Below are 72,089 nucleotides of genomic sequence, written 5' to 3'. Positions count from 1 at the left end.
ATTTCTCGTCTTTGTGCGGTGTTTTTTATTTTCCCTCTTAGATTGGGTGTTATTTGATTCAGCTTAAAAGATTAGTTTTGAACAAGTACAAATCAAATCAATGACTTTTGTGTCGTCAACGTTGCGGATCCGGGAACTTGAGTTTTTTAGTGGCTTGAATATATTCATATTTGTAGGCGTATGTAATGTGTCGTTTTATGTTGTTAACATGGATGATAAGTGTTTGTTTGCAAATTCATCATTTTTGTTTTTAGAGACTTTAAATTTGTATTGAATTGATGTATAATGTATTATATCAAATGAATGAATATTGTTTTTTTTTTTTGTCAAAAGTATACCTAAAAATTAGAATTCAAATTTGTAGCTACTTTTTTTTTTTATTGTGAAGGAAATCTGTAGCTACAAGAGCAGGGGCTGACGTTTTTAACATAAAATAAAAAGTTGCCGAAACTTTCAACTTCCTATCCATTAGGATCAGCGTTCCTGCAAAAACCGTTTACAGTTTTCACATTTATAGTTGTTGAAATATAAGATCAAGTAGTTCAAAATTTTAACTTTCGATAGTTTTCATTTCAAAACAAATTAATAATTATGTTAAAAATTAGACAGTATGTTCTTAAATCAACGACCATAAAAAAAACTCAATTGGGTTGACGCAGTGATGTTGGCTTAAAACTTAGATTTTCTCGTGAACGCGTAAGGTAAAGTGTTGGCCGCAGATAATCTGGTTTGGCTATCGTATAAAAGGCAGCTATCACTATCGGTTTCCTTTCAATCTGTCAACAAAATCAGCTTCAATTCCTTTTAATTTATTGAAAAGAATTGGTAAAAGAGTGTCATTCAATTTTAAACTTTTAGTTTTGATTTATTTCCTTCAAGTCGTTGTCATTATTTCAGCATTGTTTCATTTGCATCCATACCAAGCCATGATTAAATCCTGTTTTTTCTTATAATTCTTTTAAAGTAGAAGTTTACGACTTTAGGCGAGTTGAATCGTCATAGCTTATTAAAGTTAGAAATATTCTTAAGATTTACATATTATTCAGCAATGCCACTCTAATATATCGACATTAAAAGAAGAAGAAAACATTCATCAATGCAACTCTCATATAGGCAAGTTGATGCTATTCAAAAAAAAAAAAAAAAAAGACATTCAAAATTGAAATTACATTACTATTAGTTTTTCTTTTTATTAATTGGTCAGTAAAAATGTCATAATAAAACCCTCAAAATTTGGTATTGGGTGGGAAATCCTAAAAATTGTGAAACATGCAACCAAAAACTCGATTTAGAAATACATCTCACTTTTTTACATTTAAAATGTGCGAGTTCCAGACACTAGGCTACTTGACCGGAAAAAAACATTAATTTAAACAAAATAGAGAGACTAAAAGTACATTTAGGTCTAATGTTTTTAACAAAATAATTGTATTGATTAATACAATAGACTAGTCTTATTCGGAATATATGCTAAAGATTAACCAAAATGGAGTTTGGATACACAGCTAATCTTATGCAGCATATTTACTTCATGGAAGATTGTCCTTTTCAACTTCTACTTTAACAAACCGCCGCCAATACCAATGTTTGCCCCATATAATATACATTGACTCCAAAGCAATTCCTTTGGTCTCAGGCAAAAAGAAAATGATAAATAGAGTCATCACTGCAACCCAAAATGCATAGAACAAGAAAGCACCAAACTTGAAGTGGCATAGCATTGTCAAGAATGTTTGTGATAACAAAAACAAGATTATGAATTGTACACCAACTGCTATACTTTGTCCAGTTGTTCTGATTTTTAAGGGGAAAATTTCACTTGGAATTAGCCAGGTGAGTGGACCCCAAGACCAACCAAAACCTGCGGCGTAGAAACATAGTAAAACCAATACCAATGTTGCATTTCCCTTTGACATGTGCTTTGTACCATCAACACCAGTCGCCAAAGCTAGCAAAGCAGACACCGTGATCTTTCAAAGTGTCAACACAAATTATAATTATTAGTACCAATAACACGGGTATAACGACTAGACGGAGAAATTAAAATAAGGACGAAAATTTAGAGACGGAAAAAGCATTAGTACCGCAACCTTTCTGCAGTTATTTCATTTTTTTAGTAGTTGAGAGTATGAAAATACTAGAACAATAAATAAATATAAATAATATTATACACATATGGTTGCTTAATTTGCTTACCAGACAGACAAGCAATAGAATGCCACCCGTAATGAACAAGAATCTTCGACCAAACCGATCGACAAAAGCAGTTGAGACTAGGATAGAAGCAAGGTTGACGAGTCCAAGAATAACGGCAGAAAGTAAAGCACCGTTGTTTCCTAAACCCACAGATTGAAAGAGGTTTGGTGAATAGAAAGCGACAATGTTGATCCCTGTAAACTGTTGAAAAAATGGGATTGAAAATGCCATGACCAAGTGAGGTCGATATTGTCTCTCAAATATGGTCATAAATGGCTCTTGTTGCACTGCTTTCGAAATTTCTGTCCACTTAAAGAGTTCTTCTAACTCGGGCTCAACATCAATGGATGATCCTCTGATTTTTTGCAATGCTTTCCTGGCTTGGTCTATCTTGCCACGTTCAACCAAGCTGCTGGGTGTGTCGGATATGAGGAAGGCACCAATTGTCATCACGGCTCCAGGCACCACTGCTAGTCCAAGAGAGAGTCGCCAGCCCCATGTTTGCTTGGCAGTCGCGTAATTTATGCAACCACGCCAACTCCTAAGAAGAGTTGGAAGCCTGTGCTGAAAGCACCTCACCATTTTGGTGGAGCAATTTCAGAAAGGTATAGTGGAGCCGCCTTTTCCAATTGCATCATGTAATACAATTAGCAAGCAAATTTATTTTAAACAAGGTTTATTAAGTTAAAAGTTAGTAGCAAGATTTTAAATAAAGGATGCTATTAAAATTTGGGCCACAACATTATGATTTTTATGTCCCAGCGACCACGATACAACTATATTTGATCCCAATTATCTTTAAGAACAAGAATCGCGGCAACGTTGCTATTTAAAATTGCGGCTAAAAGTTAAACTAAAAAAAGGGGAAATGGTCTCATTGCTTATGTATAATAGAAAATTTTATATTGTTGACGAGGTTGAACTACTACTATTAACAAATGTGTATGATTGTATATGTTCATTTACTTGACTAGAGAAACCGACCCCAAAACCAAGAAGAATACGACCAAGGATGAGCATAGCAATATTTTCAGAACCGCAATTAATAGCAGCACCAGCAAGAAAGATGGCACCACCCAACACGATGGAATTTCTTCGACCGATAGCTGCAGTGACTTTGCCGATAGCTGCAGTGACTTTGCTAGCTACAAGAGTTGACACTAACCCAGCTAGATACAGAGAGGACGTAAACAACGTCAACATCTGACTGTCATACACACAGTACATATTTACTTCAGTACCAGCTGCCTTTCTTAGAATATCTGGGAAGAATTTATTGAGAAATGGCACCATTGTTGTAACACCTCCTGAATTTGATAACATTTTTCATTAGTAAAAAGGGTGAGCTTTATGACTTTGGTTCTTCTCCAAGTACATTTTGAAGATAAAATGTAAAACTAATGTATAGCATCATGCAATTAGACTTTGTCCAATTGTACTACTAAAAGTTTTAAATTTGAAGATTATTGAGCTTGTGCAATTATGTTAATTTCTCTAATGATTTTGACATTTTAATTGGATACTTTATAATGAAAAAACAAAAAGGAAGAAAACCTGAAATCCCAATGTCATATCCAAAAATGAGTCCACTAGATGCAGCAACGATACAAGTAATGATAACCGAGAGTGTTATATTTCCGTCGAAGCCATTCGAAGGTGCATCAATGGCAAATCCCCCACCTGCCATTTTCAACCTTGTCCTCTCTGTGTATCTGCTTTCCAATTAGTAGCTCTTCTTACCACCTAGGAGTATAGATAAATTAGCTCAGAGGAAAAAAAGTTAGTAATGCTGAAAAATAATAACTACTAAATCCAAATTCTAACACTCTAACTAACAGACACATTTTTCGAAAACAAAACAAAATGTCATTGTCCTCGCTTGGTGTAGGATGAGATTAAATTCACATGTAAATACTTATTAATCATCATATTATAAAGGTTCTCTAAAATATTTTAGTGCAATGCTATTTAGTAAGAATTATATACGCAAGAAATATAAGAATCCATAAAAATAGGGGATTTGACCAATTAAGTTCTGGCTAACCATACATGGGATAGGGGTGGTTATTATTTGAAAAAGAATTACACGATGCCACACATGATTCTTTCTTTTCTTGCATAGAATCTCCCGTAACATTTAGCAATTTCCAATATTTTAATATTAAATCAAAGATCGTTTTCTAAATACCTAAGAATAAAACTATCATCCTTATATTTTAAGGAATGTTGTTTCTAGAAATAAATTTAATAAACTTTACACGTTACCGTTAAGCTAATAGATTGATATTGTTAAAATGTTAGGCTAACTATTACAACAAAAACATCAAAGATTGTTAGTTAGAAAAGAAACTCGTAGGATTTTTTCTTTTTGTGTGCTCACTCTGTCACTCATATTCACATAATTGGTGTGCATTAATTAGTCAAGCCCATCATCCCCCACCTCCCAACATTTATGAAAAAAAAAAATTATTTTTCGTTGTTTTGCAAAACATGACAGGGAAATGAAAGCTCCCTCTTGTTTGTTTTAGTGCCTGTTTGATTTGGAATTTGCAACCACAAATGCATGTCTGCAGGATTTCCAAAGCAAAACTGTCATGATTTCTATAAGCTAGCGTTTGAAGCTTTTGCGTTAACTTGGTGAGTTGTGTGGTATTATGGAAAACGTGGTTTGTAAAACGTAGAAGCAAACATGTACTTAGTCGTCAAGAATGTGTACTATGACAGCGACGAAGGCAGACAACTAAAAGTAATTCTTAGTTGGTCACATGACCAGCAAATGGGATTTGGTCACATCCAACCAAAGCATGACACATCACAAGCAATTAAGAGAGATAATTAGTCATTAAAAAAGAAAAAGAGAAAATCTTTGAAAAAAATAGAAGAGAGAGAAGGTGTGTCACTATGTTGTGATGCCACCAAGTGTGGAGAGGACAACGATGACCACGCCAGCAACGATGGCCTCGCCGGAAACATCAACCATAAAGACAATAGAGATGACGACGACGACAACAGAAAGCATAATGGGTAAGCACAAAGGGTGTGGTCTTAGTTTTGACAGTGAGTACGAAATTCACATAATTACACTAACTCAAACCTATTTTCATAATCACTTTTTCAATGATCAGATATGAGAAGCAGATTATATTTTGGAAAATTGAAAGTTTTGAACATTGTGTATTTGTATGGAAGGGGAGAAGAAGAATCGAAGGGTCTCTATAATGTTGTTATAATGTTTTTTGGATGCAAATAACGGATTTTTTTCACTAAAAAGAATGGAACTATCACATTGTCGTCATTAACGTATATGTTGTCTTCGTCGTCATTTTGTTGTTTCCAGCAAGACCAAGGTTGCCACTGTCGTCGTCATCATCGTCTCCGTCTTAGTTGCTGTTTCCGGTGATGTCTATATGTGGGTTGACGACTACTAAATCCGTAGGGGTTAACTATTTGAGCAATTCTTGGTTGGTCCTAACAGATTTAAGTTAAATTTTCCAACGATTTTCTCATCTTAGTTGTCTATAATATTATGTTATTCAGATACCTAACAGATTTAAGTTAAATTTTCCAACGATTTTCGAACGAAATTAAGCAAACCCTTATATTCAATGATGACTTTTAAATTTCAATGCTCAACACTTTTCAAACGATTATGGGCTTATTTGCCACAACATTAATAATTTAATTTGCTTTAAAATATTTACCACGCTTTTCGGGCGAGATTTATAAGCTTTTTTTTTACAAAATTGCCACAAAATTAATTTTTTAACGAGCTTGAGATAAATTCAAATCCTAAAATTTATATTCAATAATACATATTTGATTTAAATAAAAATTAATAATTCAAGAGTAAACAGATCAAATCAATGGACATATCATTTTCGCTCTCTTTTCTTTTCTCATTTCTTAGTGCTAACCAATTGACAATCAATCATTTTTGCAAAGAAACTGGACAATTTATAATTTGTGACATTAACAACTAAACATTCTAAAAGGTCTTTTAACTCTAAAATAGACCAAATGTTAAAAAGATCATCATCACACATGAACAACACAAAACACAACAAAGTTACATAGACTTTTTTTTCTTTTCAAACAGTACAAAGGAAAAAGAAAACAATCCACCCACCGAAGCAACACAGCACCTAAAATTCCTACATTACAAACAAAAATTCAATCCCCTCATCCATCAATTTTACAACACCAAATGATAAATTCAATCTGAAACTACTGTCATCAAGCCAAGCCTTCTGCCCCCTTCTGTCCCATTACAAACAAAGTTACATAGACCGATAAACATAAACTACAATAGTTCAACATCATATAAAAAAACTCATAACTCAATTAAATGAAAGATCAAAATTTAACAATATATATCAAGATTCCCCCAAATCACAAATCGTTCTTTTAAACAACAAATTTTATTAACCAGCCTCCACACAAGTTGCGACGCAAGCCATAAAAACCGAATACAAATAGTTCGCACCCAAATAATTCACACCCAAATACATAAGATTGGTGCTAGTCACACCCCAAAAAAAACAAGTTACACCCCAGAATGACTAATATACCCTTTAACTAAAATAAAAATTTCAAATCAACTAAATTTACATTAAAGTAAATTGAACATAAGTAAACTTAATTTACATTAACCTAGATTGAACGTAAGTAAACTGAATTTACAAACTTAATTTACATTAACCTAGATTGAACGTAAGTAAACTGAATTTACATTAACCTAGATTGAACATAAGTAAACTTAATTTACATTAACCAAGATTGAACGTAAATAAACTTAATTTACATTAACCTAAATTGAACGTAAGTAAACTGAATTTACACTAACCTCTTATATACATACGTAAACTAAATTTACATTAACCTAAATTGAACATAAGTAAACTTAATTTACATTAACTTGGATTGAATGTAAGTAAACTGAATTTACACTAACCTAAATTGAACATACGTAAACTTGAATTTACATTAACCTACATATGTAAACTACACTAACCCCTTTTATATACATACACGTAAACTTAATTTACACTAACCTCTCACTTAAAATCAAATTGACAGGCATATCTTATACCAAAACAAACAATAAACAAATAGAAACTCATCGAAAATGAAATTCATGAAATTCACTAACCTTTGTGAATATAGTACAGATCAATAACAAAGATGTTGATTCAGATATTGGTTGCACATCTATGATGATTTGTGGATGAAAGAGGGTAAGGGTTCAGAATGATCATAAAAGATGGGTTTTTAAAAATTTACATGAAGAGGGCAATTTTGGTATTGGTTGTGACTAGCACCAGTCAATACATAACAAATCAATAAAAACCCTAATATAACACAAACCACAATGTACACCCAATTGGAACAGCAAAAACCCGCCACTACATTTCAACAGCAAACGTGAATCCAGGTCTAGGTAGTTAAGCACACCAAAAACCTTAATAAGTAAAATAAAATAAATCCTAAAATTGAACTAAGAATCAGGTACAAGTTTATGGAAACATGGTTGATTTGTTGAAGAGAATACATATTGTAATAGAGAGAGTGAATGGTGATACCTTAAAAAGCTTGAGAAATTTAAAAAAAAAAAAAAAAAAAAAAAAAAAAAAAAAAAAAACTGAGTTTCCTCGAATCTGAAGGGAAGATAAGCATACCTTGAAGAGCTTGAGAAATTGATTGAAGAGCTTGAGAAATCTTAAATCTAGTTTTTGGAAGATATTGATTGAAGTGCTTGAGAAATTAAAATTAACAGTAAAATTGATTTTAAGATTATGAAAGAGTGAGACCGGTTATGAGAGCAAGACACGGTTTTGGAATAGCGGGATAGGAAATTGATTTTAGGGAAATACACTATCCATCCACTATACATACATTTGAACATAACCAATGGCTAATCCACGTGGCAACCTAAAATGCCCTAACAATGCCAATGCCACGTGTCCTGTTATTGGAAAACAAATCAGATCAAATTTTTATCATAGAAAGGCATTCATATCGTTGACATTTGCCTAATAAATACACATTAACATAATGAATTTTTTTTTGGTTAAATGAAACGATTTTTTTGAGAAAATGAAACGAAAATTGTTGTTGTGTCAACCATTCAAATAAGTTTTTTAATCATAGAAAGTCATTCATATAGTTTTTTTTTTTTTGAATCAGGAAAAATTTATTAAAAATTCGAACTCTACATAAGACGAACAGAGACAGATGAAGTACAAACAAAATGCACGGTATATTCGTATAGTTGACATTGACAAATACCTACTAAATTCACATTAACATATATTGAATTTTTTTTGTTAAATGAAACCAGAAATTTTTATTGTAGAAACTATTCAAATCAAATTTTTTTACTACAGAAAGCCATCTCCTCTCCTATACATAAATTTTAACATATGAACTCAATTTATAAATATGGGGACTAAAACTTTAGTTTAGGAACAATAAGATTTAGTTTAGGCAAAATAGAGCGAGCGAAAATACATTTAAGTCTAATTTGTTTTAACAAAATAATTGTATTGGTTATTATATTGCAAGAGACTAGTCTTATGCTAAAGATTAGCCAAAATAGAGTTTGGCTACACACCTAGTGATTGGTTACATACAGAAATACAGTCAGCTCAAAAACATCAAAATATCAAATTCTAAAAGGCCAAATTATATTTGCCTTACTTACATAAGCTCTTATAAGTTCTCAATATGTATAGAAGCTTTTGTTCAAAATAACAGCCTCCACCAGAACAGAACAAACCCTGCATTTTATCCTTGATAATAACCTCTGCACAAAAGACTAAACCTAAGTTTTTATCATAAACTTTGAAAGCCATAAGCATCAACTTGAACTCTAACTAAAAAGGGATTACATAAACTTATATAATACACTAATATGATCTTTCAAGCAATTATTTTCATATCTATAAGAAGTGTAGCAGAGCCAACACCTATAATCAATTTGCATACAAATAACTTTACATAGAATATGAAGTGATTGAACTATTTTCTTCATGGAAGATTGTCCTTGTCAACATCTCCTTTAACAAACCGCCGCCAATACCAATGTTTGCCCCATATAATATACATTGACTCCAAAGCAATTCCTTTGGTCTCAGGCAAAAAGAAAATGATAAATAGAGTCATCACTGCAACCCAAAATGCATAGAACAAGAAAGCACCAAACTTGAAGTGGCATAGCATTGTCAAGAATGTTTGTGATAACACAAACAAGATTATGAATTGTACACCAACTGCTATACTTTGTCCAGTTGTTCTGATTTTTAAGGGGAAAATTTCACTTGGAATTAGCCAGGTGAGTGGACCCCAAGACCAACCAAAACCTGCGGCGTAGAAACATAGTAAAACCAATACCAATGTTGCATTTCCCTTTGACATGTGCTTTGCACCATCAACACCAGTCGCCAAAGCTAGCAAAGCAGACACCGCGATCTTTCAAAGTGTCAACACAAATTATAATTATTAGTACCAATAACACAGGTATAACGACTAGACGGAGAAATTAAAATAAGGACGAAAATTTAGAGACGGAAAAAGCATTAGTACCGCAACCTTTCTGCAGTTATTTCATTTTTTTAGTAGTTGAGAGTATGAAAATACTAGAACAATAAATAAATATAAATAATATTATACACATATGGTTGCTTAATTTGCTTACCAGACAGACAAGCATTAGAATGCCACCCGCAATGAACAAGAATCTTCGACCAAACCGATCCACAAAAGCGGTTGAGACTAGGATAGAAGCAAGGTTGACAAGTCCAAGAATAACGGCAGAAAGTAAAGCACCATTGTTTCCTAAACCCACGGATTGAAAGAGATTTGGTGAATAGAAAGCGACAATGTTGATTCCCGTAAACTGTTGAAAGAATGGGATTGCAAATGCCATGATTAAGTGAGGTCGATATTGTCTCTCGAATATGGTCATAAATGGCTCTTCTTGCACTGATTTCGAAACTTCTGTCCACTTAATGAGTTCTTCTAACTCCGGCTCAACATCGATGGAGGATCCTCTGATTTTCTGCAATGCTTTCCTGGCTTGGTCTATCTTGCCACGTTCAACCAAGCTGCTGGGTGTGTCGGATATGAGGAAGGCACCAATTGTCATCACGGCTGCAGGCACCACTGCTAGTCCAAGAGAGAGTCGCCAGCCCCATGTGTGCTTGGCAGTCGCGTAATTTATGCAACCTGCAGCAACCACACCAATTCCTAAGAAGAATTGGAAGCCTGTGCTGAAAGCACCTCGCCATTTTGGTGGAGCGATTTCAGAAAGGTATAGTGGAGTCGCCTTTTCCAATTGCATCATGTAATACATATAGCAAGCAAATTTAGTTGAAAAATTTTAAATAAAGAATGCTATCAAAATTTGAACCACAACATTATGATTTTTATGTCCCTGTGACCACGATACAACTATATTTGATCACAATTCTCTTTAAGAACAAGCATCGCGGCAACATTGCTATTTAAAATTGCGGCTAAAAGTTAAATTAAATAAGGGGGAAATGGTCTCATTGGTTTTGTACAATAGAAATTTTATATTGTTGACGAAGTTGGACTACGATTAACAAATGTGTTTAATTGTATATGTTCCCTTACTTGACTAGTGAAACCGACCCCAAAACCAAGAAGAATGCGACCAAGGATGAGCATAGCAGTATTTTCAGAACCTCCATTAATAGCAGCACCAGCAAGAAAGATGGCACCACCCAACATAATGGTGTTTTTCCGACCGATAGCTGCAGTGACTTTGCTAGCGACAAGAGCTGACACTAACGCAGCAAGATATAGAGAAGACGTAAATAATGTTAACATTTGACTGTCATACACACAGTACATGTTTACTTCAGTACCAGCTGCCCTTCTTAGAATATCTGGGAAGAATTTATTGAGAAATGGCACCATTGTTGTAACACCTCCTGAATTTGATAACATTTTTCATTAGTAAAAAGGGTGAGCTTTATGACTTTGGTTCTTCTCCAAGTACATTTTGAAGATAAAATGTAAAAATAATGTATAGCATCATGATTAAAATGCAATTAGACTTTGTCCAAAACCTATTTAGATTTGTTCTACTATAATAGTTTTAAATTGGATGATTAAGCTTGTGCAATTATGTTAATTTCTTTAATGATTTTGACATTTTATAGGTACAATTTTTTTAGAATTTTCTACAGAAACAAACACCTTGCTGAGTCGAGTTTAATTCTCGAGTTATATGATCAAATCATTCAATTTTTGAGCAATGATTGATGTAGCAGAATACAAGATACTTTAGAAAGCAAAAAACATGGTCTAATTGGATACTTTATAATGAAAAAACAAAAAGGAAGAAAACCTGAAATCCCAATGTCATATCCAAAAATGAGTCCACTAGATGCAGCAACGATACAAGTAATGATAACTGAGAGTGTTATCTTTCCATCAAAGCCATTGGAAGGTGCATCAATGGCAAACCCTCCACCTGCCATTTTCAACCTTCTCCTGTGTCTGTGTATCTGCAAGCTCTTCTTACTACCTAGGAGTATAGATAAAGCTCAGAGGAAAAAAAGTTAGTGATGCTGAAAAATAATAACTACTTAATCCAAATTCCAACACTCTAACTAACAATGCAAACACATTTTTGGAAAACAAAACAAAATGTCATTGTCCTCGCTTGATGTTGACATACATGGCAACACGGGGAATAAAGATATCGTGAGGATGAGATTAAATTCACATGCAAATACTTATTAACCATTGTATTATAAAGGTTCTCTAAAATATTTTAAATTCTCCTTTTTCATTAAGAAATGTTATTTCTATGAATAAATTTAGTAAACTTTACACGTTACGATAAGCTAATAGATTGATATTGCTAAAATGTTAGGCACGAGTAAGCCTTTGATGTCCAATCCAATCTGATATTCTTAACGTAATATCACCAATTCATCACCAAACCATTTCAACAAAATCATCAAAGATTGGTGGTTAGAAAAGAAAAAGAATCGTGGCACTTTGTGGTCAATACAACTATATACTTTGAAGCGTTGACTATGCGGTAGGACTTTTTTCTTTTTGTGTGCTCACTCTGTCACTTATTTCACATAATTGGTGTGCATTAATTAGTCAGGCCCATCATCCCCTACTCCCCAACATTTATGAGAAAAACCAGTTGTGCTTGACTTTATTTTTCGTTGTTTTGCAAAACATGAAAGGGAAATGATTTGGAGTTTCCCTCTTGTTTGTTTTGCAACCACAAACGCAGGTCTGCGAGATTTCCAAAGCAAATTTGACTTAATTTTTACTCCCTTTGTCCCAAATTATATGTCGCTTTAGGGAAAAAAATTTGTCTCAAAATTTATGTCGTTTTAAAATACCAATGCAACATTAATGTTACTTTTCCTATTATAACTTTAATTATTTATTACTCTCTCTTCTTTCAATTCTTTCATTTATTTTTCTCATATTATTTATTAAAGACAATTTTGTAAAACAACTCATAATATCTCTTTTCCACACAATATTAATTGCATTTCTTAATATGTGTGAAATGTCCAAAATGTCATACAATTTAGAACGGAAGAAGTATAAGCTAGCATTTGAAGCTTTTGCGTTAACATGTGAGTTGTGTGATTTTATGGAAAACGTGGTTTGTATAACGCAGAAGCAAACATGTACTTAGTCATATGCATTAAAATATAATTCCAAGAATGTATGTTATGACACTGACGAAGAGAGAGAATTAGTCATTAAAAAAGAAAAAAAGAAAATTTGTGAAGAAAAAAAAAATAAGAGAGAGAAAGTGTGTCACTGTGTTGTGATGCCACCGAGTGTGGAGAGGACAAGGATGACCACGCCGGCAACGATGGCCTTGCCGAAAACATCAACCATAAAGACAATAGAGATGACGACGACAACAACGGCAAGCATAATGGGTAAGCACAAAGGGTGTGATCTTAGTTACGACAACGAGACAAAATTCACATAAATAAATTAACTCAACCCTATTTCCGGAATCACTTTTTCGATGATCAATATAAGAAGCAGATTATATTTTGGAAAATTGAAAGTTTTGAACATTGTGTATTTGATTTATTGTATGGAAGGGGAGAAGAAGAATCTAAGGGTCTCGTTAATGTTGTTGTATTTTTCACCGAAAAGAATGGAATTATCACGTCATCGTCATCGTCGTATATGTTGTCTTCGTCGTCATTTTGTTGTTTCCGGCGAGACCAAGGTTGTCACTGTCGTCGTCGTCATCGTCTCCATCTTAGTTGTTGTTTCCGGCGACATCAATGCGGTGAGTGTCATCATCGACTACTAAATCTGCATAACTATTCTAGCAATTCTTGGTTGGTCTCATGACCAACAAATAGGATATGGTCTCATCCAATCAAAGCATGACACATCATAAAAACTATGAGAGAGACAAATTAAAGTCAAATAAATAATACTCATTTGCTGGTATGTATTTTCATTTCAATTAAAAGTTGTACAAGTAATTGAATACTCTTCTTTCAAAAAAAAAAAGTAATTGACTACTCATTTCAACAAATAGTCCTTCCTCTTAGTGCATGTCTCTACAATAGTCTCATCAACAGCTGCAAGCATAAACAATGCAAAACGCCCACTAGTTAATGCTCTTCAATTGCCTCTTCAACGCCCACAGGTAATTCTTGAGCTGTTGTATTTATTTTAATATTTTTTTTATATAATTACAATATTAAGGTAGTTGATATTTTAGATTTATTTTACTACATTTAAACTAATAATACTTTTTTTTCAAGGATTTAAACTAATAATATGATATTTATTTTTCTTTAAAAATGAACAATTTGAACAAAAACAACTTAAATTTTAAATTTACAAAATTTATTCATAAGAATAATAATGTAAAATTATACTCATCTTAATAATATTAGATATAAGAATAATAATTTTTTTATATTAGGATTTATTTGTGAATGACAAAGTTAATATTCTCCTGCTCACAATCATTCAAATGTCTTTGGCCCATCACTTGAGCTACGTCTTGGAAACTAACATAACATACTAACAACTAACATTTATATACAAAAACCACAACCAAAATGCGTGCAATTGTAGTTTCACTCCATAGTAGCATCTGCGACCGCAACTTTAAACCATATCCATTTAGGCGATAAAATTTAGTTAGCGCTATGAAGTCGACAAAAACTTCCCCTTCATGCGCAAAATAAGATTCCACTTTTCATAAACCTCAATCTGAAGAAAAAAAATTGGGTTATAGATCCAACCTCAAAGTGTTGGAACAAAATGTGTTTAACATTAACCCTTAAGAGTTTTGATGATAACAAGGTATTCAAAATAGTCAATTGAATATGCTAATATTTGTTCAAGTGTACAGGACTATAGACAAAAAATTGACATCTTAAAAAGGTCTTGGAAGAACAATAAAGAGCAAAGGAATCAACAAAAAGGAAGTTTAAAACATATGAAGAAAACTGCTCCTGAAGATAAGGCGCTCCTGAAGACAAAGTGCTCCTGAAGTGATGACGTCATCAGAAACAAGTTCGTCAGAAGCGAGTTCATCAGAAGCAAGTCTATCAGAAGCTAAAAATCACCAAAAGTTGTAGTTCATCAGAGGATGCAACTTAAGGCTTCAAAAGTTGTTTTATGGGATTCAACCTTGTCTAAGGATTGTAGAAGACTGGAAAAGTGAAGCAACGGCTATTTTGAAAGGATTTGAACGCATTGGATGCTTGTTCCTCAAAAGAGCGTTGACAAAGTACGTTTGTACGAAGTGTACAACCACTACCTCCAATACTCTATTTTGTCTCTGCTACAAGACAAGAAAAACAGCTATGCCTGCAACAATGTTCCTTCACAATGGGAATGCATTTGAAATTGATCCTTCTTAGGACAATAACCATATCAGGCAAAGGATCATTGGTGATTGATCAAAAGCTTCAAACGACTCTATTTTGAATGTCCTGGAAATTCAACGTCTCTTTCACACCTCTATATAAAAGAGTGAAGACTCAGAGTTTCAATAGAACAATACCAAGAATTAAAAGAGCCAAAACTCTGTTGAAATTGTTCTGCATTCAAAGTTCACTTAGAACTTCTTATCAAAGCTCATATCTTAGAAATTCTAGAGTCTTAAGAGTCTGTATCTGATTTTTATTGTGAACACCACTTATTGTATATCAAGTGTTCAACCTCAAACATTTTTCTTGTAATTCTGTTTGAATTCAGAAGTCTCTTGCAGTTGTGCTTGAGCAATAGAAGACTGTTGATTGTGTTCAGGAGCATAGGAAGTCTCTTGCAGTTGTGCTTGAGCAATTTGAAGTCTCTTACTATGTTTAGTAGTGAGCAATTGTAATCAGATATTACATAGTGAACTCTCCTTGGAAGTGCAAGGGAGACGGGACTGACTTTCGGTTTTTGGAAGGAACCTGTATAAATTGTTTGTGTCTTTCTTCTCTCTCTCTCTCTCTCTCTCTCTCTCTCTTTTATCCGCTGCAACTAGTTATGAACATCACTTCAGAATTAGAAATCTATCTACTTCTTATCAGTGTTTTCATCTTATGAGAAAAAAAAAGAAAAAGCCAACACAATTCAACCCCCCTTCTTGTGTTTTTATCACCTTCACAAATTGGTGGACAAATTTAACGGAGGTCTGCATCAAGAAAGTCCAAAAGTTGTTTCAATGATTGCCAAGAAAGAGACCAACCATATCTCATTTTCACAACTCTTATTTTGACATAAATTGATTTCAAAATTGATTTGAAATATATATTTATTTGTCAAATACTTTATAATTGAGTTTTTACCCTCGTGCAATGGTCTACACTAGTTATTTATATAGGGGAGATCGTGGATGAAATAAAATTTTGGTTTGACGAAATTGATTGTGTCTACTTTCTTGCTTTGTAAGTGAGAAAGACAATTTTTCGTTATTGAGGAAAAACTTTTCTAAAGATGTATATATGATTTTTTTTTTTTGAAAAATAAAAATAAGAAAGTATATATTGTTTTAGATCCTCATCTTCTTTTCTAAAGATGTATATATGATTTAAAAGTGGTATTTATTGTTTTAGATCCTCATTTTCTTTGCTAACTTCACTATTTTGAAAGTGTCTTGTGACGATAAGAAAAAACAATTTAATGAAGTATTTGTGGCAAAAACAAAAAAGAGAGTTTTTCATTAAAGTAAACCAAAAAAGAAGATGGTGAAACCTCTTTACGTCCCTTCTCGCCAAAAATGGGGGTTCGTTGTCGCTGCAAGGTCAATCTTCCATTTTTTTCTTAGTGCCTGTTTGGTTCCGCATTAGATGGCCTCCAAACGCGAGTCCGACACTCAAACGCGGTTTCAACAAATTTCTTTGATGTTTAGTTGCAAAATCAATTTCCCAAATCGTGGATCTGACTCCAAACGGGAGTCTACGTATGATGAACGTGACTTTAGCAAGTGATGATAGAAGTTTTTCTTTTTTGACGAGATAATGGAAGGATTTGGGAAATAATAATGGTCATTCACTCTATTATAAAACAGTAGACATTTATCAAATGAGAACATGTTACTTTTTTTCTTTAAACATATGTTTCTAATATAAAGAGATATTAGGTTAACGTCTTAACGAATCAAATAATCTAAATAGACTGTTATGAAACTATGACCACATATAAGAGGAATAATAAAACAGTAGACAATATTTATCAATGAGAATAACAGATTTTTTTTTTCTTTAAACACATGTTTCTTTTTTTTTGTCAGATTGTCTAGTGGCTAGAATTCACATTATAAGGTTTTCTAGTGTCAGATTGTCTACCAACTGAGTTATGCTCACGGGACAATATATGTTTCTAATATGAAGAGTTTTTTTTTTTTTTTTTACAAGATAAAGAGATATTAGGTTAACGAATCAAATAAAATAAATAGACTGATATGAAACTATGGCCACATAAAGAGGAATAAATACAAAAATATTAAAGTGTAGTTAAGTGTGGAAGATGTGAATAACTCAAATTTTATAAAGAATGAGGAGGTTGACACACAAGAAGGATACGAGGGAGGGTAGTCGCAATGCAATATAGAGAGAGAGCCACATTAGAAAAATTAATGATATGAAGCAAATAGTATTACTTGGCAAAATAATTATGAAATGTCATCAAAATAACTTGAGGGTCTAATTTAATATATATATATATATATATATATATATATATATATATATATATATATATAGGGGCTGCTAACTTACACCTACCTAAAATCATTAAGGTACAAGTTAGCAAGCTACACCCACTTGTTATTGACAAAAAAACCATGTTTTACTAATTTAAATCAATTTTAGATGAAGGATAAATTTGTAATTTTATTGTAAAGTTTAAAACAGAAAACATCACTATCTGTTTGACAATTATCGCATGTTTTTATTTTGTTCCTGGGTTAATATTACTCAACGTCACAGTGGCTTCGTTGTTTCTTTTGTATGATTAGAAAAAATTAGTTTCTTGTAAAAAAAAAGTTACTTGTACAAAAAAAGAAGTAGTTTCATCTATATACCACAATTCCTAATTTTCTTGTGCTCAACGATTCAACAAAGTTAAAATGGTTGTGGTTATTGTTTGTGAATTTATGAAAGTTACATGAACCAAGGACAACAATGTTACATAAATCAAACAAAACTGTCGTATATTTGAAGAAATAAAAAATTTGAAAATAAAACAAAAAGCAAGTTACTGTAATACCCATCATTAAAGTGCTGGTTTTAAAAGAGATGTTGAGGGTGTTTTTGTCAATAACAAGTGGGTGTAGCTTGCAACTTGCACCTTAGTGTTTTTAGGTGGGTGTAAGTTAGCAACACCCATATATATATATGACAAAAACAAGACGATATTCATTCATTCAAATCGATAGATTACATCAAATACAAACATCACTAAAAACGTAAAGGGTGAATCTGCGAACAAAATCACAACACCCAAGTTAATAGCATAAAACGGCAAAATGCCTACAAATAATATGATAAAACCTAAATCACCGAAATTCACGTGCTTCCGGATCTTCAACGTTGACGCCCAAATCATTGGTTGAATTTGTAATTGACTGATGTCGATCTTTCAATATGAAATAAACGAACACCGCGACAAGACGCAAAATCAAACGATGCACAAGACGACGAACAACACAACGCTGCACTTAGAACTTAGACGACGAAATCAAAAAAAAAAAACACAAAAGAAAAAACTAGATATATGTGAAAATCACTTATTTAGATTGAAAGAAAATGGAAAAAAGATGTAGAGGGGTGATTCTAGGTCAAAAAATGACTTAAAACCACCCTTCTTCGATGAACGAAGGATAAAGAAAGTTTAGAGAGAAGTTGAAGTTTCTCTCACTAGAAAACAAGGGCCGGTTAATTCTATATATATATATTAAAAGTATAGCTCATCAAAAGAAAAAGATGAATCACATCATAACGCATAATTACAAGCAAATATTTTGGTGTGTATATAAGCAAGTTTTATCACACATACATTTAAAGATAATGTAAGAAAATAACAATTAAAATATTACCATTCCTTAAAAAAAAAATTAAAATATTATCATTATTATAAGTATAAAAATTCGACTTCTACAAACATCATGCATAAATCAATATTTCAGATTTTGAATGACATCAAACTAGGAGACTAAACAATAAGTTGGCCTTATAACTCGACTTTGGGACTAAAATATATATGATTTGTATCCTTAAAAAAAAATGTAATTTGTTGTTCATGTCAACAATTGAGAGCTGAAATGGTATAAATAAGAACTAGAGCAACACAAAGGAAGATAGTAAAAGATTAGAAAACACTTCAAATTCGGAAGCATCTACTTTAAATTAAATCTTGCATCCACTTCGAATCAAACTTTTCAAAGGAGAAAAATAAGATTTAGAATACGGATTAGTAGAACTTGATATAAAAATATTGATGTTAATTTGAATAATTAATGATGGACAAAATGACAAGTGCACCAAATCGTAACAAAGTAATAAAATGATAAGTTATTATCTCTACAAGGATTGTAGTTCCAATTAGCAATTAACGGAATTTATTTGAGGAAGAGCAGCAAAAGAGATATAATGGGTTTGTAGGTTTTTAATTGTCTTGTGCAATGTGTGTGATATTAGGTTTTTGATTCAGATACTTAACGATGATTATGGTATCCTTGAATCCTCTTTACTTTTTTGTTGGAATTAACTTGGTTTAATATTAGTTATGACATGTTGTGATAGGAGAGAGTAGGACATGACCATGTGATTTAACGGTGGGAAGTTTGAGTATTTGTGCCGTGACAAAGGCTATACTTGTGATGTTCTCCTAAAGATGAATCATAACTCTAACAATCACACTTATAATTGATTAAAAAAAGATTAATTTAGAAAATAATCAATTTACTACTATTCTAATTCGGGCACCAGCAAGATTGTCAGTCGTATATCTTAACTTATAGAATAGGTCAACCGCTAGTTGAAAAACAATGAAAACGGAACATATACAAATTCAATCAGGCAATAGCCATAAACTAAATAGAAAACTTTATTAATTGAATCCAATGAATAAGTAGAGGTTCATCGTGGAATCCTAATCAAGAGAGGTTTAGCTACACATGGTAACTGACATCATTGCAAAACAGTAGAAAAACATACAATAGATAGGGAACAAGATTGGAGGAATAAAACCATGTGCCTTGAAGCTCTAATGTTTGACCATTGCCTTGAACCGCTAGCTTTCTAAATGAATAAAAGTGTGTGCAAGTGTCTCTATTTATAGTGTATCATTACGTATAGGTTAAGAGATAAGAACTATGTTTTTTCCTTCGATCCAACTTAAAAAATAAGCTAAAAGTGTAATTTCCCGTACAAGTGTGCATGGGCGCATGAGGCCATGTGGCTTGGCGCATGAGGCATTAGCTAGGGGGATCTCATGCACCTGGATGCTTCTGCTATGCGCTTTGGACAGTCTCTCGGGGCAAATTTTGTAGTTTTATGTCCTTTTTCATGCGTTCTTCCATCTTGAAATGTCTTGAAACTTGAGATGATTTTTTCCCAACATGTATTGTCTTCAAAAATGAATCATTTATCTTCATTCTTCATATACCTTGATCCTTCATGTGATGTCTTACTTTGCCGATTTACATGTTTTTTCTTTAAAAAGACTCAAACCACCAATGAGGTTGCATGATTTAGGATATAAATGAATTACAATGAATCAAATAAAAACAATACAAAACGTTCTTCAAACCATTGACAATTTTCATAAATAACCTCTTATTTATCTTAAATACAAAGAAAATAAGTAAACACATACCCTAAAATATCATATGAGAGACATGTCATGGATGCTTGGTGAGAGACATCATAGCAATTCAATTTCTACGTGACACTGACTCTTGAGTTGTAATATTTTTTTTTTAAGCAAAGAAAAGAAAATATATAAAATAAAAAGGAAATACTAAAAGTTGGGGGACATAAACCGGATCCAGCAACCACAAAATCAACTCTAATAGGGTAATACAACAAAGATAACATAAGTGATATAAAAACACAACCGGACAAAATTCAAGTGAAAGGAACCTAAATCTAGGCAGACGAATACACACATGACAATCCAGTGAACCCAACGCAGGACACGAAACCAGATTGCAAAATAAAAAACATGTAAGAGTAAGCAAGCTTTGCATCAGACCAAAGAAGAGCTTGAACTCGTCTTTTAAGGAACGACATATGAATCGGACGGCCAACACGGTAACAACTTCAAGGACTGACAACTCTCTGCAAAAAAAACAACCAGCAAGCAACAAGATTATTTCTAGCCATAAGAATATGTTGCAACTGCTGTGGAGTCGAAAGATGTGAACCAAAGTCGACAACATATTTAAGAATACCATACGTGAAAACCTTGTGCAATGGTAGCAACCTTATCGCCTTGAAACTGCATATCTCAACAGATCCGAAAAGTTATAAATCAAAGGCAAGAAACCGCCATCTACTAAAAGCTATGAACAAATCCATAACCACCAGAATCCATCCACACGACGGCGAAAAAATTCCAAAACGGCGAGATAGAGGATATCATGCCCTTTCAGGTATCAACCAAACCAACATAGAACTAGCAGATCATGGTGATGAACGAACACCAGATCTATTTGAAAAACAACCCTTCAACCCGCGAGGGTGAGGGTGATGAAACACCATCTGCGGTGGCTCAACGCCGACGGCCAAAAGAACCGATGGTATAGCCTTGAAAGACATTGTACCACCAAGTTTGGGTATTAAAAAAAAGGCTTAATTGCACTTTTGGACCCCTATCTTTTCAAAAGTTGCGGTTATGGACCCCTAACTAATTTAAATACAAAACAGCCTCCTATGTTTTGATTCTTTAGCAGTTTTGGACCCCCAGTCCATTGTTGACTCGGTCAACGCTGACGTGGCACCCTAAGTGAGGTGCCACGTGTCAATTTTTTTATTTTTATTTTTGTCTTGGGGGTCCAAAACTGTCAAAGAATCAAAACATAGGGGGCTGTTTTGTATTTAAATTAGTTAGGGGTCCATAACCGCAACTTTTGGAAAGATAAGGGTCCAAAAGTGCAATTAAACCTTAAAAAACACAGTTGAAACGATAGTTTGGGTAAAAAAAAATAGAAACAATAGTTATTATAACCAAAATCCGAAATTGAACCTACTCAAACAACATATTATTATTATTTTGGCTTAAACCGCCGTGACTAATCCCTTGAGTTTCGTGGAACCCAGATGGACGGGAAACTCTTCCTAAGAGTTTTAACTTGCATGCCCAAAACTAAATTCGAACCAAGAAACTCGAGTCATATTCTTAGGTCAAACCACATATTATTAGATCGATTGAATCAAATTATTTGCTTATATCATCCAAATCAAATCGAACCGTAAATTGTTTTTAATTTTGGATCGGATACTTTCTAATTCAAAACAGATACAGCCGAATATCTCTACCCTACTTGCATTGAGAAGGAAAATTGATAATCAATTTTTACTTGCTTGTGACTTTCTTTCTACAAAAATACAATATAGGAGTAGCACGCAAGCTGGCATGTTTAACCTACCTCACAAAACAACAATCACGTATAGCTTGCAAATGAAAAGCAAACATAGAAAGTTGCAGAAAATAGAAGATTAGGAGAGGAGAAAAAATTGATCTAAATAAATAATAAACTAACACCATAGAAGAAATACAATCTGTGATCCACTAGTTCATATATAGATGAGAATAAATGACATTATAACTGGCACTAAATGGGAGCCAACCAAATTTCTTCTATATAAGGAGCCTCTTTGCCACCACTTGAGACCATCACTAGTAGCACTCTACAAGGCTTTCACAACCAAACACCTCCATTGTAATTAAGTTTTTTAGTACGAAAATTTATTCCAACTCAAAGATTATGAGGATATACAATTTCTATGGAATATATGTCGACATTTAAAGTGATTGTTTGTTTTAGAAATTTTGTAAACATATTTGATTGAATTAAAGAGGATGTTATACCCCACATCCCTACACTTATACCTTCACCCCAACAATTTTTTTAAATTCCAATTTTACCCCTTTTACTATATAATCCTTTACACATAAATTTTTCACCCTCATTTTCAACATCTTCCAATTCAGGATGAGTTCACCCCCACATAATATTTTTTTAGGTACTTATTTATTTTTATTTTTTTCACTGTAAAAGGTTTCCGAAAATATTTCGGAATATTCATATATAAGTTTCCGACATAGGGTAGTTGTCTCTTTTTCTTTTCTTGCTGTTTGGAGGTTGGTTTTTGCCTTATAAATATTGTGACGAATTATGTTTGTATTTTGGTGTTTTTTCTTTAGCACAACTTGTACTAAGAAGGCCATTTTTGTTGTGGTAATATATTGCATTTTAACCTCTTCAAAAAAAAAAGTTTCCGAAAATAATTCGGAATACTTATATACACGTTTCCGAAACAATCCGGAAGACTAGTATGCTTAGCTTTCCGGTTTATACCAAATAATTTTCTGTAAAATGTAAACAAACTATCGGAAATGTTTATTGATTGTTTTCCGGTGCATTTAGTTTAATAGTTTCTTACACTTATTCCTCATAAACGTTTATGCTAATTACTACAATACCAAATAATATTGTCCTGATTCTTATATTAATTGTTTGTATTATTTTTTTAAAATCTTCATTTTGGCAATAGTTTCTTATTAAAAAAATTATATTATAGTTTTTCACTTTTTTTAAAGTTTTATTTTGTATATTATTTTTTAATAGTTACAGACATACCTCAATTATGTGATAAAGATCAACCATATATAGACATCACTGCTGCATTCACAACTACACAAAGGTTTGATACAAGAGAAGTTGTTGTAAGTTGGGCTAGGGAGATAGGAATTAGAAATAAAGTAACGGTTACCATTACTAGATCAGATAAGGAGACCGGAAAGAGAGGAAGAAGTAATAAAATAATCTTTAATAAATCCGATAAGAAAGCACATATAAATAATACTTCATCATCAGAGAACAATATATCAGTCATTTCCATGTACAGTGATTCATTAAGCAATTGAAATAGCAATTGCTAATAAGAGGCGCGGACAGGACCTCAAAATATCAGAATTAGCACAACAGACAACAAGTAAGTATGGTATAACATAGTTAAGTAAGTAATGGACATAGTACGAAAACAATGTAATTACAAAAAAAAAATGTAATTATATTTCAACTTCCATTAATTTGCATATATAGAGGTAACCTTGATCAGTAGTATATCTATGCCTATTAATTAGTATATCTATAAAAAAAAAAAAAAAAAAAATTAGTAGATCATGACAAAAGCTACTTCAGAGAGTTAAACAAAAAAATTAAAAAATTAATTCTTTTTTTTTTTTTGCCTGAACCGGAATTCTTGGCCAAACAATTTCGGAAATAATTAACCGGAATACTTTGAACGCATTTTTCGGAACGCTTCGCACATGGTTTTCGGAAATCAACCGGAACACTTTGGTTAACACGATTCCTCGGACGATTCCGTGAAAGGACGACGACAATACTTTCCAGAAAACGGTTCCGTGGAAGGATTTATAACACTAACCCAGAAAATTTTGAAAACCCTAACCGTGAAGGATTCGTGAATGATTCTGGAAAATAATTCAGAACAAACACATGGAATTAGTGGATGAGACAGAACACAGAATTAGAAGAAATGAGGCTTACTTGTTTGTTGGAAGAAGAATCAGAAGAGTGTTTTCCAGAAAAGGGGGTTGAACGTTGAAGGAGAAGGGTTTACCGTGTGTGGGGGTGAAAAGTGAAGGGTAATTTTGTTTTGTTTTATATAAAGGGTAATTTTTGTAGTTTGTGTTAAATGTTGGGGTAAAGGTATAAATGTAGGGGTGTAGGGTATAACGTCCAATTAAAGACTAGTAAATGAGTTGTATCACTTGTATGGCATTGGCAACTCATTCATTTGGTTGGTCAATCTTGTTCAGAAACCAACTTTGTTCTTTCAATTTTTGGCTTAATACATGCTTTGGTCCCTGTCGCGTCATTTTTCGGAGATCAAGGCTATTTGATTAGCTTTTGACTCACATATTATTTCACGACTGAACATTTAATTTTTTTAAGAAAAGGGGAAAAAAGTTCAAACACCCCATATTGAAAAGATTTAGGGTTCGGGGGTTGGTTACATAAAGGGAAGGTGTTAGCACCCTTTATGTCCGTATTACTCTACAGGAACCTCTTGGTTTTATTTAATTTAATGTGCTATAATTTGCTTGCTTTTGAAAAAAAAAAATTAATGCGATGATTAAAAGAAAAGAAGAAAATGAGACCTAATTTATCTACATTTTTATTGATTTGAAAGGACGATTGTCCTCTGCCTACGTACCCGTGAGGGATCAAAACCTCGTAGTTCGGGGTAGAAATTGACGTTTGATTTGTTGAGTGTTTTTTATTAGTTTTGAAAAAGGTTTTAAAATGAAAAGCCAAGTGGCAAATTAGAATTTGTTTGTATTTTTTAATATTGAAAAAAGAGACTTAAAGTAAAGTTAAATTGATTGAAGTTTGATTAAGAAAAGAAAATAAAAATGCGGTCACTTGATTTGGATCAATGTTTATTATGAAAATATTTTTGTGATTTTGATTATTTGCATGTTTTTTGTTGTTTTTTGGAATATTAAATAAAAATTAAACTAACGGAGCAATAAAAATAAAAGCGCGTGGATTTTTGTAGTGACGTTGGATCACCACAAAATCCCTAATCTAATTTTTTTTGCATTTTTGGATATATATAAGGCGGTAAAGAAATAAAAGGACACACACACCCACACACTTTTCTCATTTATATTTACATTGGACCTAAATACATTCTAATTGCTGGAAAATAAATAACAATAATTAAAATGCTAAAAAGAAATAAAATGCAAGAAAATAAAAGAAATGGACAACCGAAGGGACAAAAATTACCGAAGGGACAAAATTCCGAAGGGACTTTCCGAAGGGACTTATTCCGAAGGGACAGAAAAAAGAGGGAGAAGAAAAGAATAGCTCGTCAACACAAGCTAAAGTGGGAGAAGAGAGAAAAGTTCTTTGACAACTCAATAGAACTTTTGGTGTGTGAAATTGTGTGGAATGAGGGCTCTATTTATAGGTGAGGAGGTTGATGAAAAATGGAAAATTGGTTTAATGGAAATGATGGACAATTATGGTGAATTTTGAAAAAGGAATGTTAAAGTTGACACTTGACTTGAAATTTTTTTAGACCTTGGACATTTTATTTTTGGACCTATTGACACTTTTGTTTTTTTGGACACTAATTAATTAAAAAGAAATAAAATAAAAATAAAATAAATCTAATACGAAATAAAATAAAAACAAATTAAACTAAATTATGTAAAGAAAAATAAAATTAAAAGATGGAAAATAAAAATTATTAAATATAAAAAAAGTAACTAATCTTAAAATTAAAATTAATAAAAGACGGAAAGAAAAAAGAGAAAAGAGGGTCCGACTCGGAATCAAAAAATGAGGTATTTTAAAATACCTCCCTGCCAAATTTTTTTACTGAAAAATCAGAGATCGATCAGAGTCAAGTGACATGTGTCAGTGGGGCCTTAGGTCAAAAATTGGGGTGTGGCAGATGCCCCTATTTAAGTTTCTTCGTCCGGAGATTTGAAGATGAAATCTTTGATTTGACGAGTCGAAGAGACTTAAATACAAAGTAAACAATTTTTGACCTAAGATGCTATGGATGCATGTGATGCAATTTATGAATGCAGGATGATTTGACTCGAATGAGAAATAACAACGGGATACCCGAATTCGTTGAAGAAAAAAGGGGTTCGACTCCGCTAGGGGAATGTAGTTTCACTGGGGAAAATGATTGTCTACTATCGTATTGATAGCTTAACAGAGACGATTGATATTTTTACCTAACTATCAACGAGATAGCTTAACAAAGGTAAGAATGAGAGAAAAACCATCGTCTAACTATCGTTGAAATGATAGCTTAACAAAGACAAATGATACTTTTACCTAACTATCGATGAGATAGTTTAACAAAGGTAAGAATGAGAGAAAAACCATCGTCTAACTATCGTTGAAATGATAGCTTAACAAAGACAAATGATACTTTTACCTAACTATCGATGAGATAGCTTAACAAAGGTAAGAATGAGAGAAAAACCATCGTCTAACTACCGTTGAAATGATAGCTTAACAAAGACAAATGATACTTTTACCTAACTATCGATGAGATAGCTTAACAAAGGTAAGAATGAGAGAAAAACCATCGTCTAACTACCGTTGAAATGATAGCTTAACAAAGACAAATGATACTTTTACCTAAATATCGATGATATAGCTTAACAAAGGTAAGAATGAGAGAAAAACCATCGTCTAACTATCGTTGAAATGATAGCTTAACAAAGACAAATGATACTTTTACCTAACTATTGATGAGATAGCTTAACAAAGGTAAGAATGAGAGAAAAACCACCGTCTAACTACCGTTGAAATGATAGCTTAACAAAGACAAATGATACTTTTACCTAACTATCGATGAGATAGCTTAACAAAGGTAAGAATGAGAGAAAAACCACCGTCTAACTACCGTTGAAATGATAGCTTAACAAAGACAAATGATACTTTTACCTAACTATCGATGAGATAGCTTAACAAAGGTAAGAATGAAAGAAAAACCATCGTCTAACTATCGTTGAAATGATAGCTTAACAAAGACAAATGATACTTTTACCTAACTATCGATGAGATAGCTTAACAAAGGTAAGAATGAAAGGACAACTTGGTCAGTCACACTGGGGATGACACTATTGAGAGTTGAAATTGACTGGTGATACCACTTGCACAGCTACCGCTGGGGATGACACTTTTTGAAATTGAAATTGAAGTTTGATTAGTGTCATGACTAGCACGGCTTCACGCGGGGGATGACACTTTGACAATAAGAAGGTAAATGGAAGAGGCTTATTTGTAGAAACTTGCGGCTTGACACAATGGTAAGTTAAGACTGAACCGAAGAGACACGACCGAATCGAGATTCTGGACGACTGATGCAATTATGTGTGAATTGATGTTGTGCATATGATGTGTACGTATAAACGTACGAATATGTGAAAATATTGATGAATGCATGATTGTATGAATGCATGGATGTGTGAATATACAAATATGCAACTGCATGACTATATAGACTGTATATGACAGGTGACTCGATGAAACGAGACAAGACAGGCAAGATGGGAGGTGGACTGACATCGCAGTACAAACACTCGACAAACTTCCTTGGAGATGATACTATTGTGAACAAATTGAGCCATTGGCGATGTAAGAACCTGGCACAAGGTAGCAATTGATGCCTCCTGGGGGTAAGCCCATTGTTGATAAAAAGTTTGGAAGAAAGTCGCAATTTGTAAACCAGCAGAGAGTATTCTTCCATTGGTATGCTTCAGCAGTCGTCTTTTTTTTTTTTTTTTTTTTAAAATCCCTAACTTTTGTCTGGACCGTCCTTTCAGATTTTCAGTCCACCGGGATTATATTCCTTTTTTGTGCCCCTAATTTTTGCCTGGACCGCCCTTTCGGGTTTTTCAGTCCACCGGGACGCTCTCTATTGCTTAAGCCGCCTTTTCAGGTTTTCAACTTAGCGAGCTTTGATTTTTTGTATTTTTTTTTTTTTGTATATATATATTTTTTGGCTGTGACAACATCTTGTTCAAGGCAGAGGTCATTTCCATAGTGCTTAGCCCTGTTTCTCTTCTGGAGTGTAACCGTTCTCGAGGCGAATGTTGAGGTACGCTTCCCCTACTCATGAGTTCAAAGTGAGTGTGTTTGTTGTTCACACTTTTCAAAAGATGTAAAAAAAAGTTTTTGTATTTTTTTTGAAAATTTTTGCTTTAAGTATTGCCATAAAAAGTAGAATAAATTTTGCAAATAGAATAAATGAGAGTTCCAAACAAATAGGCATAGGCTCCAATTTGATGAATTGAGTGGTGACCTAACAATGGCATGGCTCCACGGATCTTTGAAAAATTTGGAAAATGGTAAATGTATGGGATGGTACATTGAAAACAATAACCGCTATTCTCCCTAACAACTTCGAATGGCCCTGTTCCGAGTCTTTGATCTGCATATGCTTCGTATCGGAGGTCTTTTGATGGCTGGATGCCCCAAGTGGATTGTGCCTGACCGGATGCAGTTACTTTGTCTTTTGATCCTTAACTTTTGCATAGATCGCCTTTTCGGGTTTGCGGTCTATCAGGATAATCTTTTTTGTTCATGTCTCTAACTTTTGCCTGGACCGCCCTTTTGGGTTTTCAGTCCACCGAGACGCTCATTTTGCCTAAGCCGCCTTTTCAGGTTTGCGACTTATTGAGCTTTTATATTTGACAGAGTATTTCTTGACTACACCGGCATTCATAGGAAGTGCAAGTTTGTCACCATCCATAGTTGTAAAAGTCATTGCACATGAACCTTCATAGTTAGGCGTCCAAAGTCTCTTTCTTGAATTTTGCGGGGACGAACCTTCTTGTTGGAAGTTTATTTCAACCTCTTTTGACATGGTTGTACAAGGTCGTCATGCATTTTAAGTTCAATCAAGCTTGGACTTCGACAAAACTCCTATTGTCGGGACTTCGACCTCCACAGGAAGCACGACCTTCATGTTATATACTTGAGGGAAGGAGGGGGTTGCCCCTGTTGAAGTGTGTACTACCGGACAATACTCATGAAGTGCAAGTGGTAGCATCTCGTGCCAGTCTTTGTAAATGAAAGCAATTTTTTTGGACAATCTTCTTTGATATTTTGTTTGCAGCTTTGACGGCTAAGATGCCCCAGTGGGCGAGAGATCTTGCTGGGAGTCTCTTCATTCTCCTCTTCTTCAGCTTCGGGTACAAGGAACTCAAAGTTGGTAGAGAGTACATGGTTATTGTGTTCAACGGGTTTATTAATGCATGATTTGATTATTGAATTTGACAAGTAAGTAAAAGTTATGATTATGCAGATATTTGAGAATGATTAAAGAATTTTTTTGGTTTTTTATATTACCATTTTTCAGAAAAGAGCATAAAATAAAAGCAAGGTCGGGATCAAGACGACTTTTTTATTAATGATGACAATTCATGAAGCAAAAAGCCCTACACAAGATCACTTTCATCTCGGGCGGGACGAAAGGATGTTTTTTTTTTAAAAGCGAAAATCAACAAACAAACATTAATTGAACAAAAAGTAGCGGAAGGAACGTCAATAGTGTTGTTACCTCTTCACGAATGCTTGTGGATTTCTTGTTCAAACTGGTACGTTCTCTTTTTTTGTTTGCCCGAGTGTTGTAGGTGCGAGTTGACTTTGGACGAGGACAGTTGGGACAACTTTGAGATGGATTGACCTTTAGTAGAAAAGACACAGTGTAAGACTAAGACTTGAAATTATGTATGCATGCTATGCTTATGCAAAAATAGACACTTTTTTTTTTTTTTGAAGGACTTGTCAAAGTAATTGTAAACTTGATAAGGAACATTGTTTTATTTGAAAATTGTGAAGATGTTGCAATTGGTTCCCTTTTCAAAAGTAAGAACGAAACCAAGGAAAAAATTCTTAACAAAAGCTAAAGCTTAGTTAAGGTTTTTGAAGTTGTAGGTGTTCCTTCTTACAAGGTCCATATCATTGATGTTTACAAGAACTTATCTAAGTCCTTCGATATTAGTGAGAAAAAAAAAGTTTTTATGAATGAATGCATGTATGCATGATTATGCTAAGGAACATGGAATGCATGGTGAGGTTAAGTCCAAAATGTTTAAGGATAACAACGCCATTTGGTAGGGACTATGGTTTCAAATGTACCTGTATCACGGGTTCTACCAAGTTCCCAAAGTCCTTGACCACTTCCAAATTTTATTGGATACCGAGAAAACACCCGGTCCAACAACATTCGTAGGAAAGTCTCGTTTGAGTATAGTATCGCGTGTCGACTAATTCCGAGAAAACACCCGGTTAGCCACCGCACTACGTCCTAAAAGCCAAGATGGGTTAAGGGTTACTAAAGGTCCTTAGCTTCATTGGAAACTTAAGAGTAATAAAGTCTAAACCGTGAAAACACACGCCGACATATATCACTTCAAGCTCCTCCGCTAAGTGTGGTTAACTCACGTTTGACAAGACACGAGTATACTCTCGGTATGCCACTATGAGTCTACCACTCCTATCTTATATTTCTCTCAAGTCCGGGTGTAGAACTTATCTCACCACTCACGTTTAAGAAAGAAGAAAGAAGAAGAGAGAACATATATACACGTATTTCTATCTTTTATTTTTGTTTTTGTTTTAAGCAAGTTATAGCACAAAATTTAAATAAAGCCAAGTTAGGCTCAACCCTCTTAGGGGGTCCCCAGTGAAGTCGCCATTTCTGTCGCGTCATTTTTCGGAGATCAAGGCTATTTGATTAGCTTTTGACTCACATATTATTTCACGACTGAACATTTAATTTTTTTAAGAAAAGGGAAAAAAAGTTCAAACACCCCATATTGAAAAGATTTAGGGTTCGGGGGTTGGTTACATAAAGGGAAGGTGTTAGCACCCTTTATGTCCGTATTACTCTACAGGAACCTCTTGGTTTTATTTAATTTAATTTGCTTGCTTTTGAAAAAAAAAATTAATGCGATGATTAAAAGAAAAGAAGAAAATGAGACCTAATTTATCTACATTTTTATTGATTTGAAAGGACGATTGTCCTCTGCCTACGTACCCGTGAGGGATCAAAACCTCGTAGTTCGGGGTAGAAATTGACGTTTGATTTGTTGAGTGTTTTTTATTAGTTTTGAAAAAGGTTTTAAAATGAAAAGCCAAGTGGCAAATTAGAATTTGTTTGTATTTTTTAATATTGAAAAAAGAGACTTAAAGTAAAGTTAAATTGATTGAAGTTTGATTAAGAAAATAAAATAAAAACGCGGTCACTTGATTTGGATCAATGTTTATTATGAAAATATTTTTGTGATTTTGATTATTTGCATGTTTTTTGTTGTTTTTTGGAATAATAAATAAAAATTAAACTAACGGAGCAATAAAAATAAAAGCGCGTGGATTTTTGTAGTGACGTTGGATCACCACAAAATCCCTAATCTAATTTTTTTGCATTTTTGGATATATATAAGGCGGTAAAGAAATAAAAGGACACACACACCCACACACTTTTCTCATTTATATTTACATTGGACCTAAATACATTCTAATTGCTGGAAAATAAATAACAATAATTAAAATGCTAAAAAGAAATAAAATGCAAGAAAATAAAAGAAATGGACAACCGAAGGGACAAAAATTACCGAAGGGACAAAATTCCGAAGGGACTTATTCCGAAGGGACAGAAAAAGGAGGGAGAAGAAAAGAATAGCTCGTCAACACAAGCTAAATTGGGAGAAGAGAGAAAAGTTCTTTGACAACTCAATAGAACTTTTGGTGTGTGAAATTGTGTGGAATGAGGGCTCTATTTATAGGTGAGGAGGTTGATGAAAAATGGAAAATTGGTTTAATGGAAATGATGGACAATTATGGTGAATTTTGAAAAAGGAATGTTAAAGTTGACACTTGACTTGAAATTTTTTTAGACCTTGGACATTTTATTTTTGGACCTATTGACACTTTTGTTTTTTTGGACACTAATTAATTAAAAAGAAATAAAATAAAAATAAAATAAATCTAATACGAAATAAAATAAAAACAAATTAAACTAAATTATGTAAAGAAAAATAAAATTAAAAGATGGAAAATAAAAATTATTAAATATAAAAAATAGTAACTAATCTTAAAATTAAAATTAATAAAAGACGGAAAGAAAAAAGAGAAAAGAGGGTCCGACTCGGAATCAAAAAATGAGGTATTTTAAAATACCTCCCTGCCAAAAATTTTTTACTGAAAAATCAGAGATCGATCAGAGTCAAGTGACATGTGTCAGTGGGGCCTTAGGTCAAAAATTGGGGTATGACAGTCCCTTAACTTATTTTCAGATTTCATTTTGTTCCCCTAACTATAAAGTGTCTCAATTTGGTCCCTTATGTCTTCTGCCGTTACCTCTTTTGGTCCTCTCCGTTAGTTTGTTTTCAAAAATAGTTAACCTTTGTCCACATGTCATTTAAGAGTGATGATCAAGGGCTATATTTGAAAAGTACACAAGTATACAATGGGCTCACAACATATAATCATTTCTATTTTTCTTAATTTTCCTAAAAATATAAATTTAAAATCACCATCAATCTTTGTAACGCCCTATTTTATTATTTGAATATTTTATTGAGTTTAGAGTCTATTTATATGACTTATGTGATTTATATGATTATTGTGATGCGTTGTTGATTTATTAAGTGTCTTATTTTATTATTTAATATAATAAGATTTGAAAATAAAATAAGATTAAGTTGTGGGGGCTGTTTTGGAAATTAGATGAGTGATATTTTGTTATGTTATATGTTGGTATTTATTAGTATAGTATATTTGTTATTTGGTGTAGAAATATACATGTTATCTGATGTAGAAATATATTTGTTATTTGATGTAGATATATATATGTTATCTGGTGTAGAAATATATTTTTTATTTGGTGTATAAATATATATGTTATAGAAATATATTTGTTATTTATTAAAGAAATATTTTATATTATATTATATATATATATATATATATATATATATATATATATATATATATATATATATATATATATATATATAGAATATTGAGACTTTTGGGGGAAGATTTGGAAATAAGATAAAAATAAGTAGGTTAAGGATTTATATAAAAAGGGAGAGTTAGAATTAGAAAATAAGGATTACGTGAAACCTGTTTTTGGAGAAAAAGGGAGAAAACCAAGAGAAGAGAAGAGTCAGAGGAGAGAAAGCGGTAGAGTCCTTCGTCGATCAATCTAAGGTAAGGGTGTGACTAACTTTCTCTAATTCTAAGTGGTATAATTCTGAAAATTGAATTTAACAAGTTGTAGGTTGAAGTTTTGGGAATTTGGAAATTAGGTTTAGAAGTTGTAATTGGTGATTTTCTAAAGTAATGTTTTGGGTCAAGTTTTATATGATTTTGAGTGTCTTATCATGTATAGAAATGGTTAGACAAGTTTTGGAATCAAATTTGGGCATTGGGAAGTCAAAATTGGGATTTTGGGGTGAAAAATGGGTTTTTCCCGAGAGCTGCACAGTGACAGCATCTCCTGTTTCATGTTCTTGCGTCTTTTTCACACGTTTCCGTTTTGAACTGGGTTTTGGTGTAAACATGAAAGTTGTAGATAATTGTGTTAGCTTTCCAATGACTTTGGTTTGACTTGAAAATGATTTTTTGTTTTTGAGATATGATGAAAATACTCCAAGGAGGTCTTAGTGAAATTTTATGAAAATTCAGCCTAACAGTTTCTATGTTAATCCAAAACTTATGGAATAATTCCAATCCTCAAAACTAGAAGTACTAGGGGTTCAATTAAGGTGTTTAAGAGTATTTAACCTATGATTGATGAATTATTACATGAATGTATATGTTGATGAATATGATGTTATATGATGTTGTTCATGATTGATGAATTATTATGAATGTATATGTTGATGAATATGATGCTATATGAAGTTGAATTCTTATATGAATGTACATGTTGATAACTATGATGTTATATGATGTTATTAATGATTAATGTTTGATTTAAGTTGATGATTAAATGAGGTCTTCGTGCCAAGACTATTTATGTTGTTGAATTAAATCCTCTACGAAGTTTTGAATATTTATGTTGATTGAATTATGAAAGATAAATTGTTATTTATTCCATTTATGATTTTTAAGAAGTGTAGCATCCCGTTTGTGATGAATACTCTGATTATTTAAATGAAATTTTTATGTTGAGAAAATGGATGTTACAATCTTCATCTATTTATAATAATTTGTATCCAGATTTTTAAAAATTAAAATATTTTTCAGAATTTTGTAGAAATTTTTTTAAAAAAAAAATCTGACCTTTTTTTAAAATTTCGTAAAAAAATTATTTTTTTTCAAATTGAGACACTTTATAGTTAGGGGACTAAAATGAAATCCAAAAATAAGTTAAGGGACCAAAACATGTATTAAGCCTTCAATTTTTGCACACCCAAGATGGAAGAACAAAAAAACATCAAATATGAACAAGTTTATGTGTAGACTTCAGGTGTTTATTAGAACTTTATTTGGGTAGGCCAGACACATTCTTAAGACCGGAGTCAAAATATACTATGGTATAAGTGTTCCTTTAACGTAGTAGCGCCAATACCAGTGTTTACACCATATGTCATAGATTGAATCCAAATGAAGTCCTTTGGTTTCAGGCAACAAGAGTATAATAAAGAGGGTCATGACAACAATCCAAGCACTATGGAACAAGAAAGCACCATACTTCAAGTGACATAACATTGTCAAGAATGTCTGAGACAACACAAATATAGTTATGAATTGCACAGAAATAGCTATGCTTTGTCCAGTTGTTCTGATTTTCAAAGGAAAAATTTCACTTGGAATTATCCATAATAGAGGACCCCATGACCAACCAAAACCTGCAGAGTAGAAACACATCAACACTAATAACAATGTACCATTTCCCTTCGATATGCTACCTGTTCCATGAACACCAGTCGCCGTTGCCATCACAATAGCCACCGCAATCTTCAGAGCAATAGATAACACAAATTAGTAACATAATAAGATGCGCAATGCAAATTATGTGTATAATATAGTACTATCTCTAATTTCTAAACTAAATTTAGTGCTGAGAGAATTAAAGATAGAAAGAAATCTAGGTAGTATTAAGCTTACTTGACTGATAAGCATCTGAATGCCACCTATGATGAACAAGACTCTTCGACCAACCCGATCAACAATGGTTGAGAAGACGATGACTGAAACAATGTTAACAAGTCCAAGTATAATGTTACCAAGCAAAGCTGCTTCGTGACCAAAGCCAATCGATACAAAAAGGTTAGGTGCATAGAATGCAACCATGTTGATCCCCGTGAGTTGTTGAAAAAGCGGAATAGCAACTGCTATCACCAAGTGAGGTCGATATTGTCTCTCCAATATGGTCAAAAAAGGCTCTTGCTTCAAAGATTTTGCATATTGTGACTGTTTAACAAGTTCTTCTAACTCTGGTTCAACATTGTCTGAGCCTCTGATTTCATGCAAAGCTTTTCTGGCTTCATCTATCTTCCCACGCTCCACCAAACTGTTTGGTGTGTCGTATATAATTAAGGCGCCGATAGTGATCAATGCTGCTGGAACCACGGCTAAGCCAAGAGAGATTCGCCATCCCCAAGGGTGTTTTGCAGCGACAAAGTTTATGAACCCCGCAGCCACAACGCCAACTTGCATAAAAAAATTAAACCCTGTGCCTAATGCTCCTCGCCATTTTGGTGGAGCGATTTCCGAAAGGTACAATGGAGAAGCCTTAAATCAATCACCATACTTCAATAATGGTTGTATATTTACATAAAATTTTTGGAAATCATAAATGTCAAATTAGTCTCTAAAATTGAATATTGTCAATTAATTTAATCATTTCGCTAATCAATTCTATCAATAATTAGATATCATGACATCCAGTTTCATCAATTGAATTGATTGACAAACAACTAAATTGATTGGCGATCTTCAATTTCCAAACTAATTTGTTGATTCATAAACTTAGAAACCTACTGGTCAAAACTCTACAATTTGAAGATTCAAAATGGTAATCAATCATAAAATATTACACGGAATAACTCACTTGATTAGTGAAACCAATTCCAAAGCCGAGAAGTATTCGACCAATAATGAGCATAGTAATATTTTGAGCACCTCCAGTAATGGCACTACCCACAAGAAAGATGATACCCCCCAACATGATGGTGTTTCTACGTCCCAGTGTGGATGTGATTCGACTAGCTATTAGAGAAGCTACTAACCCAGCTAGATACAGTGAGGACGTGAATAATGTTAACATTTGACTATCATACACACAATATGTGTTTGATTCCGCTTTTGCAGCCTTCTCAAGGACTTCAGGAAAGAATTTTTCAAGGAATGGCATCATCGTAGTAACACCTCCTGAAATTTTAACATTTCCATCAAGAATTGAATTGGTTAGCTTAAACACCTTCAAAACCTTTACAATTATCTCGATGAAAATTAGTTTAAATAGCAATAAATGTATAATATATCATGCTTATATACTTGATGCTTTAGAAGGGGATAGCAGAAACATTTATAATGAAAGTTATAACATGAAAAAAAACCTGAAATTCCAAGGTCATATCCAAAAATGAGTCCACTAGATGCTGCAACAATGCAAGTGATGACAACTGAGAGTGTTATCTTGCTCTCAACATCCATTTCTGGTGCGTCTGCTTTGAGTCCTCCACCAGCCATGTTGAACCTTCTATGATGACGATCTTCTCAGGTTCTAAGCATTAGTAATGTTGCATAGCTGATTCTACTCACTGCAAGGATACTAATGATGAGCAAAGTGCGTAAGAAGTTTGGTCAAATATAGAGTCAACTCATTATTATTTACTAAAGATGCAATACAATGAATCTACACTCTTTTTTTGTACAAGTTTTCACTGTCGTTTTATAGTAGCCAATCTCCGTTGAAGAACATGTGAGACACTCAAGGTGTGTTCTCCTAACCCAATTTTCTTCTTACACAAGAGTCAGGATGGAACCCATACCACTTGCTTAAGAGACTTGAGTCTCTTCCCATTTAGACCAATTGGTCGATGAATCTACACACTATTTATAGTAAGACTTAATTCTATTCAAGAACCATTTCCATGTCTCTTGGACATTAATCTGATTCACAACATTATAAAATCTGACATTTACTAGTGTGAATCGGGTATCCTCTGCACACAACTGCAAAGACTAATATCTTGAGTCCGGTAATACCGAATGAGGTGGCAAAGCTCTCCCTCAAGAGGTTTAACATTATTGTATTCCTAAGGCTGAATTCGAATTCAAAACATTTGGTTAAGATAAAATGATCTTTTACCATCTCATCCAAGTTTTCTTGCGCGTTTCCCTTTTTTTTTAAAAAAAGATATTGTTTTATTGAATAGATGCAAGAAAGAAAAAAATCTTTCTTTTTATACATTATCAAAAATCTTTTTCTTTTTTTTGGCTGTTGTTCCCCCTGGGGATCAAACCCGGTATTCCCCAGGTACATCCTTGGAAGGAGCTCCTTGCCACTGAAGCCCAAACAACTAGATTATTATCAAAAATCAGATTACATATTTGTTTACACTGCATATCTATTGCATTGAATATTTACATTTATAATGCAAAAATATGTAACATTAAAACAACTTACATATTTGGTCAATTTTTTTTTTCTTGTAAATAAAAATTTCCTATTTATTAAAATGAGAACATAAATGATGGTTGTTGAAAGAGAGCAAATAAAGGTATGAGATTGTGAAACCGTGTTCTTCAACTACACAATGAAGTCTATTTTATATAAAATTAATGACAATAAATACAAACAATGACAAAAAAAAAAAATTATACGCTATCTTACTCTTAATTACATAATGTCCTCAGGATTTGCATGATCCTTTTTGCTTTTCAACAATAGTCTGATACCTCTTCCAGAAAATTAAATGCTAATAGGAAACTAACAATGTGTCTTACAGGCTCAGAGAAACAAAAAAAGAAAAAGGATAGAAAAAAAGTGGAAGGAGATTAAGAAAAAAAAGTTACTTTGTCTTCTAAAGTTTTAGGGGAAGAGAGAAAATTTAGGGGTTTGATCTTGTGGTTATTGGTCATTAGCTTTTTGACCTCTCGTAGACATACAAAGAAAATAGCTTATTTGATTTTTCTAGCTCCAGTTAAAAGTTTGGTTTACCTCAGAACCAGTCGTTTTTCAAAGAAAAATTTGTCTTAAAATAACTGACTATCTCAATATTTAATATAGAATTATTTATTCTTTAATTGTAACTTCTTTTAATTAATATCATTTTTTTTTAAAATTAATTCATATCACTTTTAACATTCTCAATTTAACATCTTTTACTTTAAATTTCATTTCATGATAACAGTAAATAAACAATAGAGTACTTTAATTAAAAATACTATTATTTCTATTTCATTTATACAATTTTTTTTTCAATATGTGTGAAATAATGACAAAGTAGATCATCAATTCATTTGAAAATTGAGAGTTGAGACGGACATAGTAAAAAAAAAAAACTAATAATAAAAGTTGAGTTTGACTTTTTTAACTACATTATTTGATTTATTTTTTATGCATGCACACCAAGATTTAACATGTGGTTCTTAAAGATCTACTCCACGAGACAGAACAACAAAAATCCTCAAACACCCTTCACACTATTTTTCTTACTTCTCTTTGATCTCATCTCAATCGCACGAAAATGACCTATATAGATATGGTATTAAAACGTGATGCTAACTCATGCCACTGAGATACTAGTCAAAAAGAAAATTATACATTGAAAACACCATTTTTTGAATTTATAGAAAAATGATAGGTTGACACATTTTTTATGTACCACACGTGTACACCCTCACGTGGAAGGGATATTTGTCATTTCACATCACACCATCACCTATTTTTGAATGAGTTTCACTATTTTTACCATATATCACAATTGTAGGTGAATGTCAAAGTGTATATGACACCTAAGATGGTTCATGTATAAATGTTTTTATTTTTATTTTTTTTGACTGCACAATTTTAAAAATATATATAATATATTTGTTTTCTTAACGAGAGTTCGAATGACACTTGTTAGCATTTTGCTTATGCTTACAACGCTAAGACCTCTGAATACAAGTTCAGTGGAAAACATAAATAACTGAATTATGTTAAAATCAACCATGTTGTTGCAGCATATTATGAAGTACGAATGCTACAACATTTTGCTTGTATCATATTTTGATACACATCAACTAGATTCACATGCAAATTGGGTAAAGGTTTAGGATTGAAAATTTGAAATTTTCAAAGGGAGAATTCGAAGAGAAGTGAATGCCGCATAATGGATAGGGCAACATTCAAAGTAGGGATGGCAATGGATACCCAATGGATAGGGTACTGCAATGTCCATCCTCATACCTGCATTTTTAAAAATTATTCGTACCCGTATCCTCGTGGGCAACAACTTTAGTGCCCTTCCCCATATCCTATGGGTATCTAAGTGTCCGTACCCGCACTTTAACTATGAAAAGACAATAAAAACATCACAATTGAAATAAAACTATGATTAAAATATTTTAAAATTAACTCATAAAATAATACGAAGATTGTTCGCTGATGATAAGCCTGGGACATTAAATTTGGTTAAGTTGTTCTCTCACTTCAATGTAATTGTGATGATTTGGATTGGAAGCATGTATAAAAAGTTAACGATTTTTAGAACGTGATAATCTCATTTACCAACCATTTCTATATCAATGATAAAACAAACTTACAAACTAATCAAATAACTACGTACTATCACCAAACATTTCCATATCTATGATTAAACAAACTTACAAACTAGATAATATAAAATTTATCTTGCCAAATGCAGTTTAAGTTACTTGGCTATGACAACTAACACCTAAAAAAGGTACTGTTTTAAGTAAATGAGGAGAGGCCATTTGTTTTACCTGTTTATCTATTTTACGTTATTATCAAAAAATACTATCTTATTTTTATTAAGAAGTAGAGTAAAATTGTGTTCATTTACAATGCAATAGATGATTTTAACCATATATTCCCTGATTTCACAAATTTTATGGCTTTCAATCTCTGTTTTTTCCCTAATCATAGAGACCTAAGCTCACTGCACTAAAAACAACGGAAAATCCAAGTCCCAACATATGAGTATCAAAACTGTACGTGATTATACTGACAGTGTATCAAATTGTCAGCTCAAAGATTAATTTTTATACACTCAGTATAATAATCTAGGAAAAAATATCATACTATACGAAATCTAGAGTCAAAAATATCATACTATACGAAATCTAGAGTCAAATGAAATCGATTTGACGACTGTTGATGGAAATAATCAATGGAGTAAACAGTCCAAATCACTTCATTAAGCAAGCACGGAAGAAAACACATGATTATGAACAAACAACCAATTAGCAATGGTCCTTTTTGGTCAAGATATTAATCAAGGAACCTAAAAGGCAAATTCCCAAAACCCAGAAATACAAGGTCAAATAATATTAATAACACATCCCCACTAAAAATTAATTAAAACCAAAACAAAGAACAGTATATGAAATAAGTTAGACCTAACAAATTATACCAGCGCAATGCTGCTCTCGCCACCAGGCGGCTTCCGTACACCTCCTAGATAGTCTCTAGACTCCGCCTTCCCATCAGCAAAGATGTTACTCCCACTTATCTCTCGAAGTTTTGCCCCACTCAATGATTTCTCAGCAGCCAAAGGTGGAGAGTCGCCTTTAAATATGTTGTTTCCTGACAGTTCTGCAAATTTCTGGTTAAGAATCTTCTTTGCTGTTTTCAGAACAGGTTCCCCTGTTGTTGCATCTTGATCTCCATCACCCTAATCAAGGTAACAACAACACAATAAATGGTATATCATATAAAACACGCAAAAACTGACAAATGCTACATAAAAACATTACTTATATGCATTATGCTTGAACACGATCTATTTTCAAAATATTTTGCATCATTCATTCCATGATGCAATAACTATAGCATTTCTTTAGGGTGAAATCATTATGTGCATTGTGTTTGCCTAAACAAAGTACCATATGAACTCTATTTGCACAAAGACAAGTTACTGAAATATGATCCAAATTTTAAAATTAAGGGTGATAGAGAGATAAAAATTTGAAAGTAATCACCCAAAACAATTCAGGTTAGCAACTTATAGTGATGCGTACATGGCTTTCTCCAAGGCCTATGCTCCCTTTCAACTCCAGTATGCGAGGAGTAATTGGCCGAGGTTTGATTTCTGGTGGTGGAGCAAATATGTCATGACCACTAAGCTCCTTGCACTTTGCATCAGAAAGCTGCTTGTTCAACTTATTGTCTTCACTTTCCATAGTTCCACTGAGCTCACGCTGCTTGGCCACCTCAGGCAAGGAAGCAGGCTTTTTTGGCGAAACACTCTCTTCCTCGCCAAAGGAGATATGACTGATTCCAGCAATAGCTTGCTGCAATTTTCATCAGCATACAATTCGAATACAAGTTAGCAGAAATCCATTGCAAAACAATGATAATCTGATAGATACAAATAAGTCAGAGTATCTGTTTTATTTTCCTCAAAAAAACACAATACCTGGTACATGCGAATTCCGGTTTTATTTGCTGAAGGGTTAGCACTGCCATCCTCTGGGGCCTCATCTTCTCCATTGGCTACAAATATTCCACTACCAGTAATCTCCTTCATCTTATACTCCGAACAAGGCTTTCTGGAAATTCAACACCAAAACAAATTCAGAAGCCACACAAAATAGACAAAAAACATCAAGCAAAACCGTTTTAGGATTTTATGTTCAGTCTATAAATGATACAAAATTGAGTTAGAATCCACCGCACACTAGTCTAGAAACACATATGAAAGCAGTTAATAAAACAGCAGCGCATATTAAACTAAAAGGCTGAAGTATGTATGTTCGGATTCGTGGTGAGTATGACAGAATCATAATGTGAAACTCACCTCCAATCCAATCATGCATACAGTTTAAAATACGGATGGTAGAACAATATCATCAATTATGAATCATTCCATACAAGCTCCAATATTTCGATGGGATTGAGGAATAATTATTATTATTATTATTATTATTATTGATGTCTCTTCATTCTGAGAAAATACATAGTTGGGAGTGTCATAGTGTGATTGACATGCCCCCAATAATTTAAAGAGCAGTGCTATACAGCATGACATCCTTCCCACACGACAAGCACGACAAACAATTAACATGCAATTTACTTTGTAAAAACAATGTCAAAACACCAAATACTCCACAGCAACGGCCTACATGCCTTTTTATTACAAATTCTAAAGCATTAATAATAAAATAAGATAAATACTATCTTTAGTCAAAAAAAAAAGAAGATGAATACTGGTAGTATTAGACAAGCAAAATACACTCAGTATATGTTTTGGAGATGCACAATTCACCACCACAGGATACTTAATTTGTGATTTCTTTTTGCAAAAGTGCATCATTAATTTAATGGGTCATTTTGCTTCAAAAATAAATTAAGAGAGCCGGATCAAATGACCTTCGTGGAAATTCAACGAAAAAAAATGTCGTGCATAGTAGTATTTCCCATGTGATGCTTATTTTTTTGCTAATAAAACTATATGTTATACTAATATAATAACTGGATTTCTTATTTCTATTTATATAAGCAGCCCAATAATCCAAATGTGATTCCCTATTCTAAATGGTAAAAATGACATGAAATAATATTTAAACCATAGATCCCACTCATTTGAATTCAACAACTCAAACAAATTCCATATTGATTATTTACAGATCAATAATAACACAAACAAAACCTGAAACAACGGAACAAAAAAAAAAAAAGAAAAAAAAAAAGACCGTGACAGGTGTTTTATTTTGAAAATTGAAAATTTGAATTAGCTAAAAATAAGGAGATATAGATCTGACTCACCGTTTGTTTAAGCTTTCAACCTCTTCATCAGTAACCTGACCTCCAAACACCACCTTACTGATCCCATCCGACGGCTGAAAATTCACCAATCAACCAAGCAAAAAAAAAAAAAAAACATAAGCAATTGGGCTCAACCGGTTAATAAGTAACATTTACGAAATGTTACGTGAAATAATTTTTTGTCGGACTTAACTTACCTGATGAGAACGAGTGTTAGAAGAAGGAGGAGCTGGAGAATCATTGATTGGAGTTTCAGACCAAACAAGTAGATCTGCAGTTGAAGTGTGTGGTTTTCTCACCGGTGTGTTCCTCTCCATTTTCACACGCCAAAGAAGAAGAAGAAGAAGAAGAATGAAAGAGAGAAGATAGTGGGTTTTATTTTTAAAGAGTTTTGTTGAGTGGAGGAGTGTGGAGAGAGTAAAGAAAAGAATAGAATAGAATAGAATAGAACAAGTAGAAGCTAAGCTACTCTTCTTCTGTTTCAAATCAAAGCAAACAACAACAACAACTATAGCTAGTTATACTCATTACTCACTCACCCGTATATATAAATATTATTTATTTAATTAATCTACCCGTTACGTTATTTAATTTAATTTGAATAGTCCTATCATTTCCCACTTTTGATTTTGATTTTGATTTTTGAATATGAAAAACCGCCCCGGTAAATTAGTGTAGTATTTCGTAATCGTATAACTACTTTTAAGTTTGGACGGTAAAGCATGTGCGCCGCATGTACCGCCACATGTCGGTTGTTATGAGCATGTACCAATGTTTTTACTTTCTTGCCCTTAACGCAACAATTGTCAATATTTTACCTTTTTCGTTTTGTTTTTCTTTCCCTTTAATCTTCTCTTTTTGTGATCAACACAACTATTTTTCTCTCTTTGATTTAGTCAAAGATTAACCGCATAACCTAACTGCTGCTGATCAAAAGTGAAAAACATTGTTTTTTTTTTTTGGTACATTTGCAACATGGTTATGCAAAACCTTCAAACCACGAGAGGATTATTTCAAATCTTCATCTAGATTTTTTTTTTTGTTTTTTGAGAGAAAATCTTCATCTTGATGTCATTACTTGAGCATCCTATCAAAAATAGCAGCAGAGATAACTGGAACACTTGTTCCTTGCAAGTCTCAAACCCTATAAAATAGCCATAAGGCCACCAAAAATAAAAATTATTAAATGAGTTGGTTTTTCAGAATTCAGTAAGAAATGTAAAAGTCACCCTTATTTTTGCATATCCAATATGTGTTATCAAGACAAATCGAGTTTTTAAGAAATGTTGAGAGGGGCACAAGAAACTATTTCATAAAAAGTTCAAGCTCAAACAATGTTGACATTGATCGGTATATATTGTCCACCAATTAGATCATAACATCAACAATAAAGATACAATTTAAGCTAAACTTTATCAACTAGACCAACCTAAATTAAAATAAGAGAATAAAATATTATAGTATTTGTTCACTTTGGCATATAAAAGATTAGATAGACACTGCTTTTCCCTAGGTAAAAAGTTCTAATTGGAATGTACTAATCCTTAAACAAAAATTAATAATCTAATATCACTATTGAAAAGGCATGCCTGTTTAGTAGCAAGAAGAAATTAAAAAAGATAGATATACTCATTATATGAACTTGTTGGCAAATGGTAGTACTGTAACATAGTAGTGGGTTTTAAGAACAAAGAATAAATTCTTTGATCAGATATCTCGTGACACTCATGTGCAAAAGCCAAAAAGTCAAGACTTGCCAACTAATTTATTACTTTATATAATTTTATTCTATTCTTGGCAACTGGGGCATTTGATTCAATTCAATCAAGTGTGAGCTTTTCCCAGAATTGCGAGATTGAACTAGAATTCTCTTTTTTATATTTATAAATTTCATTGAAACCATTCGTGGGACACAAGCAAAAACCATGAAAAGCCTTCACGTGTGGGTAAATGGCCATCTCTCTCATCATTGTGATTCATAATTACCTGCTTGGTGTTCTTAGAGATGAAAGTTCCCTCCTCACATGTACCCAACAAGCTTTTCTTTTCAATCTTTAAATTTATTAGTATTAAAAGGAAAAACATTGGTGTTAAACAAAACAATAGTTGCAAGAAATTATAAATCTCAGTGGATTGTGAGAATGCAACGGCATCAAACCCAACAATAGTTATCTGTTAGAAGAAAGCAAAATCCAACAACCGGTTGCAAGCAGTCACCAATTACGGGATATTTCAAATTTTAAAATTCATATGCGGCTCAATTACGAAAGCAACCTTCCCAAGTTATGATCCATATATTTCTCACCGGCTTCAATATGTAAGAAGGTCCCCGTAAATGTGCATGTTTTTTGTTTTCTTACATGTATTTTTTTTTTTTTTTCTAAAATAAACTTTGTAAGTTGTTAACTTTTTAGTTTTAGTCCTTAATGTTAACTTTGTTAAAAAAAATGTGTTGTTGATAAACGGAGATACACGTGGCGAAAGCTGAGTTGATGTTGAAAGACCAAAATCAAAAATCCAAATTTACATAGGGACAAAATTGAAAAACATAAACATCAAAATTTAAAATTTAAAAACTATATCTTCATCCCTCTATTTTCTCTTGTTCATCTCCCTACCAATTTCTTCATCTCCTTAAAAATGGAAGTTGAATGAAATTTAAAAAACCTAAACTCCAATTTCTTCATCTGTCAGACTCACCAAAACAAACTATATCTTCTTTCTTCAAATTCATATGCTATCTTTTATTTATCATCATATTACATGTCCTTCTGATTAATTAATATCCACGAAGATTCATGACTCCATTACCCACTAGAAACATATCCCAACTACCTACAAAATATTGCAGTTATTCACCCACCAACAAGTAAGTGACTCCAATGCAGCAGTCATCTCTAAAGATCATCACCACAACAAAATAGACTCACACCAACCCCAGCTTGAAAACTATAAACAGATGCTCCATGTGCATATTTTACTTTGTTACTTTGTAGCTACAAGAGCCTATTTCATTTTCAATGAAGATTCATTCATTCTTTCTAAGATTCGCTCATTCTTTTCTAAGAGACTAAAAAAAGACAAAGGAGAAAAACATAACTATGGACAATCAATTGAATATAGTAAAATGAAAATATAAAGAAATAGTTTGAACATCTTTTCACTTGTAGTTGTGTAACAGTTAAGAATTTCACTAATGTTAAACAAGCTTAATTAATTCCATATGATGCTTCATAATTAATACAACTAGCAAATCAAAACAATAAAAAAACAAAAACAAATTTCAGTCATGCAGTAACAGTAAGGCATAAAACCAACAAACGCAAGCAAGATTAAAAAGGTTCATCCCTATGAAATCTCAATTAGTTTATCCAGAGGCATATGTGCCACTTTAAAAACACCGATGGAGATAACGCGGTTTGTTTTGGTGAGGCTGAAATTGCAGATGAAGAAATTGGGGTTGGAGATGAAGAAGAAAAAATAGAGGGATGAAGAAGGTCTGGTTTTTTAATTTCAAATTTTGATGTTTACGTTTTTCTAGTTTCATCCCTGTGCAATTTTGTGTTTTTGGTTTTGATCCTTCAAATCTAGTCACTTATCATCTCTCATGCCACATAAGCGTGTTTTGCCGACTCAGCAAGTGACATGTGTGCCTCCGTTAACCAGCACAACTTTTTTTAAGCGGAACCTGACGTTAGGGATCAATTCCAAAAAGTTAAGAAGATACAAGGGCTGTTTCGCAACAAAAAAAAAGGGACTAAAACAAAAAACGCGCCAACTTACAGGGCCTTTTACATATTTAAGCCTTTCTCAGTTCAGATATAGATTTCATCTCATCTGATACCACTAATCCAAGGAAACTTATACGATATATTTGTAAATTGAGGTATACATATACTTTATTTTATATACTTTATTTCATATATCTACAGATTAACAATCATTTTTATGAAATAAAACGTAACTTATCGAATTTTATAAGAAAAAACATCATTTCATGGTTTATAAGAACCGTACTAAATTTAAAAATAATCAATATTATCTATTATGAGTAATAAAATTCAAAAAAAAATATTTTTGTTGACACTTTTGATAAAAAAAAGATTTAATTATTATAATTGTCAATGATAGATTTTTTTTTTTTTTTTTTGAAAAACAGCTTATTTAGCTATTAATTTAAAAATTTGGTGTGCGATACACTCAAATTTTTTAGTGTACCATAAAATTTGCCCTTATCCAAATGTTTTTTTTTTATATTTGTAGTAACTTCTCTTCCAATGATGCCCTCGTTTAAGCTATTGTGTTTACCATTTTATCCTTTTCAGGGTATTAAAAAAAATTCATTTAAAAAATTATTTGAGTGTGGTATATATGCTAAAAAATTCATTTTACCATTTTATCCTTTTTCTTAAAATACTCAACATGCGTTAATACGCAACAAACTTGTATAGATGAGACGATACATCTCTTCTATTTTAATTAAGATCCTAGGTTCGAGTCCAACCTTGAGCATGCTACATCGTTAAAATTTTTATATAAGTTTGTTGTCCATTCGCGTCCCACAAATATCAAAAAGTTAGTCTAGGCCAACAAAAAAAATAAAATTGAACAATAAAATAGACACAGAACATATATTTCTTTCTTAGCATTTTTCCATTTTTTCTTTCTCAATTACTTTATTCTTTTTCCATTTTTGAGCCAAACATCACAAATGCTTGCATTTTTAACAACTCCAGTCTTTGGTCTCCTGCTACCATGTGCATCAAGAGTACAATTTGTTATGGGTTTTTTCTAGATTACCTTTGAAGAATGTTGGTGGGGTTAAGATAATTCATGGATACCACTTAAAAATGTGCTTATGTGGCTAATGTGTATTGGTTGAGGTAAATTACCCACCATTCTTCCATGAATACCCTAGTTGTCACCTTTGTTATGCCTTGTCTACATTTCCAACAACTTTGATCTTTGCTCTCCTACTACCATATGCACCAAGAGACTATGCTATTGCTGCCTATAAGAAAGTTTACCTGTTTTGTGAGTTTAAGTATGATGAACAACTTGTTAAAAAAAGTATGATGAACAAAATTTCATAAAGGTGAACATTGCCCTCTTTTCTTCTTTCATGGTTTTTTCTATTTCCCCCTTTTTCTCTTTCTTTCTTTAATTATTTTTTGTTTTCCTTTTAAATTAAAAAAAACGTGTAGGATTATGCAAATGTTGATTTTATGTATCTTTTAGTTTTGCAGTATCAAGAGGCTGATTCTATCTTGACCGGTCATGAACCTCCGATTGTTTTGGCATATATACCCCCTTAAATCATTTGAGTGTAGTATATACCCAACAATCCGTCATAGGTTTTGATCAAAACTTGCTCATTAGTTAAATATAAACATTAATTTAAAAACAATTATTTTATCTGAATTCTTTTTAATTTTAATTTTTTTCTTGTGGGGTGGCACGTGACATGATATAATTGTGCCACGTGACACTCCGTTAGTTTTTGTTATTTTTTATAATATTGAATTAACAGATGGATCAAAACCAATTTTTTTACAAACTGCAGGGACCAAAACCAAACAAAAAAAAGTGTATGGACCAATCTCAAAAAATGATGAAAGTGCATGGACCAAACACACATTTAAACCTCACACATATTAAGAAAAGATGATAGTGTAGTTAATTTCTACGTGAATTTTACTAAATTATCTTTTGTTTGTATGTGTATTTAAATATTCTAATGCAAGTTTGTAGTATTAACTAATGATATGTTTGGGAAAAAAAATTAATAAATGCATCTTGTAATTTGTCTATGAGTTTATATTTAAGGACTAAACTTTTTTCAAAAGAGGCTTATAATTAGGAATGGAGGGAGTAAAATAAATCCTATGTTGTTTTTGATTTTATTTAATAATAATTTATAGGTTAAATATGTTTTTAGTCCCTATAAACATATTTAACCTATAATTTATTTTCATTTCTAGTAGGGATTAAAACATATTTAATCCATAATTTATTTTCATTTCTAGTATCCATCATTCCATCATCCAACATCAAATCTTAAAAAAAAAAAAAAATGACAAAAAAGACAAACACAGGATTATATATATCTTCTCAAAAAATAAAAAATGGGATTATAAGTTAGAGGCACACACACCTTAAACTTCAACGGTCCACCCCCCTCCCTTGTTGTAAAGTTGAAGGCGGTGCCATTGCCACAAAACCAGAGATTCGAATTATGATAGGAGGCATATCAGTTACTTCAACACTCTTTCCATTCACGCGCCCCACGCGTTTCTTCTTCTCACCCACTCCTAAGCTTCAACTTCGTCTTCTTCGAGCTTCTTCTTCTTCAACGACATTCCTTGACACCAATCCAACAGTAATAATATTGCTTCTTCCTCCAATTCACAATCTCTTATTAATTATTATTAATTAATTATGAAGCACCGACACTCCTCTGATCATGTGTGTTTGGACACTTGTAGGTGTCTGACATCGACACTTATGATTTACTCTGAATTAAGTCATTTTCTCAAATTATTATCGGTGTCTGTGTCGTGTCCGTGTCTATACTTCATATTATTATACGCATATTAATGCACATTCATATTTGTGTAGTTCATCAAAAAAGCATGTTGATTTACTAGTTGATTAAGGAATGTGATTTTGTGTTAAGGATTCTGTCATAGTAGAGAAGGAAATTACACGGAGCAGTAATCCTTTGGCTTGTCCTGTATGTTATAACTCGTTGACTTGGACCACTAACCCTGCTTTATCAATGTAAGTTGGTTCAGATGAAAATTAATTTTAGTTAAAAGTCAATTTAAGATAAAATAGTTTATATTTTGAAGTATTTACATGAACGTGAGTTGATCAATAAATTTGAGTTTGCAGGCAAAAACTTCAAATTTTAAGTTCAAGTTGGAACTAGTTATAGAAGCAAAATCAATTCTAGTTAGTAATCACCAACATACGAAAATTAATTGTAGTTTTTGAATGAATTGATTTTAGTTTAAAGGGAGTTGAATATGAAGTAATTTATGTTTGAATACGTTCCTGTAAAAGTTACTTGAACAATAATTTTGACCGTAAAAGTTACATTTGGATTTTGGAGCCAAAAGCTACAACTATAGCTTCAAGTTAGAATCCATTTTGAAGGAAAAATCAATTCTACTTAATAGCATCCAAACATGTCAAAATCAATTTTGAAATATCAAAACTTGGAACCAAACATATGCTTAGATGGGTGGATTTGGCTACTTTTGTTATGCTTGTTAACTGGTTTATGTTTCTTCATTGGATTGGTTAATTTGATGCAGAGATACTATTTCTGGATCTAGTTTACAATGTAGCACCTGTCAGAAAACATATACCAGTGACCAAACGCATCTTGAACTCACGACAATAAGTAAGGCTAACAACTATGGTGAATCAATGCCAGCTTCCACTGAGCTTTTCAGGCATGCATGTTCCCTTTTTTTTTTTTTTGATCTTTAATTGTATTTTGGTCATTTTTTTGAACTGTGTACGTTGGTGATACTGATAGAAACTAAAAAGGTTTGAAGTACCAATACAAGCAAAACCAAGTATTGAAAATCTTTGTTCATATGAGCTAGCTACTGAACTGAGTCTTTGCCCCAATTATATGTGCATATGATTGAATAAATAGATCAATAATGTTAAGTCTAAATGGATATGCCATATAGGGTTTTGTTTTTTATTTGTGGATTGCAATGATTTTTCCAAAAAGAAAATCTTGGCCTTAAGATACATTGTATTTGCAATGGCTGTTGCCAAATACACCGGCAGTGTTGAGTGTAAGAGTTGTTGCATTATAACTAGTAATCACCACATTATTTTGTAAGGAGTTTGAGAAACAGTTTTAGGCACTACATTTTTCATCTTTTTATTATGTTCCTGCATTTGGTATTCAGTTTTAGCAATTTTAAGTACCACTTACATAGATATAATAGAACAGTGTTCTAAGCATAGATATTTGATAGTGTTCATATGAAAAATTTGTTAACAAACGATACACTGCTGCTTAAAAGTATAATTTGTTGTCTTATGTTGTAAACTTGAATTTGAAACTCACTTGCCACTCCTATACATAATGGTTGTTTGTTGAATCAGGACGCCACTGGTATCATTTCTCTATGAGAGGGGCTGGCGTCAAACCTTTTCTGTATGGGGTGGTTTTCCAGGTCCTGAGAAAGAGGTTAATCTAATGTCTCAGTTTCTAATGATCAACTGCCTCTTGTTTGACCCACATTTTTTTTCTTCAATATGGCTTCTTATGTGTAAATTGGTTGTTTTTTCTTTTACCTTCCACTTTCTTCAGTAGGGATATTATCCAATTGGAAGAACTGTGATTCTTGATGTTTGTTATATAGGTCCAGTAAGTTTAGAGGAGCATCATAAACTGATTCAATAATTCAACAACTACTTATGCTAAGCAGCGACCAGGTTATGGCTTAACTTGTTAGTATTTGTTATAAGATAAAACTTTGAGCTTATCGATCTAAGTTGAAATAACTTATGTGAACTCGTAAGTACATCCAGCTACGGATTAGCTCATATTATTCCCAACTTAGCTCATGGATGTTTCTTGAGAGCTATACCATTCACTTTGTCTTGATTATCGTTTGGTTGTTGAATAGAATAACATAGACTTGGAAATGGTGTTGCAATATATTTTGAAATTTGTTAAATTTTTTTATTAGATTTGTCTTCTACATCTTGCCTGTCATACATAACTTCTAAAGAAATATTAAAATTATCTTGTTGAGACATGGGATATTTGGTACTTTGTCATTTCTTTTTCATGAATTGTAACGACTAGTCACCCCTTCTGTTGAATTTAACCGCAGTTTGAACAGATGAAGGGCTTCCTCAAACCAGTATTAGGTGGAAATATCATCGATGCTAGTTGTGGAAGTGGATTATTTTCAAGATTATTTGCAAAAAGTGGACTTTTTTCTTTGGTTGTGGCTCTGGACTACTCAGAGAACATGTTAAGGCAATGTTATGAATTTGTTCAGCAGAAAGATAACTTTCCAAAAGAGTACGCAAATTTCTAAATCAATTAGAATTTTATGATATCAAGCTTTTGAACCCGATGTTTTAATGGAACTATTCAAAACAACTCTTTTATTCATTTTACGTTTATATTTCATAAACATTTCTTTTGCTAGGAACTTCATCTTGGTTAGAGCAGACATAGCTAGACTTCCTTTTGTTTCAAGTTCCATCGATGCTGTGCATGCAGGAGCAGCTCTTCACTGTTGGCCTTCACCATCAGCAGCTGTAAGTGAATAATCATTAATTAATATTTGGATTTTATATATAAATAATATTATTTTATTTGTGTGAATATCTTTTGAAATGGTTTGGTACAAATAATTTAACCATGGATGCCCAAAAGGTTTATGCAGTATTGTGTTGGCAACCATGAAGTACATGTTTCGTGCTTTTAATGATGATGAATGATTTGAAATATAAACTATTTATGGAAAGTTATCGTAACATTTTGGATAACTTGCTTCAGTTTATTTTCACAGTGCATTTGCATAGTTTTGTCATTCCGTTTAGCTTGTCTCACTTCCTTTCCTCTATAATTTCCATGACCTAATATTGCAGGTAGCTGAAATAAGTCGCGTTTTACGACCTGGAGGTGTCTTTGTTGCAACCACCTACATACTGGATGGGCCTTTTACCATTGTCCCATTTTTAAGTACATTGCGTCAGGTATAAAACTTGTGCCATATTTGGCTTGCTTGTTGGAATTGATAACCTGAGTGAAAGTAAGTAGAGCTACTTTTCCGGTAGATAAACTCACTAAGTTAATTCACCAAAAAAAAACCTCACCAAGTTATTAGACAAATGGGCCATTTTACATACCCATAAAAATACATGAGAATATTTTGAAATCAATCTAGTCAAGGAAATTGATATCAATTTAGTTTCTCATCATAGGAAGTTATCATTAACTTTGTCCTTCAACTAAAGGAAATAACACCAATTTTGTCTCACATTTGTAATTTGTACACAGAAAAATGATTTTGATATTACTTACCAAGATTGTGAGGCTAAAATGATATCACCTGTCTTTCAATCAACAAAGGGACACCAATTCAGATTCAAAGTTATACCCTATATGTCAAACATGAAAAGGGATGTTTACTGTATAATACATTTATTAGTTTTTCAGTTCTATCAAGTTTTGAATAGTGGCCAATTTGTTTGTCATTTTAGACTATAAATCAAGTATCAGGGATCTATACCTTTCTCTCTGAACGTGAACTTGAAGCTCTCTGCAAGACGTGCGGGCTGGTCGGATTTAAATGCATTAGAAATGGGCCTTTTGTGATGATTTCTGCAGCAAAGCCGAAATAAGGTTTGAGTTTCCTGGTGCTCTCTGCGCTGCCTTCAAAACATTGCTAAAGCCTTTATTTCTTGACATTATCATTTTATTTTTTTGCAGATAAAAAAGCTGCATGTTGATATGTTAAAGTGTGGTTTCACTTAGTACATAAAGATAAGCTTCATTTAGAAAAATGATATTTAGATTCAGTTTTTCCTTAGATTATCCTCATGTCATAAGTTGGGAAGATCGTCACTTACTTCACTTGGAAAAAGTGGTGAGTTTCGACATATGGTGAAAAGAGTGTCCATCCATGATGACGCGTGAGAAATTTTAGGAAAATCTTATTTGTAAATATCACAGTACCTCCATTTGACCCTTCTACTTTATTGTTTTATTTTCCTTATGTATTTGAGGTATCATGAACTCCATGAACTCATCACAATTCTGTAACTTGTAATTGAAGTAATAAAATATGCTTTTATCATTCAACTAATTAAATTTAGCATGTAAGCAAGGGAAATTCTTCCCTCAAACAAATTAAGATAAAACTAAGCCCTTTTACAGTCTATTCTTACTCTGCCTTTATCATTCATCATTTTCATTCGTGAATTTTTTTTTTTCTGACCCTTTTGGCCAAAAAAATTTCAGATCTGACCCCCTTTGAAAAAAAATTCCCAAAATGACCCACTTTTGATTTTTTTTGTCCTTTTGTGCGTTCCCGCCGTTTGAAATGGCGGGACTGGCCACCGGTCTGACACGTGTCACATCGTGACAGGGCAGTTTTATTTTTTTAATTTTTTTTTGTCACTCCCGCCATTTCAATTTTTTTTTTAATTTATTTGAGAAAAAATTTCAATTTTGCACCCAGGGGGAATCAAACCAAGTGCATATGGGTCATTGCCATTCTGTGTTACCACTACGCCAATGTACATTTGATGTTAATTTTTGCATCTAATAATATATATACCCTTTTTAAAACCAGTTTCACACACCATGAGGCATGAACCATCCAGTTTTTCATTTTTGTTTTTTTTATTGGATAATTTAGGATCTCCGACGAATATATATATAATTTATCGGTGAAAAATTATCCGACGAAATAATTTTTTTTCATCCATAAATTATATATATTATTATTATTATTATTATCCGACGAAATATATATTTTTCACCGACAAATTATCCGACGAAATGATATATATATTCAAAATAAAATCTAGATTTTGTTCATATTCGAGTAATTTTTCAAAATAAAATATAGAATCCAATTAAAATTATAAAATCTCCTATATTTTTTTTTTGTCAAATAGCCTAGTGGTTAGAGAAATTCACCTTAAAATCTAAGCTCATGGGGACCCTATATTTATTTTTTTTATAAGACTTATATTAAAAAAACAAAAATGATTTTTTTTTTTGAGGGAACAAAAATGAAAAATTGGATGGTTCATGCCTCATGGTGTGTGAAACTGATTTAAAAAATGGTATATATATTATTGGATGCGAAAATTAACATCAAATGTATATTGGCTTAGTGGTAACACTGAATGGCATTGACCCATATGCGCCTGGTTCGATTCCCCCTGGAAAAAAAAAATCGGTCCCGCCATTTGAAAGGAATGACCAAAAAAAACAAAAACAAAACTGCCCTGTCAGATCGTGACACGTGTCGGACCGGCGGCCAGTCCCGCCATTTAAAACAGCGGGAACGCACAAAAGGACAAAAAAAAAAAACTAAAAGTGGGTCATTTTGGGAATTTTTTTTCAAAGGGGGTCACACTTGTATTTTTTTTGAACAAAAGGGTCAGAAAAAAAAATAAATTTCTCCGTTGTCTCTAACATACAATTCTTCTGATTAAAACTCTGCATGAGTGAACTAGCTGTTAATAGAATTGCATAAGGCTTGGTGTATTTACACAAGTATTCCTCAGAAAATAAGTCCCTAGAATAATATATATTTGATGGAAGGTAAGTAAAGTCAGTAAAGTGGAGTTCATTCTCTTAAATAGAGCACATTATTAACCACTAACTTTCAATCTCGTGAATACATAAGGCTTCATTTGCATTTGAAGAAAAGTCGTCATAAAAAGGAAATTTTGTAAAGACAAAGTTAGGGGGTTTAATTATACAAAAAGAGAGAATAAAGTTCTCGCTTTTGTACATGAAAACAATTATGAAACCTAGTTTGGTCCATTAATAAAAAGCATATTTTAGTGCTTGGGAAAAATAAATCAGGTCACCTTAGTTCTTTTGTTCAGTTTTCAAATGCAACATTTTTGTTTTGTTTTGCTAAACAGTGATTTTGTTAAGGTGCAGTTCCACATGTTGGTACGAAGACCATGTGCAACATTGAAGAACTTAAGAGACAAATTGGTCCCTGTAGCGAAAATATAAGACGACAATTTGGTCTTCAAATCAGATTTGAAGTTCCTACATTAGTACATTTCTTGTGAAGGAACAAATTCAGTTTTACTGCATTTGAAGTTCCTAAATTAGGACATTTCTTTTGAAGGAACAAATTCACTTTTACGGTGTTCCTGCATAATGAAGAGTGACGTTAGATCACAGACTTCTTCATAACTTTTTTAAAAAACAAAATGTTAAATATCAATAATTTATTTCTTAGATTAGTATTTACTCTTTCATTCGGACTTAAACGAAAGACCTCCAACTTCTTATTCATTAGCTCAAACCAGTTCAACCTCCTCCATCACTTCCAAGTATGAATGTGACTTGGACTAAGAGCTATTCAAGTGTTTTACTCCGAAAAATATCGATGCCCCTAAACTTTGCAAGCACAAACGAATTCTAATAGACTTTTCTTTGGGTGTTCATCTTGTCAGATAATTTATTTTCTATGTTCTTTTTCAATGATTGATTTTTATCATTTCAAAGCAGATGCATCTTCACTATTGAATGTGGAAGTGTGACCTAGTAGATGGAGAAAATTAGGTTTCACGGACCAAATCTGGTTTATGTTTTGTGTCTTTTTTCCCTTATCCGGAGAAGAATTATAACACCCCATGTTTTAGTTATATTTTGTTAAGTCATTTGCGAGTCTATGTCATATTTGATAGATGTTTGGATACTTATAAGATGATTGGAAACCATGTAGCAGTTGTTTACAAAAGCTAATCAATTAGAATTACGACTAATTGATCCTAATTTTACTACACCAATCGATTAGACATCCTTGCTAACCCATTTGAGTGCAGCCTATAATCTATTTAAACACTTTTAAGCCTCAATCTTCTTATACTTTATATTTGTGAGCGAACTCTCTTAAATTCTTCATCTTTTAAATTTCGTTTGTTGCTAAGCAGCTGTACTAAACCAAGGTTTGTTCCAGGATCATGTTTCACCGTTCATAATCCTTTCTCATTTGGTAAATGTTATAAATTAGTTTTGTTTCTATTTCTTTTCATAATTGTTTAAGTTCTATATAATTGTTTAAATTTCGTTATGTTATGTTATTGAATTTTTATTTTTGAGAGGGTTATTCTATTTAATTGTTTAAGTTCTAGCCTGCAGGTAACATCTCATATGTTAAACCATTATGTGATTTCATATTTTTACCGGTTAAGATAAAAAGTGAGTTCAACTCTCTGGTATAATGGATAGAACGAGTGATTAATTTTAAATAGGGATGTCTCATGATCCAAAGGTCTCACTCAACTCATATTTTAAATAGTTCTATTGTGGGAACATCAAGTTAGGTTATTTGGTTTATGTGAATTAGACAATCTCTTATGATCTATTGTCAAATTAATTAATAACAAATTGATTAATTGATGAATATGTTGATATGCGTTTGACGATGATTGTCCTATTTGTGTTGATATTTTTATTAAATATGCGATCAAATGTGATGACCATGTTATGACCATGCTATTTTGATGAAAGATTTGGTATGATTTGTTATGTTTGTGCTAAATTGTGTTTGTTGTTTAGACAGTTAATCGACTAGGTGATATACGTCAATCAATTAGACGTGTTTAAACATTGAGATAATCAGAGATTAGTCGATTATTGATTTAGGTGATGAATAGTCGATGGTTAATTGACTAGGAAATGTAGTTAATCAATTAGGTTAAATGAAAATGTATAAACTTGTCTAAGTGTTAATATGAGATGTTGAGTAGATCATTATAGATTAGGTTAAGTAAAAAATCACTTTTGCTTTTTTTTTTTTTTTAAAAAAAAAAACTCAGTTGAATAATTAATTAGTTAGTAATAGTTAATAATCCATAGGTTAAATATTAATCACTTCGGAATGTTACATAATCAATTAGGAAAATATTAGAATTTTCATAATGACCAAGTTAAAGATTAATCGATTATGATTAAAACCTACCAAAGTACTGTTTGAACATAATTTCAAGCTTGGTTAGTCCCAAGGGATATAAGGATAACTTAGTGGCTAGAGAAGGGAAGTTAGGGATTAAAGGGATAAGGAAAACTCAAACTAGAAAGTAACCAGACAAGCAAAGGGTGCACCATTAATGACGCATCAACTAAAAGATAAGAAGAATCAACAAGTATAAATCCAAGACACGTACAACAAAAAACATAGAACTAATAGGAGAAAGAAGGAAGATCCTACCAAGAATATGTTGGCAACAAAGAGAAAGATTTAAGAATCACTAGGAACTCCAGCACATGTGATGAACTTTTAGGGGATATCCATGCGAGGAAACATAGTAAAAAGCAAAAAGAAGAATTCAAAAGTGAAAGAGGGAAGAGACTCCACATACTTATATGGAATAAAGAACACATTTGGGAAGGAACCCCAAACGTTTCGTAATCAACTGTCGAGATGCATTGGGATTAAAAGGGTTTGATATGACGATCCATATCCTAAGCCAGACCAAGATAGTTAAAAGACACCTTCCTACCAACCATCATGACATTCTATGGAAACACGAGAAATTAATGACGTGTGATTGGCAGATGCGAAGGATTGACAGATAGCCACGAATTAAGTGAAAGGTCATGTCTGGGTAGACAAACTACCAAACCATCGCCAAATCCAATTATCATCACAACATAAGTTAGAAAGGTCTAACACACACCCGAACCTGAAAATAGTTATGCAAGGAGGAAGGAAACCCTGGTAGGGCGTGTGAGACCTGCCTTTAGCGTAACAACAACGTGCACGCATCCATAAAGGATAGACAACCCTCTAGCACAAAAAAATGCATCCAAATACTTTTAAGGTGGAGACGAACCTCCATACAAGGATTCTAACCATTATTCAACATGGACATGGTCCGTCAAAAAATTAATGGTTTGTAACAACCATTGGTCCGCTCAAGGCTAGGAACAAGCCATATCCTGACTTCGACTTCCAACAACTTGGAAAGCAACTATTTTGAACTGGGCCAAGACCCATTTCCTCAATGGATTGGGTCACCTCAAGCCACTAGCGCACACACAAACCATGATGTAGACTTGCCTTAAAACACTTGATCAAGACCATGTGTGTTAATTTGGACCGTTTAAACTGGATCCAAACATGTGTCCTCATATGACAATTGTTCAGATAAGGGTTAGAAGGACCAAAAACCTAATTCATCACTATAAAGGCTAACTCATGACCTCCTTTAATGTACTCTAAAATCCTCATATATTCAGTGCATTCTTACTTGATCGTCAGAGTGTTTTCAAGTACACCACCTCTCTTCGGAGAAAAAAGAAGGTACTAACCAAAGTCCGGCTATCCAAAGTCATCTGCATGACCTCAAGACCAAAAATCTCACGTCCAGGATTCATAACCTTTCTTGATACTCTATGACTTTTGTTAGAGATTGTTATATTTAAAGACGGAAGGAGTAATATTTTTGCAATATTTATTTATGGTTGTCACCTAAATCAATCTCTAGTCAAGAAATAGAATATTTATAACTTTTTTTCGGTGCATATACCTTGTGCTAGGACCTGGATCCTCTGTTGTCACACTCTCATGCTACTCTTCATACTTCACTCCATGCCTCTATCTCTCTCATCATTTCTCTATCTTTGTCATCTTCATTTTTAATTTTCACTTTCTCTCTCCTAACTCACCAAATCAATGGGATGCAATGCTGCTGGCAGCAGGTGATCCAAACTCCTTGTGCTTGTGGGCTATTTGTTCTAACAAAATATTCTCTTTTGTCTAAGAAAAAAAAGAGAGACTGGGCCAGAGAGGAACTGACTCGTATAAATGTGAACGCAATATTCATCAATTTCGGATTGGACTAATGATCTAATTACTTGCTAATTAATGCTAATTTCTGAATTACACATACGTTTGTTCCAGGAGCTAGTAACCATAAGCATTATCTTGACGTATCGGTATGGCTACGTTATAGGAATAGCCAATTGACCTGTACAATTATTATAAGAAATATCATATTCATGATTCACATTTGTTTATTTTCATGAATATTCAGTGGCTAGTTTTAATTTGCTAAAACTCTAGATAATGTATTGATGTGTCAAGTGATTAATACTACTTTGTTGTAGTAGTTATTAGTCAACAATGATCCATTCATTTTTATTTTTTTTATGACAATAATAACGCAAAAGAGAACATGTGTTTAATTAGTATATGGTTGAGAGTTGAGCCTTGAGAATTTGGTATTGATGCCTATAATTGCACACGAATGCACTTCAGCTTTTTAAATATGTGGTTCTTGAAAAGAAAATAATTTATAGAAAGAGATAGGAAGGAGAATTAAGTGATTTAAATAATTGATGGAGCTTAGCAAATGTTAATATTAAGGAGTTGGTTCAATGGATTGTATGAAACCAAACAAATGAATACAAAATTTTCACCTTAATAATATTATAATCTCTCGTGTCTTTTTCTTTCTTCCCCACCCTCCTACTCTCTCTTATATTTTTTTTTGTATATAAATAGACCCACCACAAATTATTATGATGGGCACCGACGACAATGCTATATTCTTTGTTTTGTTGCTTGTCTAGTCTTACCGTCTATGTTAGGTTTGAACTTGAGAATGGTCTAAAATCCTATATTGTTTTGACGCATGCCTGTCCTATGTGACTACAGAGGTACAAACTGTCTCTTAATGCCTTCATCATTTTGAGGTTTTAAACATGACTTGAAAATACCCCGTCCAAAATGCATGAATGTGATGATGAATTTAGGATTTTTCAATTCAACTAAGGACATCTAAATTGGAAACTCATCAGCTTATGGATTGTGTAGTACATGCTTTGATTTTGCCAAAAACTAATTTATAATTAAGAGTTTGTTTGGTTTAAGATTCTTTTTTTCTTATTTTTATTACTCCCTATAACATACATTGTTTCATTATATAGTTAGCCAGCAAAAACGGTAACCAAATTAATTATCCTTATTTTCCCTAGCTTATTTATTTATTGATATAATCCCCCTAATTTATTTAACTATATATAGTAATAACAATTTTATTTGCTTTACCGAAAGAAAAAAGAAATTGCAATCATGTCTTATTATATTTATTTATTTTTGTAAACAGAGTATCAAGTATCACCTAAAAATCACACATACAACTGTAAGGTTTCGGGTTTAAATTCGGATGAAATTGTTCAGTCTAACAATATCGACAAACAATGAACTACTAGACCATACAAAGTCATTTCTCATTATTAGCTATACTAAGTGTTTACTTTTTTTCCTAAGCCAGGAGCAAGGACAAACATCAAGAGAAAGCGACGACATTCCAACTAGGTTGGCACCTCGAGGAACCCCAATCCTATGCCGCCAAGCTCGATGACAATTTTATTAAAAAAAAAAAGGGGAAAAAGATATACAAGAGGGGGGACTAGGCCAAAACCCTTAAAATAAGAAGAAAGAAATAAAAATAAACGGAAACAAATTAAAACAGCCGCCTAAGGAAACCTGTAATTAGGCATTCCACAACGAACCCTAAAGAAGTCAGCCTGCAAAGCCTGGGGCAACATTGAGAACCAAATCGTGCCCTGAAGCGAATGGCCCATATTAGCTAACAAATCATAGCAACAGTTACCTTCTCTAAAAATATGTGAAGAATACCATGAAGGAACTTGCGCAAAAGTAATCAAAGGTTCATCCAAAAAAAATAACAGCAGGTTTATGAGACAAATAAAAAAAAAATAATGCAATTTTCGTGTACGCATTACCAAAATTGCAGGCATTCCAATCGAAAACATTCATTGATCAGTTGGAGAAGGATCCCCCCAGATCGGGTTCTATACGGCGGCTTCCCTATCTGAAGTTTTTTTTTACCTGTTGTTTCTGCTTCTTAGATAAAACCGGAGAGAAAGGCATCTCAGCGTTTGCTTTATCATATTCACAAATGCGACATCATAATTCTAAGTCTTGTTGAATGATTGGGTTGTTGTGAGTGTACTTTAAAACCCTATCACCATGGTCATCAGAAGGCGCAACCTGTGTTACAGTTGACGGGGGTTCATTCTGATCTAGCCTCTCCATTTCAGATACCAATTCTGTCTCAACAGGGATGGACGGGGGAATAAGAGGATCGAGAGGAGAGCTATGTTGTACGTCATCGTGCGCTACAAATTGCTGAATCGGTGACTCCTCCCGACCAATACCGAAGGAAATCAATTCAACAGACAAACTATACACATTTTCATGCGTCACTGAAGATGAGAGCGTAGCAGTCGCATCTGGAGATCGGGGAACCACCTCCTCCTCCTGGGAGTCCGGAAATTACTGCTCAACTACATCTAAATGCACATCAACGTTCACTACTTGGGAAGCCAATTACAATACCGGGCTAGCCATGTAGATTCCTTTTTTTAACCTTTAACAATTAAACCAACAAATTTAAAGTTTTTTTTCAACCCATTTTAATTAGAAGGATTTTTGACTTTCAATAAGCATATTAAGACATCTCCATAACTTAGCCTATTTAAGTCATGAATTAATTCTCTAACTCGAATTCTTTTCTCGAGGTGAGTCATATTGCTAACTCTTTCAACACCAAGTTAATAAACAATTTGAAGTTTTAGCAACAAAAAAATAAAGGAAAATACTACATATATATACTTGGATTTTTGTGGATCATGTATTGTAAGGACAAATCTGAAAAAATATGTTGTGCCGGGTGGTACTGGCTGTTGACTAGTATTTAGAAGCCGGCACCGACGAACAGTAGGAGACACAAAATGTGTATAAACTTGACCAATTGCCTCTCATGAGATCTCAACAATGTCTCTAATTGTATGGCCCAATAATTTATATTTACCTAATGAAAAAGAACCAAATCATCCATGTTTTGCCTCAGTCCCACAAAATCATCAATAGGAAGAATCCCCCACTCACACCAACCTCCAATATGGAATAGAGAGGAAGGTAACAAGCAAAACTAAAGGGTCTCTCCCTATTTTAAGTGGGGTCTTCATGCCAAACAAATACTATTTGCTTGCCATATAATATATCCAATGGAAAGCTACAAAGGAAAAAACAAAGGCTATTACTATATACTATATTGAATATTGATTAAGCAAAGATGTAAAAGGTGAATTTGGATAAAGGTCTTAGTGGTTGTGTCTTGGGAACAAATCAAAATAGTCATCATCATATATATCAATCACCAAATCTTGAACTTTTTTCAACAGGAGAAGTTGTTACCAGCTATCATAACAAATTTGTTATTAATTTCAAGGCTAGGAAAGATACATATTATAACAATTATTAATCATATTTGATTTCATAATGGAATGTGGTTAATTTTGGCCGACGTGTTATTATATTATATGTCAATTCATTTTGTTTCCCACACAAAACTCATTTCTCTATTTGATAATTGTTTGCAGTGATTAGCTAGGAGAAATCATATATTTGCTTTTCAATGCTTTATTTTTGGTCAAAAAGTATTCTCTTCTAAATTACACGTAAACCTTTTTTTCTTTTATTATTGATGACATACATATATACTATTATATACTATACTACACATATTAAATGCAGAGGAGAAAAATAAAAAACTTCATTATCGAATGCATAGAATGATGTAATAGTTCATACCTAAGCTCCTTCATTCTTTAACTTCAAGTTTCATGCCAAGAATCTAGTATATGAATATGACTATTTCAAAGTCTCTATGTACTATATATCAACCTACCAAACGTGTACCATACACAATTTTTTTTCTTCACTAGTTTACTTTTTTTAATCAATTTTCAAGACTTGAAAAGATCATGATCGATCCAATACACACACACATGAATTTCTAAATTAGAGTAACTAACATGAAAACTGCATGGTTCGGTCACAATTAATTATCTCCAAATTTAGTCCAAAGTAAAGAAAATTTTATGTTAGTTTATTTACCGTAAAGTCAGTAAGGCTCTTCCAATTTCAATGTTACTTTATTTTTTGAAGGAAATTTCAATGTTACTTACTAACTAGTCATGCATTAAAAGGTTGATAAGGTGATAGTCAACTCTATCTTACGTTTGATTCTTTATCTACGTTTTAAACAATTAATAACTTTAATCTAGCTAGCATAATTATTAAAAGGAGAACGCATATGATTCATTCATTTATTCAAAATAAGGTTACTATAAAAAACATAAAGAGATGTTTAAGATTCGAAACTTGAGTTCCATGAGGAGAAAAATGAGGCTTTTTGGACATGAATATATATATGGGTAATCTTGATTTTAAATGTGTTTTTTTTCTTCTTTTTCTTGTATAAAATGTGGCTCTTTTTTTTGGTAAAAAATGTGGCTCTTTATAGGGCTGAAATACCACAAAATGTTAATGTTCTCACTTGTAATTTGTAAGTCTTGTGGATATATAAAATGCGGTTCAGAGATGAGACTCAAGATGATCAGACAAATTATGTATGAATATTAATCAATCATCGACGTGGTTAATACACACTAATAAAATAGTGTCATAAAACATTTTTTTTTAAGGTGATGTTAGAAAACTTAAATAGTAGTGTATGAAATGAAAGTGTTCGATATATTTGTTTTGTACAAAAGAAAGGTGCTAAGAAGCCAGGTGCAATTAATTGATTAGACGATTACCTTCTACTCATTTATTTATGCACCCTTATTTAAAAAAGGTCCAATATGGTTCAATTTTGTCCTAATAATGATAGCAGCATAAGATTCAAATTAATTATCCTCCGTCAAACCTTTCCTTTTTAAATTGAATTATATTAATGAAACTTGGGCCCTTGAGATGGATTGAAAGTACATTTTAACCGATTGATTCTAACACATAATACAAAATAAAAATGTCCACATATAATAATTTTGTTTATATTTATAATTAGTGACATCAGAGATGCAAACCTACGTGGTGATTACAAGTTATCTACTTTATATGGTAAAATAGACAGGCAATTGATGGCCATATATACCAACAAAATTGACATTCAAAACTATGAGCTGTTAATTTTAAGCTCTATATTCCTTTTGGCATATCCTATTGGATATTAATAATTTTCTTTAATTCTGTTTAAACACTTGCATTTTTTAAATGCTTATATATATGGCTGCTCAAACTTTTGAATGATATTATCTATTTTATTGGACAAAATTATATAAATAACTATAGTTCACAAGTTCTATTTATTAAAAAGAATATTTTCTCTTTGAGGTAACTTATCTAGAATTAGACTATTAAGAGATCACTCAATAAGTGAATTTATACTATCAAGTTAATATTCTTTTGTTGCGCAAGACATCCTCTGGCTGAAAGTCAGAGACTAATTTTTTACATTTTTTGTCAAGTAGTCTAGTTGTTAGAATTCACTTTTTTTAAGGTGAATAAGTGGGATGTCTATGGTTCGAACCCCAACCACTACATATAACAATGCATGTCTCTGCCAACTGAGTTATGCTCCAGAGAACTCCGAAAATGGTCTTCTAAGAAACTATTCTTTTACTTGCAATTTTCTCTTGAAATCAAACACCAAGTGAATTTTAATAATAATGTAAATTGATATACTAAGTGACTGTGTGGTCTCTTAAGGGTCAGAACTCTAAATTTGACTTTTACTTATTAAGAGAGCACCCAAGTACATGTTTCTATCATCTTCTAATGCTAGCAAATTATTCATTCTCATTACAAATTAATTTTGCTAGCATTTTTTTTAATAAAAAACATGTTTCTACCTTTGTTTTTTATAGCACAACAAGATACTAATGGTAATCTTACATAGAAAAATGAAATTTCGATATTCTTTTCTAACTATCAAAATCAAACATAGTATTGATTAAAAGAAAAATGTGACAAAAATACAAATTCATGCGTGTATATGTTACTATTCTTTTATTATATCATTGACCCTACCCACTGCCTCTCCAAAGCCTTAAAAACAAAAAGAGCTATAGTGAGTTTCTTGGAAGCCACTCTTGAATCCTTTACATTATATATATATACCTAAAAATATGCACAATTTAAATAGCACTTCAATCTTGTGTACATAAACTCCATCACAATATTAAGATTCAAGCAATAACTTCTTCACTTTCACCTTCTCTCTTTTCTTCTTTGCTTGAGTCTTTATTTTTCCACTCTTCTGTGATACTTCTTGATTGAAAAATAGTCATGGAAGGAAAAATCAATAAGAACAAGGTGGAAAAAGTTGTATTAGGCTGCACTTTCATGGGAAAAATCTTCAAATTCAAGACCAACAAACTCAGAAATTCATCATCTGTTCATTCACTACCTATCAAGACAGTTAACAATACACAACAAAAAGAATCAAAAGGGTCGCCAAATCATGAGTCAAAAGTTCCAACTGAGACTCAAGCAAGAAAAAGCATCACTTTTTCTCACACACCTACAGATTCTGCAAGAAGCTCAATTCAACAGAAAGAGCCTAATGGTAATTCCTTAGGACTTGCAAGAATAAGTACTAGTAGTACTACTACTACTATTCGTCCGCGAGACAGTGAAACCAAGTCCCCTAGCAAAGATTTGAGCACACCAAAACTCACTGGGAATTTGCTTATGAATAGTAGCTATAGCAGCCCAAGAACAAGTGTTACAAGGAATAATAAAGAGTTGAATTCTGTGTCATGTTCTGTGAATAACAGTGTAATGGGGAATATAATGAGGAAAAGTGGTGATGGTGTGTCACAATTTCGAAGTCCTAGAAGCAACAGAATACTAGACCCTGAGGTGTTGAAATCAATGGGAAATGAAGCATACAAACAAGGAAGATTTTCTGAGGCTTTGGCTTTGTATGAACGAGCTATTGCTATTGATTCCAATAAGGCAACTTATCATTGTAACAAGAGTGCTGCTTTGATTGGTTTGGGAAGGTTTCAGCATGCAATTGTTGAGTGTGAGGAAGCTATTAGGATTGACCCTTCTTATCCTAGAGCTCATAGCCGTTTGGCGACAATATACTTCAGGTACTTGTTAATGATGAATAACTTAATATGCTTCACTCAATTAAATAGTATACCTTTCTTAATCCTCTGAATTAAGAGGGGAAGTGACCCTGGTAATCTGGAGTTCGGATGGGAGATAAGTTAAGTCGGACCAAAAGTTATTTCAATCGGGGTTCAAACTCGGGAACTCCCAATCAATTTGTAATTAAATAAAACCCACTATTACTTGGGCTCAATCACTTAGTTATATTAATGGTTGTGTTTGTTTTTGTGTTATTGTTTTTTTATAGAATTGAAAATTTTAATGCAGGTTGGGAGAAGCAGAAAAGGCATTGAACTGCAATAAAGAAACTCCGTACTTTGATTCGGAACTTGATTTCCAAGCTCAGGCTCTTCAAGTTCACTTTAACAAATGCAGTGAGGCCAGGAAAGTCAAGGATTGGAAAGTTATATTGAAGGAAACACAGTCTGCAATATCCTTAGGTGTGGATTCAGCTCCAAAGGTTAGTTTCTTTGGTTAAATGTTTTATTTTAGGCACTCCTACATTTTTTTTAATCATATGTTACTCAACTCATTGGCCAATAACCCTCTTATGCTGATTAAAAAAATGGTTATGTCTACCAGGTCTATGCTTTACAAACTGAAGCCTTGTTGAAGCTCCTAAGACAGCAAGAAGCATATACAATTTACGAGAAAATGCCAAAATTTGACCTTGATTGGTGTAACAAATTATTTGGACCAGTTTCTAGTGCTTACCTTCTGATGATAGGAGCACAAGTTTACTTGGCAGCCGGCAGGTTGGTGAAAATGCTTTATTTTGATGTGTTTAATAAATTATTCAAATGTTAGGAATCATCAAATGCTAACAAAAAAAGAACACCAATTAAGGAAATAAGGGACCACATGTTAAAAAGTATACTACTAGTTTGATGCTAAGTGCTGAAAATCAGGCTTTCCCTTTTTTGACAACAAATTCATCTATTTTATGAATTTAATTGTGATAGTGTTGCATATTGACGAATACAAATAATTGAAACTCATTCGGTGTGACCCTAAGTTGTTTTGCATTTTTATGTGGTGACAGGTTTGAGGATGCCGTGACAGCATCACAGAAAGCGGCTAAACTTGATCCAAGCAACACCGATGTGAATGTAGTGGTAAGAAGGGCAAGAGCCGCGACATCTGCCAGATTGAGTGGTAACTTGCTCTTCAAGGCATCAAAGTTCACGGAAGCATGTGCGGTATACAATGAAGGACTAGAGTATGATCCATTCAACTCAGTTCTGTTATGTAACAGAGCAGCTTGTCGTTCTAAGCTCGGCCAATTTGAGAAAGCAATTGAAGACTGCAATGTAGCTCTTACAGTTCAGCCTAATTATAGCAAGGCAATGTTGCGGCGAGCTGATTGCAATGCTAAGGTGCTTTAATTTCTAAATTAATATTAAACTTTACTATATACTTGGTTTCCGATGGTTTAATAACTCGTTATTTTCTTTTGTTTTTCGCATATAATAGTTGGAAAGATGGGAAGCTGCAATTCAAGACTATGAAATGTTGATAAGAGAAAAGCCAGGCGATGAGGAGGTTGCTAGGGCTTTGTTTGAAATCCAACTAAAACTCAAAATGCTACGCGGCGAAGATGTTAAGGACTTGAAATTTGGTTCAAATTTGGTTTGCATCTCAAGTAATGATAGGTTTAGACATTATGTAACTTCACCTGGTAAGTCATGTTTGATTCCATATTATATGCAATCAAATTTAAACATTATGACACAACAAAAACTTATCAGTTGTGGATAAATTAACAGGTATGTCTGTGGTGCTCTTTTGCAACAAGGCAACTCATAAGCAAGTAGTATTGGTGTTGGAGCAAACTTGCAAGAGATTTCCATCAGTTAATTTCCTTAAGGTTGGTAAATTTTAAATTTTTCGCTAACCGAAAAATTGAAAAATGTATCTTAAACTCTAAATGGAGACTGTTAGGAGGGTATTAACATTGGACACAAGGCCGGAGCAAGAATAAAGCGGCTCAAGCGTTTGCTTTAGGCCTAAAAAAATTAACACATTTTTCTAAAGGTCTTCAAATCTGTAAATAATTTTTAGTACTATTATTAAATATTAAGTTGAAACTTTACACGATGGCGCGACATAGTTCAATTGGTCTAACACCATGCTCTCCTTGACATAGTGGCAGAAAGTAACATTGTTTGTTTATTAAATATTCGTTTTAGGCTTCATAATATGTTGAGCCGGCTTTGATTGAACAAACGCCTTTGATTGTTGATTTGGAAACAAAATTATTTGTTTCTGATAGTGAATTTACAATTTCAGGTGGAGATTGAGGACCACCCTTACTTGGTAAAATCAGAAAGTGTGAACTCTGTCCCAGCTTTCAAAATATACAAGAATGGATCAAGGGTTAAAGAAATTCCTGGCAAAAACCATGAAATGTTAGAAAGATCAGTTAAATTATATAGCAGCTGAAGATATTTACATTTATTTCTACAAATGAAAACATACACTGCAAGAAACAAGAAAGAATGTTAGATTTTTCAGAATGAAATGGAAATGAAGAAAACCCAAAATAAACCAAGGTAAACATGCTTACAAGGCCATGGAAAGTTGAAACCAAAGAGAATGTATAGCATTGGTGTAGCTTTTAGGGAAGTTTATAGGAAAAGGAAAATTTTGTGTGTTAATAATTGATTCTTTTAATCCTTTGAATGCTTGATTAGGCTTTAGTTCTTTATACCCTATATATCATGTAATGCACATTGGTTCGGGAAACTGAACACTTTTTTTTTTATATATTTATAAGTTATATTTTAGAGGAGTGATTTTAAATTATTAATGTAATCAAAGGAACACAATTGCTGGAAATTTAGTAATCTCTGTGCACTATGAGAACTTTTGTTTGGATTTAGATCTTCGCCTTCACTATTTTTCTGCATTTCTCTCCTAACTCTTTATCGCTCTCTTAATCTCGGATAATTCAAATATAGCCTATACCTCATTATAAAATTACCAAGAGAGAGTTATGTTAAGAGTGTTGGGGAGAGAAGTTGATGTAGGCAAACTGGCTAAGAAACGCTCAATGAAAATAGTGCAGATTTAGCATTCGGTGTCCGATTGACACAGATTATATCTTTTCGGAAATGAATTTTCTCACGAGCATAAAACATCGCTTCGCCATGACGTAAGGATGAATTTAGCCATTCGAAGTCATCTGAAGGTCCAAAACCGGATTTTTATTATTTCAGCACAACTTTATTATATTTTTATTTTTGTTTCAGTTTGTTATTTTCAGCCCATTAGGGTTTATTATTTCCCTAGTATTTAAGCTAAAGATTTGTAGGCTAAGAGACACTTTTTCATTCAATAAAATTATAGAGAACTTGTCCCCATGAGCTTAGCTCATTTGGTAAGGGATAATGCACAATTTGTGCAGGGGCTGGGGTTCGAACCCCAGACACCCCACTTATTCATCTTTAAGGTGAATTTCTCTAGCCACTAGGCTACTTGACCAAAAAAATATATATATAGAGAACTTTTATCAATTTGGTAGATTCCATAACCCCCTTTTTGACAGGTTTGTCGCTTACAACTTATCTATTTATCTTTTAAGTTTAACGCTTGCTAATCCTTGCTTCCGTTCTGCAGCAGAAGTGGTTTTCATTCAAGAGGCATGAATATTGCATAATTGATATGAATCAACTAAAAATAAATTCTCTTTATTTCTCCAAGAATCTAAGTAACCTCTTAAAACATCACTCCAAAATTGCCATCACTTATGTTAATATTTAGTGTTGTGTATATAAATTATATTTGATTCCAACACAAGCTTCATGGTTCAAACAAATATATTGTTTTCATTCAAGTCACTTCCAATATCAAGAGAATATTGGTTCAAAATGGTTAGTGGCATAAGAGACGCTGTCAACTCCAACAACATAGTTGACTGCTATTTTACTCTACAAACCATCCAACACTTAGTTCCCACACCCCCACAATTTCAATATAATCCAATTTTGCTACCCATGCTTTTCACAAAAATATTTCTCTCAAATTTTCCGAGCATTTATTAGCATTGTGAAATTTCCCAAAGAGAAGTGAGTATTAAAATATTCGGAACGTAAAACATAATATGAATTGTTAACATTAAAAAATAAACTAAAACATAAATAAATTTTCACAAAACAAAAAAATGTAGCATCAGCCACATTGTAGGCTAAACCAACTCTACTTCTAATTTTTTTTTCAAAATATTTGCGTGTGCTGCTTACATCTAAATTTTTAGTGCCGGCTAGGATACTCTAGCAGGTTTTAGTTATAGATTTAAACCAATAGTGATTACATCCTTATGTATAATCGCTACTGTTAGTACCCTTATCGCACTATTGTCAACCAAGTAGTATCATGACATTCCTGACCATCCATTTGAAAGGAGAGACAAAGAGAACTTAGAAAGAAGAAAAAAAAAGTGTTTTAATGGTGGTGTAGATCATGAAACATAAGGAAGTGTGAGAGAAAAAAATTGAGATATTCCATTTTTCCGTTGGAGAATCGGTTGGACACTTGGGGTGAGAATAGGCTAAGCCAAATTAGGCTTTGCAAAACTTAACCTGATCTATTAAAAAAATTTAAGACTTAAAGGCTGACATGCAGACTGTTATTGGTAGAGATGTCAAAAATGAGCCAAACTAATAGGTCGGCCCATTAGCCTATTTTTTGGGCCGGACCGGGCCTCAAAATAGCTAGCCCAAATCCACTCGGGCTTTTTTGGCCCATATAAAAATAGGGCTGGGCTAGCCACCCTTCTCTCTCTTTTTTATGTTGGAATAATGTTGTTCTGATTACAGAGAAATGGATACAAAACATCAACAAATTCTAGCCTTTTTAAGAACACTGGAGACCCCAAAAGTTAATAAAGCGTTGAAGC

General features: G+C 32.9%; 5 protein-coding genes and 1 pseudogene across 5 annotated transcripts; 2 read left to right on the top strand and 4 right to left on the bottom strand.

Annotated features, from left to right (window-relative positions):
- Window positions 1-1,506: 1,506 nt before the first annotated feature.
- LOC25489445 (sugar transport protein 5-like) lies at window positions 1,507-3,984 on the bottom strand (annotated as a pseudogene).
- Window positions 3,985-8,901: 4,917 nt separating this feature from the next.
- On the bottom strand, window positions 8,902-12,126 carry LOC25489441 (sugar transport protein 5). The gene is made up of 4 exons (XM_039831453.1): window positions 11,570-12,126; window positions 10,831-11,150; window positions 9,890-10,519; window positions 8,902-9,663 (listed from the first exon to the last, which is right to left on the bottom strand). The coding sequence occupies exons 1-4, from the start codon at window positions 11,700-11,702 to the stop codon at window positions 9,223-9,225; spliced, it is 1,524 nt and encodes a 507-aa protein (XP_039687387.1). The 5' UTR covers window positions 11,703-12,126; the 3' UTR covers window positions 8,902-9,222.
- Window positions 12,127-34,888: 22,762 nt separating this feature from the next.
- Window positions 34,889-37,577, bottom strand: LOC25489436 (sugar transport protein 5). The gene is made up of 4 exons (XM_024777896.2): window positions 37,054-37,577; window positions 36,546-36,865; window positions 35,600-36,226; window positions 34,889-35,449 (listed from the first exon to the last, which is right to left on the bottom strand). The coding sequence occupies exons 1-4, from the start codon at window positions 37,184-37,186 to the stop codon at window positions 35,021-35,023; spliced, it is 1,509 nt and encodes a 502-aa protein (XP_024633664.2). The 5' UTR covers window positions 37,187-37,577; the 3' UTR covers window positions 34,889-35,020.
- A 3,260-nt stretch (window positions 37,578-40,837) lies between these two features.
- On the bottom strand, window positions 40,838-43,952 carry LOC25489435 (uncharacterized). The gene is made up of 5 exons (XM_013605421.3): window positions 43,631-43,952; window positions 43,434-43,507; window positions 42,085-42,217; window positions 41,687-41,959; window positions 40,838-41,340 (listed from the first exon to the last, which is right to left on the bottom strand). Exons 1-5 carry the CDS (start codon window positions 43,748-43,750, stop codon window positions 41,074-41,076), a joined length of 867 nt encoding a protein of 288 aa, XP_013460875.1. The 5' UTR covers window positions 43,751-43,952; the 3' UTR covers window positions 40,838-41,073.
- Window positions 43,953-49,566: 5,614 nt separating this feature from the next.
- On the top strand, window positions 49,567-54,292 carry LOC25489434 (uncharacterized methyltransferase At1g78140, chloroplastic). Its single transcript, XM_013605420.3, has 9 exons — window positions 49,567-49,812; window positions 50,110-50,213; window positions 50,753-50,893; window positions 51,567-51,651; window positions 52,304-52,497; window positions 52,628-52,739; window positions 53,073-53,180; window positions 53,688-53,829; window positions 53,917-54,292. Exons 1-8 carry the CDS (start codon window positions 49,669-49,671, stop codon window positions 53,826-53,828), a joined length of 1,029 nt encoding a protein of 342 aa, XP_013460874.1. The 5' UTR covers window positions 49,567-49,668; the 3' UTR covers window position 53,829; window positions 53,917-54,292.
- An 11,825-nt stretch (window positions 54,293-66,117) lies between these two features.
- LOC25489433 (inactive TPR repeat-containing thioredoxin TTL3) lies at window positions 66,118-70,030 on the top strand. The gene is made up of 7 exons (XM_013605418.3): window positions 66,118-67,170; window positions 67,460-67,652; window positions 67,775-67,947; window positions 68,235-68,568; window positions 68,666-68,870; window positions 68,959-69,059; window positions 69,482-70,030. The coding sequence occupies exons 1-7, from the start codon at window positions 66,359-66,361 to the stop codon at window positions 69,632-69,634; spliced, it is 1,971 nt and encodes a 656-aa protein (XP_013460872.1). The 5' UTR covers window positions 66,118-66,358; the 3' UTR covers window positions 69,635-70,030.
- The last annotated feature ends 2,059 nt before the right edge of the window (window positions 70,031-72,089 follow it).

Source organism: Medicago truncatula, chromosome 3, assembly GCF_003473485.1.
Source record: "Medicago truncatula cultivar Jemalong A17 chromosome 3, MtrunA17r5.0-ANR, whole genome shotgun sequence".
In the NCBI taxonomy this organism is placed as follows: Eukaryota; Viridiplantae; Streptophyta; class Magnoliopsida; order Fabales; family Fabaceae; genus Medicago; species Medicago truncatula.
This window is presented reverse-complemented; position numbering and strand designations above follow the sequence as displayed.

Bases quoted from the DNA above. Each gene is read 5' to 3' on its own strand.
- LOC25489434 (XM_013605420.3), top strand. From the start codon at position 49,669: ATGATAGGAGGCATATCAGTTACTTCAACACTCTTTCCATTCACGCGC. The intron at 49,813-50,109 runs GTAATAATATTG...TTTTGTGTTAAG, and splicing joins TCCTTGACACCAATCCAACA to GATTCTGTCATAGTAGAGAA. The intron at 50,894-51,566 runs GCATGCATGTTC...TTGTTGAATCAG, and splicing joins GCTTCCACTGAGCTTTTCAG to GACGCCACTGGTATCATTTC.
- LOC25489433 (XM_013605418.3), top strand. From the start codon at position 66,359: ATGGAAGGAAAAATCAATAAGAACAAGGTGGAAAAAGTTGTATTAGGC. The intron at 67,948-68,234 runs GTTGGTGAAAAT...ATGTGGTGACAG, and splicing joins GTTTACTTGGCAGCCGGCAG to GTTTGAGGATGCCGTGACAG. The intron at 68,871-68,958 runs GTAAGTCATGTT...ATAAATTAACAG, and splicing joins ACATTATGTAACTTCACCTG to GTATGTCTGTGGTGCTCTTT.
- LOC25489436 (XM_024777896.2), bottom strand. From the start codon at position 37,186: ATGGCTGGTGGAGGACTCAAAGCAGACGCACCAGAAATGGATGTTGAG. The intron at 36,866-37,053 runs GTTTTTTTTCAT...TTAAAATTTCAG, and splicing joins ATATGACCTTGGAATTTCAG to GAGGTGTTACTACGATGATG. The intron at 36,227-36,545 runs GTGAGTTATTCC...GATTGATTTAAG, and splicing joins GAATTGGTTTCACTAATCAA to GCTTCTCCATTGTACCTTTC.
- LOC25489435 (XM_013605421.3), bottom strand. From the start codon at position 43,750: ATGGAGAGGAACACACCGGTGAGAAAACCACACACTTCAACTGCAGAT. The intron at 43,508-43,630 runs GTAAGTTAAGTC...GTGAATTTTCAG, and splicing joins CTAACACTCGTTCTCATCAG to CCGTCGGATGGGATCAGTAA. The intron at 41,341-41,686 runs GTACGCATCACT...TACCTTGATTAG, and splicing joins TAGGCCTTGGAGAAAGCCAT to GGTGATGGAGATCAAGATGC.
- LOC25489441 (XM_039831453.1), bottom strand. From the start codon at position 11,702: ATGGCAGGTGGAGGGTTTGCCATTGATGCACCTTCCAATGGCTTTGAT. The intron at 10,520-10,830 runs GTAAGGGAACAT...CAATTGGAAAAG, and splicing joins GGGTCGGTTTCACTAGTCAA to GCGACTCCACTATACCTTTC. The intron at 9,664-9,889 runs GTAAGCAAATTA...ACACTTTGAAAG, and splicing joins TTCTAATGCTTGTCTGTCTG to ATCGCGGTGTCTGCTTTGCT.